General features: G+C 42.5%; 1 protein-coding gene across 1 annotated transcript; it reads left to right on the forward strand.

The window, feature by feature from the left end:
• Positions 1-14,281: 14,281 nt before the first annotated feature.
• On the forward strand, positions 14,282-44,770 carry LOC126159824 (phosphatidylinositol N-acetylglucosaminyltransferase subunit A-like). The gene is made up of 9 exons (XM_049916630.1): positions 14,282-14,300; positions 19,332-19,450; positions 25,182-25,303; positions 27,226-27,317; positions 30,048-30,253; positions 31,798-31,883; positions 36,858-37,041; positions 42,784-42,874; positions 44,372-44,770. Exons 2-9 carry the CDS (start codon positions 19,371-19,373, stop codon positions 44,441-44,443), a joined length of 933 nt encoding a protein of 310 aa, XP_049772587.1. The 5' UTR covers positions 14,282-14,300; positions 19,332-19,370; the 3' UTR covers positions 44,444-44,770.
• Positions 44,771-72,089: the final 27,319 nt, after the last annotated feature.

The following is a 72,089-nucleotide window of genomic DNA, read 5'->3' on the forward strand; positions in this document are numbered from 1 at the left end:
GATGGGCCATTGTGGACGACGTAAGTTTGGATAGAAAGATCATTTTCAAAATCCAATATAAATCCTGTTGATCGAAGCAGCCTAGCAACCCAAAAGCTCATACGTGGTTATCAGCAGAAACAGTGTACTATTTTTCGTGCACGCGTTTACACTCTACATCGAGGTGTGATTGATTTGTGGGTGCGAAATAAACATTTGAAAGCACTTGATCGAATAAAAGGAAAGATATAAAGAAGTTTATTCGAACATTTTGTTATTTCATGAACAGTGATATTTTCTTATAGTGGTATAGAGCCTTACGTATTATTAATATTGTGACAGGCTGATCGCAAGTGCTCTCTTTACAAGTCGAGTTTTGAGCCTGATTAAGAGTAGGTGGTTCTTAGAGTCTCAAAGATTAAGTGAAAAATAAAATCAAACTTAAATAACGCTGCATCGAAACCCACTTTATTTATACTATATTAAGCTAGCTATTCCGGAATCAGGTGGTATCGTGGCCGTGCAGTTGTGTGTTGTCAACAACAAATAGGTAAACACAAATGTAAACATTTCTCATGCTCTGATATCGACGAGGGAAAGAAGAGACGACAACGACGACATACACGTATACATATACAAACGGTATACGCAGCGCCGGCTTTAGGGTGGGGCGACTCGGGCGGTCGCCCAGGGCGCTGGGGCGCAAGGGGCGCCACGTACTAAACGCATGTAAAAAAAAAAAAAAAAAATTACAATTTACGATCACTCATTTCGCGAAACTAAAATATTATTCAGTCTCATTCAACATACGTCGCTAATCTCACGAATGCGCGATGAATTCAGGGTAGCAGAAGAGAAATCATGCTGAATGCAATCTTCGTATTGTCTGCAACCATCCATGTTTGACGCGGGCTAGCACGGGCTCTACCAAAGCGCCTCTCTTACTTGTTTCAAGAACTGCAACAAGGAAGAGCCCATGCAGCCGCACCATCTCTCGTTCACAACAGAAACTACCGGTCGCTCCAAATAAAAGAAAATACAGACTGTGAAATATACATTACATTATGATTTAATTAATACGAATGTATTTATATCGAATATTTGTGACCTAATGACTCATGTACATTAATTAATAGATCATGCAATGCGTGCACTGCATTCATAGAGAATTCTCCCCTAACTTACTGAAATAATACAGCGCCACACAATGTTTGTTAGACTGCATATGTTGGCAGCGCTACGATTTGCACCCGCATGTCAGTAATTGTCAGTAGGAGTCGGAGGCAGCGGTTATGTTTTCGTGGCTGAATAATTGTGAGTGAAACGAGTGTCGTGACTGTGTCAAATTTACGATGGAAAAAACCATGTTATGATCATAAGATGACGCCATTAACCACTTAAGACGATTTCTAGAAAACAGTCAAATACCGTGTTGCAAAGCACTGCTAGGTTCGCTATTTATACAATAAAGGGCGCCAACTGGACGACTCGCCCGGGGCACCTGGATGGCTAAGGCCGGCCCTGGGTATACGTGGCGCCTTACAATACAACACGACGACGTCATGGTATATAACCATGACGCCGTGGTTACGCACATCTTCTCGATGCTGCACCTCTTGAGCTTGGACAGTTCACAGTTTATATTTTGCAGTTTTTTTTTTCCTGCTTTTAACTGGGGGGAGGGGGGGTGCAGCAATGTGGCGTTTCCCTTGTGAGAGCGAGGACGACGGTTCAAACCCGCGGCGGGCCATCCTGATTTAGGTTTTCCCGTGATTTCCCTAAATCATTCCAGGCAAGTGCCGGGATGGTTCCTTTGAAAGGGCACGGCCGACGTCCTTCCCTAATCCGATGATGACCTCGCTGTTTGGTCTTTTCCCCCAAACAACCCAACCCATCCCTTGTGAGAGTGACTCGAGAGTTCTTAACTATCCCGAATTCCCCCAAGTGGACGCGCACCTTAAATGCGCAACTGCGAGGGTATAAATCCCTTTCGTCTCCACGCAGTCGAAGCATGCGTGAATAAGATCAGTTTGTGCTGCTAAGACGTAGTGATCAGACGGCAATAATTTGCACCATTTTTTGCCGTCTTTGCCTTTGTTGAGCGAAAAGAAAACTGGAATTGTAGTTTCTGGTGTGAAGAATGACTATATAATGGAACGAGAGACTTAGTCTCTCACGTTAAGATATTTTGTTAGCATAATATACTCGTACATCTACAGCACCGGTATAATTCTCTCAGGCTCAGTGGAACGACCCATCTAACACCGTTAAGAATAAGGAGACACTCATGAAAGAAGATACAACAGCACATCTATACGTATCATTAATACGCAAGTGTTAATTTATATATTTTCGCCTCTTTGCGTTCTAGATTTATAAATACCACCCACTTTTTGCTTTTCACGCCCATATTGCTTTCTGGGAGAATTTGGTAGCAACGTGTTTATCAGTCAGTTGCCTTGTATTTGTTAAGAGTATAGATAAGAATTATCTCTCTTTGCCTTATCGTGACAGGCACTCTATTTAACGTTCGTGAAACGAGGCTAGCGTCCATTTGCTCGAATAAACTTTCCCAGCAATTTTCGACAGGTATGCCCGTGTTGCTGCGCTTCACATCTCTAGACTTAATTTATGCCGCTAGATAGTGCTACCACGGTTTGCTTGTACAAGACTACATATTATCGCACACATGCTCAGGCGTGTGCAACCTCGCTATGCCTGCACTAGCTTGTATACTTTTAAATCGATAAACGCTTAAGCAGCTTGAACCGACTATGTGCTTGTACAGAACTTCAGTCGCTCGCAAAATTGCTACTCTGCTTGCTAGTAAAGCTTGCAGTTGGGCATGTAGGTAGGTACCGTATCGATCGGCAGCTACGCCTAGCGCAATTTCCAGCCGCTGCGGATGAAGTTGCAGTCGTATATCTTTAAATTTACGAACTAATTTTTGCTGCTTCAGTAAAGACTGAAGTAGTGAAAATTGCTTCAGAAAATTGTAATAAAGTTACTGACCGCCACCAATTCCATAAAACAAGGATAAATTTATATATACGTTTAATCTTCGCGACCGTTAAACTTCCTTCGCTCGACTTCCCCTACCCTGCCCCCACCACCTTCACCCCACCCTTCGATAACTGACGCAGGTGGCGCTTCTCCCTCCGACAACCTCTCCCAGTCTAGCTGCAGCGAGCGGAACGGATGTGTGGGACACTGTCGGAAAGTCAAATGATGATTTTAGCCCTACCTACCACTATGCCTTTCGATCGTTCAGCTATACCGTGAGTACTTTGCTTCAAACCTTGCGCTATTTCCACTCTCGTATATGTATAATTATGCTTTATCTGGCGGCGCCGCGGTATCTGGCATTTTCTTACCACAGAGTGCGCCAAAAACTACTCATTTTGGAGAGATTTTTAATGTGTTGTTGCATCGAAACAGCATATATTCGTAGCGCACAAGCAAATATGAAAAATCATCAAAATACGGCACGGCATCCATTAAAGCTGGCAACTGGTCGATTGATCAGCGAGTGACGCGCATGTTTCCGGCGGTTAAACGGAACGCGAACAGTATCTGAATCAATATTTTATGGTTACGGGCTGATCTGTAGTGAAGTGAGAACTCTAAAGATAATAAGGATGTGTTAGCGAAGCCAACAATTGTGGTACACCGAAATGCTATTCGTGTGAACAGAAGTACAGGTATTACCGTAGCCACAATGCTGCGTGTCTAGCACTACGCTCTTATCTGAAAGTGTAATGTTCCGTTAACCTAATGTGCAGTGCGTAGCGACAACTTGTATACTGTCGAAAGGATGCATCTTAATAATGTTGTAGTAATTTTGTGCCATTTACGGTTTGGTTAAGAGTTGGCGACAGCTACGAATGGGGTTTTGTAAGAGGGTATTAATCTTATCTCAGCCTTACGTGCGATGCGTTGGCGCAGCCTCTCCTCAAAAAGTAGATCGCGACTGCAGTGTGTGACGTCACATCCTGTGCTGATGTCAGTGGGAGTTTTCCGTTATAGTCCAGCTTTAGCACTATAAGACACTGTTGCTATGCTGCATATTTAGAACTACTGATTTTCGATAAGCCTACCAAAGTAAAACGCGTTACTTGCTTCATTTGCTGTACATTAACATAAACGTTATATCGAAGCACAAAATGGAAGCAAATGCCAGTTCTGTGATAAATACGAAATTTTGAGACGAAAATGTGAGTGGATAATAACGCAACAGCAGTATCGCAATTAAGAGGAGTTTGAACGCCCTATCCCAACAATGTTAAATTTAGTGACTTGGCTTCCCTGTACTTCAGGAACCACTATAGTCATTGACATGAAACTTTTACAGCACATTAAACTGTATATTCGGAGTCTATTGAACTACAGTAATTGCATTTCAGCCACTGCTTCCGGAAATACAATTTTTTAATCACACGCTTAAAATTTGTGTACATTTTGTATGTCATCCTAAATAATTTTAATTATACATAAAATTATGGTCTTCTAGTTAAATAGACTCAGGATATGTATGTTATTACTCCCTGAAAATTTGAATACTCTACTCGCAGTTGTTTGAGATTTAGGGAAAATGCAACAGAAAATGTAAATTTTCAGGAAGGCTTCTAAAGTTTCAAAAGACTGTAACTCACTTTAAATACGCTTAATTTTTTTTTATTTTTAATCACTCAGAAGCACTCTGCACCGTACTGTATTTCATCCTCTTGATCTTTTTCCAAGTTTTTTCTTATTTCTGGACTCCTTAGTGGTCAGCTGTGCTGCATATCCTGCTTTATCCATGCGAACCTTGTCCATCCGCTCAAGTTCTCTGATGCAGTTTGCTCCAGGATTAATTCCCATAACCTGTAGCTTTTCGCCCTACCAATGTTATCATTAAAAGCAATAATAGCATCACTGCCCCCCCCCCACTTTAGTGTCTTCATTCCAACAAAAGCATTTTTTTTCGTAAGCAAATCCATATAAGGTTATTGAACAACTCATTGCGATTTTGAGTCTGACCATGCAGACACTTCCTCAGTAATTCACGATTTGCCAGGTCTCTGAAAATAGGCTTTATGATACTCATGACTGCTGTGGGGATGGAATGTTTATGGCTGTATGAACTGTTTGAGTACTGGGCATTGCAGTGATTGTATCATGAATCAGGTCCAGGAGGGCAAGGGTGATGTACTGGTTTTTCATCAGTTGACAGTCAGTAGACGAAGGTAGCCCATACTGCCTGCTTCAGTTTCAACAAATCCTCAGTATTATTTCTAATTGCCACCCCATAATACTGCTGTAGTTCGTCCGTCATTTTGTCTGTCAGTCTGCCTCTTATGGCTTTACCATCTCTCAAACTTTGTTTCAACTTTCTCAACCTGGTACCCATCCTCTTTTGGACATGACCAACACATTCCAGTTTTGTGATAATCTTCTCACCATAAGGGTGGTGGCACGTAAAAATTTTAACATTTTCAACCAGTGTAGATTATATTTTTAAAAACGTAAATTACTTCCCATGTGAATTTGTAAGTGATTTTATATATATATAATCAGTTTATTCGGAAAATAGCAAATTTTGAGGTAAAAATCAGAAAATGTGAAAAAAATGTTTTCCATTCTAACTCCCCTTAATTGCATAATCGATGTCACAATATGTGGGGCAATCTTAAGGTAGGGGGTTATAGTTGGTTTCTTACCTGTCTTCATACGTGATTGTAGGAAAAAAGTTCTCATATGGAAACCTCAAATTCTCACAGTTGTCGCCAGTTAGCTTGCATATTGTCGAAGTAAATGATGCACTTCTTTATAATAATATAATCGCGGGAAACATCATGTTTTTGCAGTCTTCACATTATTTGCAGGTTTAAAATATAACATTATAGACGCCCTGTTGGTCACGTTTTCGAACAGTTTTATTTTAGTAGTGTATTTTTTCTTTCTTGTTGGAATAGATGATACATGTTTAATTGTTAAGTATGTTAATTCATAACTGTATATCAGTCTTAACGTAGGCTGCCATAAGACACGCCTTGATTTCTTTACTCTAATAGCCCGTACATGTGTCATATCGATTCCAGCTGTAGAAAATTTTCGTTAAACGTTTGTATGTGTGGTAATTGTGACTCGAGCCATATCTTTTTAGCGATGCACTAAATCCAATAATTAAAACTGCCTTATGATTTTCTTTTATTTGTAATTTGCTGTTGGAACCTTCCTAGCTGGAAGACTTCCAATGGCTGTATTTATCGTCAGTTAGCTTGCATAATGTCGAAGGAAATGGTGTGATATTCGTGTATTTTATAAGAACGTAACCACGCAACACGACTTATTTACGCAGTGTTCATACAAGTTTAAAATGTAATTGTAAATATGTATTAAAAAATAAAATATAACGTTATAGTCGCCATGCTGGTTACTTTGATGCAGGGACATCGTCACGAGATCGGTTTCAGAAGAGTATGACAGTGAAGTGAGTGTAGTGCCTAGTCACTGTTTATGAATTTATCTTACGTACTACATGGAATCTACCGTAGCTAAAAATTATGTACCTGGACCCCTAGCATTTTTCGTAGTTCATTTACGATAGATATACGCAAAATGCATCAAAATACTCGAAGATTTGCCCACTATATTAATAGATATTTTCTGACTCTACCTTGCTTCAGATTTTATGAGGAGAAGTACGTTATATATGGCATAGTGCTTTGGCAACTCACGACCAAATTATCAAGTTTCAACCTAACCTAGACCATGAAAACACTACCGATCAGCCTTCTTTCTTCAAAATGATCAGAACATGTAAAATGGTATTCTGTGGTAGGAAATCTTGTCTCCTGACAGCGTGTAACCATTTTTTGTAACAGCTGTGGTTTTGAGAAAGGAAACCAAATAGATGCACAGACATTATGCTAAAACCGTTTTACAAAAACATTTATTACGCAAGTGCACTGACATACAAAACAACTTAAAATATTCATATACCTGTGAAATGTAATATTCGTTCCTTTCTCGAATTTATTTGTACAATTTATCGCTGCACAACTCTTCACCATTGTTCTTCTTTTGATTGGAACGTACAGACAGTAGAATTACGAGTAACAAATACTGTATGTACGCCCCAACAAATATACACCGATGAATCAGGGTCTTCATAAACAACAATACTACACAATACATCAGACTACAACCACTATAATGGCGCCCAGCCGAAGGTTCAAATTATCCCGAGACTGCAGCGCCATCAGTGAGTCTAATTATTTTTTACAAGGTCTTTGTTCACAACTGCCAATCGGCGTTCATTTACGCTATCGTCAAAGTATAAAAATACTAAGTACACTAATAACATAAAATTGATTCATTTAAAATGTCTGATTAACAGATAGTTAGTATGTGTAAAACTTATTTATATTTTAGATAAAAACGGTAAACTATGATGTGTAATAGCTGTGCCCTCTATGGGCATCCTTAATACTATTACAGTGTCAGTTAAATCGAATATATCAAAGTCCTTGGAGTTGTGGTATATATCGACTATACCGAGTCACCCACATCACAATTGCATCTTTGATGGATGTTGCAGAATTGTCTTACTTTAACTGTAGTTTTCATAGTAACATTCTTTATAAAAGTAGGGTAGCAGCCAAGAGTACGTTCCGCATTATGTATGTCTGAATAACTGATGAGACCGCTGATTAAATATTTAGAACTCATCGATCTAATAGTTTTTATAATAATCAGTTTCAATTTAATAAAAAAATTTTATATGTTGTATAGCATATTTTTCATACATAGCTTTTATATAAATATAACCGAAACCGGTCACCTATGTTATTGAGACATAAGTGTTGTGATCAAGACTGAACTTTAGTTGAAATATAATTTTCTTATTGCTCTTCCCATCTTCAAGTTTTTCTTTTTTTGCAAACTCTTGCCCATGCCTTTTTCTTTGTTTCCACTATTTCTTTGCACTTCTCTCTGTCTCTCTCTCTCTCTCTCTCTCTCTCTCTCTCTTATATATATATATATATAATCTCTTATCGTCCTTGTCATTTTTAGTTTTCCACCACTTTCTCCATGCTACATTTTTTTTCTTCTAATGCTTGAATTGTGGTATCATCCAACCAACTTGTCTGTCTTACTTTTTTCTTTCCAGATGTTCTACCACATACTTTTTGGCCTACTTCGACTAAAGTATCTGTGAATAAATTCTATTCCTTTTCCACATCACAGAAAACATCTTTTGGAAATTTTTGTGTGATTAATTCTCTATACCTCTCAGCATTTTCACTCTCCTTCAGTTTCCAATCCCGTATCCTCATCACTTTCTTCTGTTTTATATTTTTCACACACTGATTTTTTCCATTGGCCCACCAGCAATGTATGGTCTCCATCTGCACTCACACTCGGAATTACCTTCACATGTTACTTTCTCCCCCCATCTCTATCTACTAGAATGTAATCAATTTTAATGTTTCACGACTAAACTTTCTACAAATCGGCATCTATTGGAGATTCTTTCTTCATACTGATATTTATGTGATAGGTGTGACTGATTGGCGCGACAAGATTCGAATACGTGTTAAAAAATTACTCTTTATGCGGCCAATAGTAGGGTGCGACAATTTTTTTTTTTATTTCTGCAATTTTTCGTTATTGATCGTTGTGTTTGGTCGTTGCGGACGTTGCAAGACATCCTGTTCAAGCTCTGTGGTTGATACTTCCACTCAGTTTTTTATTACAGAGGCCAACCGGGTCTCTGACCGAACACGCAGAGCTACCGCGCCGGCAATAGCAGTATTGTGCCAAGAGACGTAAAGCGATAACCTGTCTAATTTAGGAGTTATATCGCTACTGAGTAAATACGTGTGGTTTTCTATCGAAGAGTATGTGTCCCTGTGTGAATTTCATACACACATCGGGCAAGGTACGTGTGGAATATTGCGAAATAATCATACTTTTTTCCCTACTGACAAGTTTTCCCACTAACAAATGACGAAATTTTCATGATTACACGAGTTGAAACGTATTTTTGAGGCAGTAAAATTTTCTCCTTTTTCAATTTATGTAGGTAATTGTAAAGGCTGTGAAACATTGAAAAATCTGTATAGATATACAACATGTACGTGTAAGTCTGTCGTTTTACAGTGATTATAAAATAATATTCTCTGTGTCCACCCTTCGCCACATTGCACACATCTTACTGGCAGACCAATTCTGCCCATATCCGGCTCAGTATATCAGGAGTGGCGATAAGAAAATTCTGCGGTGCGATATTGCAAATCTTAGAGGTTCTGTAGCAGAAGTGTAACTTAGCGCTATGCTTCATGTAACCTCACATGTAGAAATAGCAAGGCGTCAAGTCCGGTGGCCGTAGAGGCCACTGATCCTACATGGGGACAGGTAGCCAGAGAAATGCGAAGATCCAAAAACAGACAAGTTTTGATAAATTTCTGTTGGTTGTATACATTAGCAGCACACATCCCACAGTGTGCGCACCCTCTCCGTCTAATACATCTTGCTCATGCATGTTTGTTTACATCTGTGGGCGGGTTTAGTGACATCTCTTGAACAGTCAAGGGGGCTGCGTCTGTGATGCAATAACCACAGTCAACGTCTATCTTCAGGAGTTCGAGTTCTGGGAACCAGGGTGATGCAAAACTTTTGATGTGTGTAAAAAATAATACAACAGCAAAGTGTGTTGCAATGTATGTTAAAGCTATGAGACCTTTCAATGCTTTTTCTGGTAAGGGTTTGAAAGAACTGTCAAGAGTTAATTACGGAGAAGTTATTTCAGATGTAATGTCATGGAGAGCTGCATCAAACCAGTCTCAGGACTGAAGACCACAACAACAACAACATGTCACATCCTTCTGCTATAAGTAGACGAGGGGAAAAAATAGGCTGATGCTGTTTAAAAGGATAATATTACAGAAGTTATTACTAAAGTATATGTTGCCACTGTTAATATGTGGACTGATTGTCAAATTAGATGAATTATTTGACGCTGCGGCACATCGCATAAAGACAGATTGGTGTCTTGTGAATGTTTTATTTACATCTGATTTCCCGGACCTTAAAATGACGGAAGTAAATATAGGGTGTCCATAATCAAAGTTCCGGCTTGAAAATGCTGTAGAAAGACAACCACTGCTTAGAATGACGTCAAACCTGACGCAGGGGGAAACTTCATGGAACAAAGAAAAAAAGAAATCAATACATCGCGATTGCGCAAGTTAGGCAGTCAACAGTTGTGGCACTGTTAGGTCACCACATTCACAACGGCAAGGGTTACCATATTGGACGGTAAAAATGTTTTCAGTTTCCTGCGGCTAAAAACAGCATAAAAAATGACATCGGTTCTTAATTGTCCTGGGTCCAAAGACTGCATAAAAAACAAAATGACTTCGATCTGTAATTGTCGTGAGACTGGCGCAAAACTTATTTAATATACTGTCCACCGTTTCTGCCACAAGTTAAAATCGAAAAGTAGCATGTTCCACGACAGATCAGACTGTGTCCAATGCCACGTTCAGAATGCGTTGAGCAATGCGAGTTGAAGACCTGCGCGGAAAAACGGGCTAACCCTCAACTGTAAAAGCTTAGACATAAGTGTTGCCGTCTGTTGCTGACAGATAGAACTCCACTGAGGTCTAAAGAAAAATTCAATATGTTAGCTAAATTTGATATGTAGCAACATATTATGTAATATGCACCAAATGCAAAAAAAAACTACCATTTTTCATTGCAAACTTTTCGAATTTCGCGCCGTAGCGTACTTCTACGTGTTGCACATTGCATGTACATTTCTTACACATACCATCCAATAGGCCACACAACATCGCTAAGAAGTACATTATTGTATATGCTGTACCAATTCTTACACTATCTACATCTATACTCGGCATGGCAAAGGGTATGTCCCACTCTTACCAGTTATTGGGGTTTCTTCCTGTTCCATTCACGAATATATCTCGTGAAGAATGGTTGTTTGAATGCCTCAGTGCATGCAGTAATTATTCGAATCTTATTCTCTTAATCTCTATGTGAGCGACATATAGGGGATTGTAGTATATCCCTAGATGGATCATATAGTTCACATCTGTCTTGGAGAGTGTGCCAGTTCATTTCCTTCAGTGTCTCTGTGACTCTCTCCTACGGATTAAACAAACCTGTGGCCATTCGTGCTGCCCTTCCCTGTTATCCTATCTGGTACGGGTCCCACACACTTGAGCAATATTCTAGAACAGGTTGCACGAACGATTTGAAAGAAATCTCTTTTGTAGACTGAAACGTCCCCTTTTGAAAAATTATACATGACTGTGCTTAAACTGACACACAATATTTTTTTTAGCGCAATGCAATCTGACTTTCAGAAATCCCTACAAAGGAATGGCCCTGACTAACATTAACCTGTACCTTTCACAAATCACTTACCTCACAAAAATCTTCGTTACTCAAGCTACTGCAATACAGCGAGCGCCACTACTGCCAGCTAAAGAAAAGATTCAAACTACAGAAGGCACTAACTACTGATAGGCATAGTTAGCAATTGAAAGATGTTAATAGAGAACAAACAATGTATTTACCTTAACAGTCATAATGTATATAGTAGTTCATGACATCCAGTGTTACAAATTTCAAAACTCCGCCATCTCTCTCCCCACATCCACCACTGCTGGCGGCTCACCTCCAACTGCGCAACGCTACGCGCTGTTCACGTCCAGCTGCCGCTGCCCAACACTACAATGGCAGACAACAATGCAAACTAGCTACAGACTACACACATCACAGCCAGTGATTTTCATACAGAGAGCGCTACGTGGTGGCGGCGTTACCAATATAAGAACCTAAACAGCCTACTTAAAAGACTAATTACACTTCCCCAGTATTCTACCAATAAACTGAAGTCTACCACCTGTTTTACACATGGTTAAACCTTTGTGATCATTCCATTTCACTTGTATGAGTTGGCCGACCCCAACAGTGACTCACTGATACAGGGCTATTACAAATGATTGAAGCGATTTCATAAATTCACTGTAGCTCCATTCATTGACATATGGTCACGACACACTACAGATACGTAGAAAAACTCAAAGTTTCGTTCGGTTGAAGCCGCCAGAGAGCTCGAGAGCGCAGTGAGACAAAATGGCGACAGGAGCCGAGAAAGCGTATGTCGTGCTTGAAATGCACTCACATCAGTCAGTCTTAACAGTGCAACGACACTCAGGACGAAGTTCAACAAAGGTCCACCAACTGCCAACTCCATACGGCGATGGTATGCGCAGTTTAAAGCTTCTGGATGCCTCTGTAAGGGGAAATCAACGGGTCGGCCTGCAGTGAGCGAAGAAACGGTTAACGCGTGCGGGCAAGTTTCACGCGTAGCCCGGGGAAGTCGACGAATAAAGCAAGCAGGGAGCTAAACGTACCACAGCCGACGGTTTGGAAAATCTTACGGAAAAGGCTAAAGCAGAAGCCTTACCGTTTACAATTGCTACAAGCCCTGACACCCGATGACAAAGTTAAACGCTTTGAATTTTCGGCGCGGTTGCAACAGCTCGTGGAAGAGGCTGCATTCAGTGCGAAACTTGTTTTCAGTGATGAAGCAACATTTTTTCTTAATGGTGAACACACACAATGTGCGAATCTGGGCGGTAGAGAATCCTCACGCATTCGTGCAGCAAATTCGCAATTCACCAAAAGTTAACGTGTTTTGTGCAATCTCACGGTTTAAAGTTTACCGCCCCTTTTTCTTCTGTGAAAAAAACGTTACAGGACACGTGTATCTGGACATGCTGGAAAATTGGCTCATGCCACAACTGGAGACCGACAGCGCCGACTTCATCTTTCAACAGGATGGTGCTCCACCGCACTTCCATCACGATGTTCGGCATTTCTTAAACAGGAGATTGGAAAACCGGTGGATCGGTCGTGGTGGAGATCATGATCAGCAATTCGTGTCATGGCCTCCACGCTCTCCCGACTTAACCCCATGCGATTTCTTTCTGTGGGGTTATGTGAAAGATTCAGTGTTTAAACCTCCTCTACCAAGAAACGTGCCAGAACTGCGAGCTCGCATCGACGATGCTTTCGAACTCATTGATGGGGACATGCTGCGCCGAGTGTGGGAGGAACTTGATTATCGGCTTGATGTCTGCCGAATCACTAAAGGGGCACATATCGAACATTTGTGAATGCCTAAAAAAACTTTTTGAGTTTTTGTATGTGTGTGTGCAAAGCATTGTGAAAATATCTCGCATAATAAAGTTATTGTAGAGCTGTGAAATCGCTTCAATCATTTGTAATAACCCTGTATTATAGTCATAGGTTTTTTTCTTTTTGTGTAGTGTACAATTTTATATTTCTGAACATTAAGAGGAAGTTGCCATTTCCTCATAAATATATCAATAAGTATGACCATTAACGAAATGATGAGCGCATCATAATTAACCCGACATATAAAGCTACAAGTGAAGCAAAAATGAACTTTTTCTATCGCATAGTTTTTTGTAAAATCGTGTGAGAAAGACTACAGGGCTTGTGCCTTGTTTCTGGCATCGCCGACCGGCCGAAAGGCGGAGGACAGGACAGTGCCCTTGCGAATGTGCAAATGAACTCGTCTTGCGCTTCGGACGAAAATTGGTCACTGCGCATCGTTCACCGTAGCCTGCCGTATATGCTGGAAGACAGGTCTCAGTCGTGAGTTGCCCGCGGAAAGCAGAGGCTTTTTAATTTCGAGTCTCTATCCGACACACAGTTTTAATCTGCCAGGAAGTTTTGTATCCGCATACACCCCGCGTCATAGTGAAAATTTCATTCAGGTCTTATATTTTTTCTGTTATAGTACTGAAATGTGAAATAATTCTCCAAATAGTGTATGAAGTGACTGTGATGTAAGTGTTCATGGCTACGAGATTCTTGTGTTACAAAGAAAGAAAGGAACAGTGATAGAGAAGAGGGAGACAGAGATGGATTTGGTGAAGAGTCAGCGGATACCGGTTGTGGTATCTTTTTATTTGCATAACTGGAGTCCAGACAACAGACATGCAGTCGAGTACGTAGGCTAGCGGATGCCCCCCGCCCCGTGCAGCTGGCGGTTCGTAACCACTCGATCTATAGCGATGCAGCTTGCAGCATTCTATTGGCTACTTTGCGCCATGTCAGCAGCTGCAACAAGGCATATCCAGCGAAGTGGCAACGCCTCTTTCGGGTAATCTTTTACATAATTTCAAGATGTGGAGGGGCGCCATTTTGTTAAAAGATTAACTCCCTGCCATCCTTTTCAAGTTGCGGCATGAGCCACATTGCAGCATGTCGAGGTAGGTGATATTATCTACATACCATCTTAGGAATGTAATTTATATCTACGTCCCATGCCAAGAAAGGAGCAGTTAACTGTCTTGTTAGATGAGACACAGTAACACGTTAACTGCCGTGGAATTTCAAATGTGTTCCACTGTTGCATGCGGAGTCTCGTCCCCCCCATATGCTTTAAGCTGGTAGGCATTACACTATCAAATATCGTTGTGAAAGAAATTTGATGGTGTAATAGGCAACTTTGTCAAATCTCGTCTGTCGTCAGATAAATTTGGCCAAATCTAGGGCCTCGCTGTAGATTTGATCAAAGAAGTCGCTTGTCTTCTGTTCACTGCAATGTGACCCATTACCACGTGGAGCGCTAGTGTTGCTGCAGCGTTCTGTCATCTGTAGTGTTTTTATAAACATTTTGTGTACCGAAAGCTACAAAATTGGTAGCGATGTATGAAGCTGATGAGGCACTTTAAACGTGAGGCACCCTGAATACAAAAATAGATTAAGAAGAATGGAGACCTGACCTAACATAACCTAACTCTCTCCTGTAGCAAGGAATCGGAGTGTTACAGTGAGCATGTCTTCTGCAGATACAACAGTTCTTAAGTGATTACTGTACTTTGTGACATGAGGATACACTTCACTTAGCACATACAGAAATGTATGCTCATCCATTCTTAAGTAACTGATGTACGGCTAGACGTCCTACACTATAAGCTCACGTAATAAGTTCTGTTGAATGCTTTTATCGTGTCGTCTACTGCTTCACCCAGGTACGTTTCCTTTTTATCCCCTCGCTTCTCTTCCGCATGTGCACACAGCGCAATAGTAGTACATGCGACTGCTGCGGTTAATAACAAGTTGTTGTCAGCAATCTTTAACTTTGATGAAAAATATGATGAGAGCATATACTCCTTTTTAGCGCCACGTCAAAGATCTTTCTGAAATATGTTTGACGAATATTTGATCAAATCTTTGTCAAAGAAATTTGATAGTGTAATACCGGCCATATTGTCTGATCTTTGCCGAAAGAAAAGAGGTTTTTTTCATTGGCACATAAAAATCATTTCTTTCGTGTAGGGCCTACTATATAATTTGTTGCGCTATGTTTAGCCGTTTACCTAGACCGTATTTTAGAGTTCTGTACCCCAATCGGTACGAACTGAACCTTTAAAGATCACTTTGTTGTCCGTCCGTTTATCTTTCTGGCTTTTCAAAACTGTCACGTATTTTGACACTCGTAAACTCACTCATTAAAACGTACAGGATACCTCTGTTGAAGTAGAATCATGAGATTGGGCAAGAAGCAAGGTTACAGAGTACAGGTAAAAGAAAAAAATGAAAATTTGTAATTAGGTCTACATCAAAGGAAAAAAATTCTTTCGTCATTTGTTATGCGACTACAAACTCGAAATTAAAACCTCGATGTCTTGGAATCCCTGGGACCTGTTAAAAGTTTTACAGTACAACACACAACGCGATGGACGAGCAAGGCTAGGATAACCTTGGGTGCGGCCATATCCCATTCTCATGCTTTTCGTGGTGGTTTGTGAAATCTCATTACGGCTGGAATGGGAGCGTTGTGAAGGTTTTTTTTTATTATTGTTAATACCTTTAAATCACCTCCCTCGTGGGAGAAGGCGGGCCGGATGGTAGCCGCATTAATTAAAATCCTTTTAATCTTCCGTGATGACGTCATGTACTCGCTGTGATTGGTTGTTGAGGCATATCGAGCGCACACATCAAGCTAGCGTAGCCATATTGGATTTCAACATATGTGAAGAATCATAAGTTTTTCGTGCTTACGCGTGCGTGCACTGAAAATATGCGTTTTCATGCCATTGCGAATTGGAGACTTATACTAAATGAAATGTTTTATTTTTAAAAAGTTAAAAGTAATTTTAGATGGCAGTAGAGCAGTGGACTCATTATAGCTCGTCTTGAAAAGGTAAAATATTACTGTTACTGTGAGGGTATTTAAACTAATGTCTTTTAGACGTTTGCTGTGATGTTCATATGTGCTGCTCTTAAAGCCAAATAGGAAAATTGTGAAACATTTTTTAATATTTTTCAAAATCCCTGTGTAACGTTTTTTGTTTGGTAATGTATTTTGGGATTTACAATTTCATTTAGCGGCAACATAATACCATGCCCGCTGCAGGAAAAAGATGTAGTTGATAAGCATGTCTTCATATTATTCGTGCACCTTGTGGTAGAACTAAAGTGCATTTACGGTGTCGGCAGACTTTCGTATCCGAATTCTTCACTAAAGAAGTTTCATCCTGAACAAAAGCACTCTCTAAATTGCATTTTATCAGTCAGTATAATAGTTAACGCGTGAGAAGTTCGCTGCACTTGTTTAGAAATGGTTTGATAAACTATAAGATCATCTCAGTTGTATAAAAATCATCATGCGAGCGACTTCGAGCACTTCTTAAGCAATAAACGAATACTGGTAATTTTCGAATCATTTGATCTTTTTCTTGGTGTGACACTCTGTGATCATAAGACTGAACAACAGATGTGCATTCAGTATAATGTTCCTGCTAAATTGTAGTACATGGTGTTTTCTCTGACTCCGTTATACAGTGTGCTGTTCCGTATGTTAGCTGTAGATAGGTCCGGATAGCGTTATTAGCTATCTCAAATATTAAGTGTTCCATTGCTTTACCATTTTTTTTTTTTTTTTTAAATTTCACATCTGCATAGAGATGCACACTGTAAGGCAACACATGGCGAATGACAGACTGCAGGACATAGGCCTGTGGTAATAGTGGTCTACATGTAATCCTGATTTTCTAAATGTGCACTGCAGCGTTTGGAAGATAATTTCAATTGTGGTAAGTTACCTATAACAAATCCAGAGGCCAAGGTTGGGTTCAAACTGACAATTCCACTTTCAATTCATCATGTTCACCTCGCATCATTTGTTGCGCAGTTATCAACTACAGCACGCAATGCAAGAGACAGGTACAATGTAAATGCAGCTTTGCTCGTTTGCTAATGCGCGCACACACACATTTAATGTGGGCTTTAGGAGTGCTAGTCATTCTTTTCCTCTGGCCAGTATGTCGATTTACACAAGTTCTGAAATTGCTGTTCATCTGACTTAATACTCTTTTCCTTGGCAGGAAATTCTGGTAACACGATTTGTGATTTGGAGCAACTGTGATTGCCTGTGCTAGTCATTTGTTCTGCACATATGTATTTTAGGCATTAATGTAGTATGGACTTACTTCTGTAGTCTCTCACATGTATTTGAAAAGTCTTAGGTTCCAAATTGGAGAGAGATTCATTGGAGAAAATTGTTACCAGTTGTTACTGCACTGTCTATGACATTGTAGATTAAGGAGTGCAGTGTGAGTAATGTGTACCTATGGTGCTCTAGTGTTTTAAGTAAGAGGGGTTTTGTGGTTGTCGCTCAAGAGTGAATGCAGTCTATACTTTCAGTAACCAACACACAGTGATCAGACTGTAGGGCTAACTAGTTCTGGCCCTTTCAGTCTAGTTCTTCCACACACATTTGTTACTAACATAGTATTTGGAAATAGGAAAGTATAGTGTGAGGTAAGGTGCAAAAAGTTTTTTGTGTGTGTGTGTTGGGGGGGGGGGGGGGGGTGCGCATGCGCGCGACTTATTTGTCAGGTATTTTCTGTTATACTCATACTTGCTTTTGTGACACTTTCAGACTGATACGGCATAGTGCTGTTAGCTTATATAACTAGCAGAGAGTGTTTCACAACTTTCAGCATTACCAAGCAGCCTGAGAGAATGATCATAAAACCTATATTTTTTTCTGTTGTTGCTCACTCACTCTACCGTAGGGCTAACACAAGGCATCTTATCAGATAGTTTTCAGTGTCAGAGTTTTCCATATTTGTCACTTCGCTGGGTATTTCATAAACATCATCTTTGGTTGGAAAATTGTAGCAAATTACATTCTTTGTGTGAGTTTAGTGAGACTTGCAAAAGATAAAGCAGCAGGAATACAAGTGATAAACAGTCTACACCATCTTTGGGGGGGGGGGGAGGTTTATAAAGCAAAGCTCTGTGTACTGGGCCAATTGGGACCAATCAAATGCCACGTCATCAGCTGCTGATGGTGTCATTTGGATGCAGTTCGGAGGGACGCGGGATAAGCACACTTCTCCCAGCTGCTGTCAGCTTTCCTGACCTCTTAGCAGCTACTGCTCAGTCGAGTAGCTCCTCAGTTGGCCTCACAAGTCCAAGTGCACCCCATTCCTGTCCTCCCACTGAGGAAAAATCCCAGGCAGCAACCTTCGGGCTGCTGCTGCCTGCAAAAAATGAAGTGCTTTTTTTTCTTTTTGTAGTTGTTCCTCCAGCTACATAATGGTGCTGGCATCAGAATCTCAACAAGATCAGCAGCAAAAGCCTTAGTCATGAAAAAATCTTGATATTTTCTCATTCCTAAAATTTTCTTATGACGATTTTGTGGTTTCAAAACTAGTCGAGACAATTTGACGTGAAATTTTCGTTGACAGAAACAGGTATACTCTTTTAATATGCATTACCCATCCATTAAAATGTGTGCATTATCGATTAGAAGAGTTATAAAAGGCCACCAAGTCTTCATTTTTAGAGTGCCATATGTTCACTCTGCGTACCACTATGATTGCTACTGCAGTCCATCAGTCACAGAGGTATTTTATTTGAGCTGTAGTGTCAGTATAAGGCTACATTACCTAGTCAGCTCTTGGTATGTGCACTTCGTACAACCATTTAAAAGGTATTATCGTCTCACATTTTCTGTCATTCCGTAACATTTGCACCGCATTACCTACGATAAATATCTTGCGAGTGTATTATTCGTATGCTTACTTTGTCATAAATTTCTCTGATTCCTTTTTCACTGCACGCTCAGTTAATGAACAGCCGCGAGTGTAATAGTTATTTTGCAGCAATGTAAAAAAAATTGTTTTTCCAATTCATTGCCTAATAAGTGTGTTAAATATTTTTACAGCTAAATATGCACTCAAAATCCTACAACCTGGTGAATGTGACATTTTCATTGTTTGCAGTCGGTGTTCACAGACCACTCACTGTTTGGCTTTGCCGATATGTCTGCTGTTATCACCAACAAGTTCCTGGAGTTGTCGCTGGCAGCCTGTGATCACTGCATATGTGTCTCCCACACTGGGTAAGCCTTGACTGCTGCATGTTTAATAGTTAGATGTTCCGAAGGTAAAAGGTGCTCAAAGTTTAGTGTAGTTAGGCCAGAGTATTTTTTTTCCTTTTCCCCCATACATTAAATTTTTTTACACACACTATACAACCATCTCACACATTCATATGTGACATGTCTTGTCGGAGTTCATCATCGTTTCTTGTTGTTAAAGTGAATGACAGAGGAGAAAAAAAATAACACAAAATCCTTACCCATAATACAGTGTTGAAATCTGACTTTCTAAATGCCTTGGAAAATGCAGGATGGAATGTAACAATATTGCGAAAAGGATAGTTGCTACTCACCGTATAGTGGAGATGCTGAATCGCAGATAGGCACAGCAAGATGACTGTTACACAGTAAGCTTTCGACTAACGAGGCCTTTATCAAAGATCGACAACACGCGTGCGCACGCAAACGCAACTCTCTCTCTCTCTCTCTCTCTCTCTCTCTCTCTCTCTCTCTCTCTCACACACACACACACACACACACACACACACACACACACACACACACACACACACACACAGAGTGTCTGGCAGCTGAAGCCAGACAGCAGTGCATGTGCAGGGATGAGGTGAGAAGAGGGGGTAGGGCAGCTAGGTGCAGTCAGGAGGGTAGGCGGAGAGGGGGGGGGGGAGGGTAGCAGAAAACGAGAGAAGTAAAAAGAGTGCGTGCGTTCGAGGACTACTAGAGGGCTGTGTAGTGCTGGAATGGAAACAGGAAAGGGTTTGGATGGGTTAAGGACAATGGCTAAGAAAGGTTGAGGCCAGGATGGTTATGGGGACATAGGATATATTGCAAGTAGTGTTCCCACCTGCAAAGTTCAGAAAAGCTGGCGTTGGGGGGAAGGATCCACATGGCACTGGCTGTGAAGCAGTCATTGAAATGAAGAACGTTGTGTTGGGCAGGGTGTTCAGCAACAGGGTGGTCCAATTGTTTCTTGCCACAGTTTGTCGGTGGCCAGTCGTGCAGACCGACAGCTTGTCGGTTGTCACGACCACATAGAATGCAGCACAGTGGTTGCAGTTTAGCTTGTAGATCACATGACTGGTTTCACAGGTAGCCCTGCCTTTGATGGGATAGGTGATGTTTGTGACCGGACTGGAATAGCCACTGGTGGGAGGAGGTATGTTGTTCCCCACCCTTACTCTCTCTGCCCACCCCAGCCTCTTCCTTACCCCCACCCGGTTGCCTCTCCCATCGTGCTCTGCTGTTCGTAGGCTAGTTTGGCTTTAGCCACCAGAGTGTGTGCGTGCATGTGCGGGTGCGCAATTTTTCACAAAAGCCTTGTTGGCCAAAAGCTTATTGTGTGACATCTTTCTCATTGTGCCTATCTGCGACTTAACATCTCCGCTATATGGTGACCAGCAACTGTTCTTTCCATAATATTGTTTTTAAAAATCTTTTAAATATCTGCAAGTATGTTTTTATATTTATGGAAAATATATTACATTCAAAATATTGGATCATAACTGCATTTTTTGTTCTGAATAAAATTTGCTAGTGTGATATAAGTTCAGAAATCTAGTAGTAATCATAACAGGGCACTGCTCTTTTCAACAAGGATATTTGTTGTACCACTTTTTAAAAAACTTGGATCCATTGCCGCACAACACTTTCACTCGTAAAATTTGGACTGTGTACAGTACACAGTTGATGGTGAATATCTGCTGCTGAAATGTTTTGCACTGAAAGAAATCTTATCACACTACGCATTTTGTGGGATTTTTTACTGCAGCATTTGTGTTTATAAAAAGTAAACGGTGGGACAACGGCAGCACTCCGTGGTACAAATACTAGCACGTTGTTCGAATGATAGTTACTTTCTGAACTGCCCTCGTAATTATGACTGAAATTTTATAACCGTCCCATAATTAATGACCATGTTTTTATAGACATGGTCTACAGGGTTGGGGGAGGAGAGGGGGTGTCAAAATTAACATGCTGCTGTGATTTAACTTAACTTCCCCTTGTTCTTGATTGTGGACAGTTTATATCTACTTGCTCTGGGTCCTTGATCAATTAAGAGTCGGAGGGAGGTGGAGAGGAGTTAAAACTCAAATTTAAAAACAGATAAATTATTAACAGTTAGATATCTTTTGATAATAGTCAGATCCATGAGCTGAGAGCATCTACACTGACGGTTTAGCAATATAGAGAAATAAACTGTATGTTGACAGCCCTTAACATGAGGCTAATAGTATCTGCATAAAAAATACGAAGTTCTGTAAACCGGATCAACGGTAGTACTGTGCTCGGGAGAGAGTGCGCGAATTCATTCTGTCGTGTTAGTAGTAAGTTTGCGGAGCCTTTGAAATCACAGATGACAAGGCACGTGGTCATAGTGATTTCTTACCACGCTGTCAGAGCTGACGGTGTTGAACCGAAGTGTGGTGCAGTAGTGCGCACCAAATAAAAATGGTGACATCTCTACACCATGCTTAAAGTAATTGGCAGGCAAAATGTGAGAAGCTGTGATGCGGTTCGTGCCGACAGCAAAGTACGATCGTGTTAGTGTTGTCTCGTGGAGGCTTTTGGTTAGGATTCGAGCAAATGGTAAGGGGTGTGGGTATCTGAGTTCGGAGTTTTTATAGTTTAGTGTCATTCCACCTCAATGAGTTTCTGACCTGAAAAATAGCACCATTGCCCACCAAGAGGAGCTGCAGAGGCTGGAAAGTACTTGCTGTGGCCTAGGGAAATTGACACATCTTTTACTGATGGAGGTTTTACATTCTGCCTGAGTTCCATGCATCAAGAAAGGTCATTACTGTTAGTAGTAGTAGTAGTAGTAGTAGTAGTAGGAAGACATTTCAAACATTCATCTTTTGATAATGGCCATCATTTTGAACAAGTTATCAGCTTTTCTCTATATGGCAACAACCAAAATGTGATTAATTTTAGTTCCTCCGTATTTTTGGGAATGTTTATAACAGTATTCTTTCTCTTAAAATTTTAATAAAGGAGTTAGTTGCCATCTGAAATTTAAGGAAACTCAATAAAATTAACAATTACTCTGAAATTATTTCACTTGTGGATTGGTCACTAAGAAAGGTTCTGGAATCTGTAATTAGATGTACTGTTTCTGTTAGAAGCCTTATATGGGTGCACATGTAAGTATCCCAGTATGTGACAAATGTGGAGAAGATCTGTGTTACATAATGAAAATGCAGTTGAGGTGCATGGCACATACATCTCCAGGAATGTATGCTACACATACTAAGGAAGTTGTTTGAAGAGACTCTGTGCAATAAGAAAAGACAGAGACGTGTAATGGGAGCTTTATAGCTGGCATTAAAAAATGTGCCGGAGAAATGGCCAGGATATTTATTGCTAAATTCTGCAAACATGGAAAACCTTGAGCTGGTTATCCTCAGTATTGATGTTTTACTTTTGATAGTTCATAATGGCATAGAAGCTTTAAGGTATGTTATACTACAGGACAATATGTACGTAGTTGTCAGTATCTGTAGTATTTTGATGTATTGATTCATTTCCTTGTTTCATAGCACTCTATAGTGCAATAACGCACTTTCGAAACGTGCTGTGGTTAATATATCACATGGGTGAGAATTGGTGCATAATATTTTCAGTGCTGACATGTAGACAGTGTAATGGGAGAAGCGAACTGAAGACTGAATTTCATTGGCAGAAAACGTAGGTGATGAACTAGTCTACTAAAGAGACATCTACAGTATGCTTGCCTGTTCTCTTCTGGAGTATTGCTGCACACTGTGGAATTTTTATCAGATACAATTGAGTAGAGACCTAGTTCAGAGAAGGGCAGCTAATTTCATATTCTAATGAGATAAAGAGAGAATATCATGGATATTATATGCAATGTGGGGGGTGGCAATCATTATAACCAGGCCATTTTTCATTTCAGCAAGGTCTTTCCATGAAATTTAAATGAATTTTTCCTCTAAATGCAGAAATAGTTTTTTGGCACCATCTACATAAAGAAAAATGATCATTATAATAAAATACATGAAATCAGAGCTCGCACAGGAAGATGTAAGTGTTCAATTTTCCCACACACTGTTTGAGGGTAATACCAAAAGTAAGGTCTCCTTTTTTATATATAAGTACATAGACCTGTTTATTTCTACAATGGTTTACATCAGTTTACAGCATGAACATTTAGCTATTTTTTGACATAATCACCATTTCTGTTGATGCATTTTTGTAGACGCTGTGGCAGTTTTTGTATGCCCATGTCATACCAACTCGCCGCCATGCTGTTCAGAAAGTCGCGTACCTCTTCTTTCACCTCGTCGTCAGAGCTGAATCACTTTCTTGTCAAAATGTTCTTGTAACCTAGGGAACAGGCAATAGTCACTCGGTGCCAAGTAGTTGTTGTTGTTGTTTTTGGGGAAGGAGACAAGACAGCGAGGTCATCGGTCTCATCGGATTAGGGAAGGAAGTCGGCCGTGCCCTTTGAAAGGAACCATCCCGGCATTTGCCTGGAGCGATTTAGGGAAATCACGGAAAACCTAAATCAGGATGGCTGGACGCGGGATTGAACAGTAGTCATCCCGAATGCGAGTCTAGTGTCTAACCACCGCGCCACCTCGCTCGGTCAGGACTATAGGGTGGGTGGGTGATTGTGTTCCACTGAAACTGTTGCAGGAGAGTAACAGTCTGCCAAGTGATGTTTGGACAAGCATTGTCATGGAGAATGTGCACGACCTTGCTCAACATTCCTCTTCTCCGGTTCTGAATTGCCCGTTTGAGATTTTTCACAGTCTCGCTTTAATTGTGTTCCCAGCGATTCAGCTCTGACAACGAGATGAAAGAAAAGCTTCATAACTTTCTGAACAGCATAGCGGCGAGCTGGTATGACATGGGCATACAAAAACTGCCACAGCGTCTACAAAAATGCATCGACAGAAATGGTGATTATGTCAAAAAATAGCTAAATGTTCAAGCTGTAAACTCATGTAAAACATTGTAGAAATAAACAGGTCTATGTACTTAAAAAAAATAGGAGACCTTACCTTTGGGATTACCCTCGTAGCTTGAAGGTGGGTTTGATGAACCCTCCAACAGTCACTTAAGTGTGAATTGCAGAGTGGCAGTGTGGATGTAGATTTAATGTAGAGAGCTGCATCAAATACATACCAGAATTAGAATTGTGGAATTGTAAGCCAAAATCAAGAGGTGGATAACCCAAACACATTCAGCTAGATTTTGTGTAGCCCTATTTTTCATGAGATTACTCAGTTTTTGAAATAGAGAAAAGTCAACCAAACAACATGAATTCTCTGTAAAATTACATTTGATCTCTGTAAATTTCCAACTTTCCTTTCCCGTTGCTCATAAAAATACATTGCAAAATGTGTGTGCTGTAACTGCAGAAATATTAACATTACATTATTGAAAATTTGCAAGATGTTAGTTTTCATATACTGCATAGTGATGAAAATGTTATTTGATGAACAGTTATTACTTTACAATGATTACACAGTAAAAGTGACATCATGCAGAACTGCAGGGTGCGCACAGCATTAGAGGGGGTTTGATCTCACAATCAGAAGCGTTTGGCAGCACAGACTGGTTACAGAGCTGGCTACTATATTAGTGAGTTATGTCAGATGACCATACTTGCTTCCCCACAGCTGGTGACAAGTGTGGTGAATATTTGATCTGTTTTGTACTGTGTGTAGCTGATTGGCCTCTGTCTGAAATCCCTTTCCTTTTCTAGGAAGGAGAACACCGTTCTGCGAGCCAAGGTGCAACACAACCGTGTTTCGGTGATCCCCAATGCTGTCGACATGACAGTTTTTGTGCCAAAGCCAAAGTCGGAGAACAACAGTGCAGATAGGAGTGAGTTATAACTTATTAAAACATTCATTGTGTTGTAGATGCTGTACTCATATTGCCTGAGCATATCAATATACTTGTCACAGGACCACTAATAAGGTTGTGCTCATGCTACACGAATATAGAATGTTGTACTTTTGATCGATAATAAAGTAGCTAGTTTATATGCACTTCACTCTTCTGGCCTTCAGCCCTGCAGGAGGAAGATTTATTTTTTTATCCAGGGATTATGTTACAGTGATAAACAAGTTGCATTGTAATACAATTGAAAAATACTTAACACACAGAATAAATAAACTTTTAAGAAATTGGAATAAGTGGTCGGCTGTGGTATTGATGAAGGAACCATTATAGCGTTTGCTTGAAATCGGGATGACTCGACAGAGCAAACTCCATCCACCTGAAAATAGTCATTCTCTTAATGGCTGCAAGGGCTCACTCATATGGTTGATCCCTATTACTGTGTTCTTTATTTTCTACGCAGTTGGCATCAGATAGTTATGCTCTTTATTGCTTCAGGAACCTCTGCCCACACATTGATGCTTAACCGATGCTGATGAGATGCGTCGACCATTCTCAGAAGATTGTCTGTAGCCCATGGTTGATTAGACAGATTGATGATACCAGTATTGGTAAAGGTTGCTTCATTGGTAAAGCGGTCTGATGACAGAAATCCCATAATTTCGATAGTGTGGTGTAAAATTGTGACAAAATGCTTTTCACAGAGAAAAATCTGCTGCTGAATAATCCATGCACTCATTGCAGGTGATAAAGCTAGTAGCTCATTGCAGGTGATATATCTAGTAGCGGTTGTCGAGTAGGATACACACAATTGTACTTTGGCTTACACCGTGGTGGCAGGGTATTTGCTCGAAGCTTGCACTAGGGTTTGTTTCAATATCCTGTAGAATCTTGTCCTTCAAATCAGGTGTATACACAGTCTGCCGTCTCACTGCACCTGTGTGATGTGGTTGGTGTCTGGTGTCTGTTGCAGGTATGGATATAGACTAAAAAGCTAGGTCGCTGATATAAACTTGTGGGATGGCACTAGACTCGGAGGTATGCCAGATAGTCCTGGTGGCGAAAGATTTTCACTGCCAGTATTTTGCCATCAAGGGGAGGAGAAGTGCTTGTGTAATGTTCCTGATCAGCAGTCTCTATGCCAGTAGTTCTGTGTTAAATTTCAAATATTTCTCTGCAGTGTCTCATCCGCGTGGCACTGTTGACGACAATCTGTTTTACGGGCGGGGACGTTAAGCTCGACAGCGCCCTCGGTGAAATTACAGAGGAATGTGCTGTGTGCCAGCATTGAGTTTCACCCTCTCCCTTTCCTTCATCCTTAAAAATGTCAACACTACGCTGCACAGGCACTCGTCAATCATTCAGATGACACAGTACTTACTCGATACTTCGTAACGTGTCAGAGGACAGGCAGTGGCATGTAATCTCAACTAGGACCTCGCCTTAAGTGGCAGTGCATGTTTCGCGAATCTGTGCTCTTTGCTCATTACTTTTGAGTACGAGACTATTTTTGAATTTAAAGGACACATTTCAAGCAAAAGCACTAGTGCTCACTGATACGCTACAGCATCCTTAGAGGTGCTCACAGTCGGACATCCTGTGTCAAGGTTCTGGTATGCCAGTTTATTGTTAAAGACAAGCTTACTGGAGTCCTGTGCTCGGGTAATAAATGTTAATGCTTCCCGAATATCCTGTGGTTCTAGAAAAGTCTTCAGTCATTAAGTTTTATGCGACACTTAGTTTTAACATGAATTTCTTTCCCCTGTTTTTTTATGATCAAATTTTTTCTTTAAATTTGGTTTTAAATTAGTTGTGCAGGAACAGTAAGTGTTAAATTCACACAAACAAGGTGACATAAATATTGTTTGCTGACATTAACTTCTTTTTTTTTTTTTTTTTTACAGTAACAATTGTCATTGTGAGCCGACTGGTGTACCGAAAAGGAGTGGACCTCATGGCGCAGATTGTCCCAGAAATCTGTTCCAGGCACTCTGATGTAAGTGCTACTGCTATGATGCCTTCATTATACTCTGCTTAGTTGAATTAGTACTTATTTTGTTTGAATCATGCTGTTTCTGTTTACGCCATCACACTGCAATAATAATGTTAATCTCCATGTAGGCTATCCCAGTATAATCATTTATGGTGTGTTTCTGCAGAACCAACAATTATTCCAGCATTCTGTTTAATTTCAAATTGAGGAACCTTTTAACTTTTGGCTTATGACATTCCTTCTGTAGGTTCATAGCTTTATAGATGGAGGTGCTTGGAAAATTCTCAGTTAAATTTTCTGTTGTTGGAAATTGGGTAGTCCAGCAGCCTAACCTCTTATTTTAATAACTGTCACCTAATGGATAACAGTCAATCCTTTTTAACTGCTGCAGTAGTGTTTCAGTTGGATTTTGGCTGCTCAGTGATACTACACAGTACAGGTTTTTCAGTAATCAAGACAGTGTTCGTTTACACTAAGTAAGGTAATATTATCAGCAAACATAATAGGAGGCAGTTGCAACCTTTGTCACGCCCACCTATTCGTGTCTAATCTCAAAGTAGGTCCAGTAGATTGAGACAGTGCCACATGCTATTACAATAATGTGCATGTGTGATCCGCACTGTAGTCTACTGGCTGGCACAGCAGATGTGAATGCATCTATTGGCACACTTGTGTTATCAAGTTTTGGTAAAAACACCTTGTCCGCATTCTTATGTTTACTGAGGGTCAACCCGTGGTGATGGGGACACGCTCGGCTGGTAATTTCCTGTACAACCCTTTTTTCTATGCCTTAACACTACCAGCTACCTACTGCCAATGATATCACTTGCTCACTTGGGACTTGACGGTTGATTCTTTACCTACCCACAACCTCTATGAGCTAAGCATGGGTTACCACTGAATCAGGGGCTGTGAATCCCTGCTGTATCTAATTGGGGCAAAAAGAACTTTGTGGCACAACTTAATTAAAAGGTTGATAGGAGACATCTTGAGGCATCAAGGAATTGTCAGTTTGATTAAGAAAGAAAGTGGGGGGAGGGGGGGGGATAAGAATTGATATGGGAACAGCCAAGACAGAATAGACTAGCATGGAGAGCTACATCAAATTAGTCTTCTAACTGAAGATTACAACAACACAACATATTTATTTGGTCCTACATTAATTCTCCCTCTCCACCCTCATTTTATTTATTTTAAGTGTTGTTACATGTAACAATTTGTAGGCATTTGGAATGGGGATAATAACTATGCTCAGTCGTAGATAAAGCTGGGGCAGGCCCCAGTTCATTTGTGGTTACTGAGAAAATGCAGCTAGTCTGCAAAGGAGACTGCTTCAAATCACTTGTGTATCAGATTTTAGTACATGGATTGTCCAGAAAGTAAAGCACACTTTAACATAACTAAATAAAAATGAGATCAATGCAAAACTTCATTTACAAAGTTACAGTACCTACTCTATTTTTCAATGCTATCACCTTAGCTGCCGAGGCACTTACTGTAATGTGGAACCAATTTTTCTATTCCCATGTTGTACTCCTCTACTTGCAAAGATTTGAGCCCGGATGTCACAATCTGTTGGGGGTATCATTATTTGCAAACAGTTTTCCACCCAAAAAGCCTTTGTTTTCAGGAATAAGTGAAAATCACTTAGTGTAATGAGGATGTCCAAAAATTTCCCACTTAAGTCTTCGAAGGTCTCGCTGTGTTTTTGCCGATGCAGGAGATCACACATTTGTTAAAAATCAAAAACACTACTGTCGACAACATTCAATAAACTGTGTACAAATCCAGACCAACAGGCGTTACATGCATTGACCAAAAAAGGATAGTGCTTTGAGAATGGCTAGTTTGTAGTTGAAATCTATTATTTACAAATCAAAATAACGGGCGCTGCGTGCAACAGCCTGTGAATGGAGGGTAACCTGATAGACCATTTCTCTTCACCAGTAACGGTACAGGATAGGATCGATCGGTGTTGTTCAGGAGCCAATTGATGTTAAGTAAGCCTAAATGAACATAGGGCCATGTGCCAATTTTTACGATTTTGGATTAGAGCGTGCAATACCCGTTCACCCAATTTTTTCACCTTTCCCATCGCACGCAAATGTTGCATGATGGTCAAATGATTGCAGTTGACCAAAAATTGCCAGTTCTCGAGTACAGTGATGTGGATCATTGTAAATTAATACATTTAAACAGTCTTCGTGAAATCCGTAAGGTCTTTCAGAACTTGAAGAGTCGTAATGTCAAAACGATCCTCCTCCTAAATGAGAAAACCATTTTTGCCATGAGGATTGGTAAATAAACCCACAACAACTGGAATATCAACTTGGAAAATAAGAATGCTACAAACTTATGCACCAACCTAATAAGAAAAATCAGATTTAGGTGTTCATTGTTGCCATTTTTGAGAGTGGTGTGGATGGGACATATTCTGAAAGTGCTTCTGTAAACCCCAAACACTTCAAGTGTGATTTGTGGAGTAGTCGTGCAGTTGTATAAAAAGGTAGCCGTCGGCTCACTGTTACAGTGCAGTTCGGTATCGGATCTGTTCTCACATTTTGCCGTGTAACGCACATTACAGACCTAATCGTTCTATTTCTTTTCTGCTCATTTCCATCACTACTTTCAGTCACCATCACATGTAGAGGTATAACTGATTGCGTCGTCAGAGGTCGACGGCAGTAACGGTACCCGTACGGTAACGGCGGCAATTTCGCTTCCGGTCGACAGGTGGACTTCCTGGTGGTAGGCGACGGGCCAAAGCGGTGGCTGGTGGAGGAGACGCGGGAGCGGCACTCGCTGCAGGAGCGTGTGACGCTGGTGGGCAGCCTGCCCCACGACCGCGTGCGCGACGCGCTGGTGGAGGGCCAGCTCTTCCTAAACACGAGCCTCACCGAAGCCTACTGCATGGCCATCGTGGAGGCTGCCGCCTGCGGGTAAGTGGCTGTGCCGGTCTCAAAAGTGAAAGGTGGGAGTAAGAGGAAGGAAAGTGACAAACTGAGTCAAAAGTGTAACTAAGAGCTCGGATGACAGTGGAAAAGGGCCAAAGGGTGGGAGGTCAGACAGGAAAGGGGATTTCTCCCACTGATTGATTTTTCTCCCATTGTTGGGCTTTGTTTGTATATTTAATTACTTTCTCCACAGTTGACTTTGCAGTTCCTATTTCTGTCGGAGGTTGTTGCCTTGACATTCTGCAGTCAATAGGGTTCATGTCTGGAGAACATGCTGGCCACTCTAATCGAGCGATGTCATTATCCTGAAGGAAGTCATTCACAAGATGTGCATGATGGGGTCGCAAATTGTTGTCTAAGAAGACAAATGCCATGCCGATATGGTTGCACTATCAGTTGGAGGATGGCATTCATGTATCGTACGGCTGGTACGGTGCCTTCCATAACCACCAGCGGTGTACGTCGGCCCCACGTAATGCCACCCCAAAACAGCAGGGAGCCTCCACCTTGCTGAACTCGCTGGACAGTGTGTCTAAGGTGTTCAACCTGACCAGGTCTCAGTCTCCGACGATTGTCTGGTTGAAGGCATATGCGACACTCATTGCTGAAGAGAACATGATGCCAATCCTGTGTGGTCCATTCAGCATGTTGTTGGGCCCATCTGTACCGCGCTGCATGGTGTCGTGGTTGCAAAGATGAACCTCGCCATAGATGTCGGGAGTGAAGTTGCGCATCATGCAGCCTATTGTGCACAGTTTGAGTTGTAAGACGACGTCCTGTGGCTGCACGAAAAGCATGATTCAACTTGGTATTGTTGCTGTCAGGGTTCCTCTGAGACATAAACCGTAAATAGCGGTCATTCACTGGGTGGCCTGAGCGAGGCAGGTCATCGACAGTTCCCGTCTCTCTGTATCTCCTCCGTGTCCGAACAACATTGCTTTGGTTTACTCAGAGACTGGGCATTTCCCTTGTTGAGCCCTTCCTGGCACAAAGTGACAATGTGGATGCGATCTAACCGCGGTATTGACCGTCTAGGTACGGTTGAACTATAGACAACACGAGCTGTGTACCTCCTTGCTGGTGGAATGACTGGAACTGATCGGCTGTTGATGCCCTCCGTCTACTAGGCACTTCTCGTGCACGGTTGTTTACATCTTTGGGTGGGTTTAGTGACATCTCTGATCAGTCAAAGCGACTGTCTCTGTGACAAAATATCCACAGTCGACGTCTATCTTCCCGAGTTCTGGGAACAGGGGTGATGGAAAACGTTTTTTGATGTGTGTATTACGGACAGCAAAACCCAGATGGTCATGTGGTCTTCATTTGAAAATAATTAGAATTGAAGCTAAAATACTAACTCAGTGGTGCAACACTTCCGTTAATTACTTTGTCTCTCTCTCTCTCTCTCTCTCTCTCTCTCTCTCTCTCTCTCTCTCTCTCTCTCTGTTCTGCAAAAACTACTGTTCTTACTCCAGTTTGAGAAGACGTGTAATATTTAATTTATAAGCTTTTGGCCTTATTTTTTTCAGGTTGCTGGTTGTCAGCACCAGAGTGGGAGGAATACCAGAGGTACTTCCACCTGATCTGATCTACCTCACAGAACCCACTGTGCCAGGTGAATATCACAACTGCTAATTTTTCTCCCTTGTAGCATTTCTAAAAGCTCTAACAAGTAATGGTCCGTCGTCTGTCAATATTATAATATTTGTGTGATTATGTTTTTTATTTTTCAAAGAAAATGTGCACATGCCTCTAAACACTGATACTTGCAGTGTAGCTAACAGAACTTTGAATCCCTGACTCTAGATATTGACATAATTTCTAGAAAGTCTGACTAATGGAGTATGTCTTTAAAATAAAATTAAAGTTGTAGGGATTCTAACTTTCTTGCTTTATTGAGAAGATTCTCAAAAAAGCTTCTAGAAGTTGTACATTTACATACTTTACGCAATATTCTTATTATGCGCATATACGGAACAAACTCCCTTAAGTTCGGATGCACTGCTCCAGAAAATTCTATAACAGAATAGGGAAATAAACAAAAACTTGTGGCAAGCCAAGACTTGTGTCTCTAGATCAGCATGAGAGATATTTGTGAGGGCATAAGAGACTGAACTGAACTTCTCAGATAGTCGCTCTGCGTGTGATCCCGTTTCAACTTGTTATCCAGCTGGACAACAAAGAAATTTATGCATAGTGCTTCATTCAGTGTTTGAAAGTGTCTACTGTTGGCACTAATAGGTCATAGTTGCTAGTTTGAAACTGCATAGTACGAGACTTTGTATGAGTCAGGCTTAAACTGTTAGCTGTAAATTACTTGTAGGTACTTCAGCTGTTAACTGAGCTGCGTCTGCTGTTATCTAGTTTGGATACTCGTTAGCATGCTTGTCATTAGCAAACATTACAGTGTATGAGGATTGTCACAGGTGGGGAGCTGCAGCTATAATCCTATGGTTCATTAGATATAAAATAATTTTTAAAATTTGTGGATATACGAGGGTAAGTCAATTATTATCCGCAATTTAGTTATATTTTTGTTTATTTTGGTACGTTGATGACACATGCTTCATTTATTTGTTGTTATATCTTTGCAATTTTCAAGCTGCTGGGTTGGTTTCGTTATTGTTGCTGTGCTGTTAATCGTGGCTGCTCCGCTGTCTATTTGCACCAAAGAAGGGCAGAGTTCCTTAATCCGTTTTTTGTGGTCAAAGATTTTTGGTACAGTATGGGAACAATGTTTTTGCCACAACGCAGTGTCTACAAACAGGTTGAAAATTTCCGAAACGGTCGCACAAGTGTTATGCACTATGAAGGAGCCGGATGACCGTTCACCGCCACAAATGCACTATGAAGGAGCCGGATGACCGTTCACCGCCACAAATGAAAAAACCATTGAGCGTTCACTTGAAATGATTCTCTTAGGCGAATAACTATTGATGAAGTGGCACATTGTCTGCAAATTAGTCATGGTTCTGCCTAGGATATCATCCACAACAGACTTGGGTTTCATAAAATTTGTGCAAGATGGGTCCCAAAACAACTCGCACAGTTGCATAAACAAATGCGCTTGGACATCTGCAAAAAGCATTTGGATCACTATGGTAATGGTGGGGGCAACTTTTTAGACAGGATCATTACTGGTGACAAAACATGAATCCGTTATTATGAGTAAACAGCAGAGTATGGAATGGAAACATCCGATTTTGCCGTGCAAGAAAAAGTTCAAGACCCAACTGTCTGCAGAAAAACTGACGCTCACGGTTTTTTGGGACGCACAAGGTCCAGTACCGGAACATTATGGGGGAAAGGGGCACAACAATAAACAGTGTACATTACAGTGAGATGCTTACTGCCAGGCTAAAGCCAGCAGTTTGAAGCCATACTGACGATTGCTGTCAGAAGGTGTTGTGTTGTTGCACAACAATGCCTGTCGGCATACTTTCTCACTATCACTTATTTGGTCCACTCAAACAGGCATTGAGGGGCCATCTATTTGCCTCGGGCGAAACAGAGAAAGAAGGGGTGCATTCCTGGCTCACAGCTAACTGAGAACCTTCATTTATGAGGCCATCAGGAAGCTTGTACAACAATGGACCAAGTGTGTTGAAACGCAAGGAGACTGTTGAAAAATGATGTTCTTGTAAGTTTCCTATTTGATATTTGATGACAATAAAATTTTATAACTACTTCGTGGATAATAATTGGCTTACCCTGGTATATACAATATTAATTTAATCTTGTGAGTATCTCTGCTTCTTATGAGCTCATTGTAAGTTGCTGAAAGCCAGCCTTTCTTTCAGGTTAGTACACTTGGCTAGTAGTACTGCCCACAGGTGATTATTCTGACTGTGTCTAATGTTTTTATTTCTGGCCAAGAAATGTCAGAAATGCAATATAGAATTTTTCAGTAACATGTGTTGCGATGTTCCGCTGGTTCTTTACTGTGTTATCGGGTAATGAAATAGTCTGATTGGTAGCTAAGATTTACTGCTAATCAATCTTTCTTTCTTTATTCTGTCAGCTCACTCGACAACCTCTTAAGATTGAGCCTCTTCTCTCGGAGTGCTGCAGTTACTGCTGCAAGTTAAGAGTACAAAACGAAAATCTGATTCTTAAAATAAATATGATGCTTGTAATAAACAATGTATCATATGTCGTACTTGGTTGTTTCAACATTTGGGCATCACTGTTATATTGATAAGGACTGAATCGAAAAATGGGTCTGTCTTATTTAAGAGATTACTGGTTGAGTATATATCAAGCCTTCTCATGTCCCCATACATTGAAGGCATGGTCACAGCTGCTCTTCCTCCATGAATTGCACTATATCTCTTGAGGCGCAGGGTCTGCCAGAATGGTGTGTACTGTGAATGTTGTAGAACATTTATCGTCAACCTGGTTTGCAGATATATTTTGTCCATCCATTTCATAATACACATTCATAAATAAAATATACATCAAAACAGTAGGTTATACTAACTCATTACAGAAATTGACTTTTTATTGTGGCATTCGTGATTCTTTGGTTTAGAAAATGCTTGTGCAATGTATCACTTAACTAAAGTGATAAGTAACACTACAGTGTTGTCTAAACCCTACGTTATGAAAATAGCTGACCTATGTACCGTAATGTAATAGTTTAATATTTTATTGAAGTTTATGCTATTAAGCATTGCTAGCAGTTTCATTGTAATATCCTTGTACACGAACTATTATCTAATATTTTTTTCTTTTTTTAAATATTGAGCATTGTCCTGCAATACTGTGCTGGTACTGTTGCAGTATAACATTTTCAGCACCTGTGAAACTAAGTTTGTCCTGCTTCCTGGGCAACAGATGCTTCTATCCGTAACAATAATGTCTTTCCCCATGTGCTACATACAAAGGGTAGTCGTAGTTTTGTCACCTCAAGAAAAGAGAAAACGCTCTCTCCGTCCAAGCGGGCCTGGGAAGGCCCGACATTACTGACTGATTGCCGCGTCCTCCTCAGCCGACAGGTGTCACTGGATGTGGAGGTGGAGAGGCACACGGTCAGCACACAGCTGTCTCGGCCATTGTCTGTCTTCCTGGCCAGACATGCGACTATGTGGTTGAGTAGCTCCTCAATTGGTCTCATGAAGGGTGAGTGCATCCCTCTGGCCAAGAGAGATTGGCACACCAGGACGGTCACCCGTCCAAGTGCTAGCCAAGCCCAGCAGTGGTGTTACCACTGCAGCAAGGCCATTCAGAAAAAAAAGGAGGGGGAGATGGAGAGATATGGGGGGAGGGGTTGTTGTTATTATTGTTGTTGATACCACCACCATCACCACACCACCCCTCCCCCACACATCTGCATTTGAGAGTAACATTGAAACCATGCACCAGTACTATAGCAAGCTAGAGGTCCCAAACCGAAATGGGACAGCCTGTAGATAAATTGGAGTCCTGTGTGGCAATTGGTTTGTGACACAGGCAGAAACGTTACAGCTGCATCAGACCGATTCGTATGACTCTTGTAGCTATTTGGGTTGAGTTGACACAGCTGCAATGTTTCCACGGCTGCCAAAAACTGCTTACAACATGATACTCCATTTCATCAGCGGGTTGCCACATTTTGATTTTCGTCCTAGAGCACGCTTACTACAGTACTGTGGTGCAAGGAGTTCATTGTCCACTATGACTGCAGGCAAGTACACGGTAATGTAGTGTATTGTTGTCAGTGGTGGGAGGGAGACACCAAATACATCACTGACTTTGGGGCCATCCTCTATTTCAATGATGATGGAGCCACTGAAGGCAGAGCACGCTGTGTTCTCGTACAATACTTTTGTCCTAAATGAAGAGTATGTCGTTGGGACATTGCGGGTACTTCGGCACTGTTGTCCTGCAAAGTTGTATCACTGTATGACACACAGATTGGGAGATATGATACCGTAAACATTGAAGAAGAAGAAAAAAACCTTTCGCTTAAAATGGAGCACATATTACCCTGTTTATAGTTGCTCAGTGCTTCCTGATGAGACCACTTAGCGAATTTTGATAAACTGCAAGTCTGATTTCAAACCTTTTCCTAAACATTTTCCCACTTAATGCATAAAGGCAAATATTTAACTCATCATTTCATTTTTAACCAGGTGTTTGGAGCTGTTATGTACATGGGAATTCGCTGCTTTAAACAATTGGGGGTTTACTTATGTAAATCTAATAAATAGTATTTAACACTTGATCTCTATAAAGCATTTTTTTCCTTATAAATCAAAATACAAATGTTCATTTGAAAACTGTCATATAGTCTAGTCTTGGAGTACCTATACAATTTTTACGCTCACACTTTCCTCCATTACTAAATTGACAATTCCTTCATACCTCACAGGGTGGCATAGGAACCAATCCATTCTTTTAATCAAGCTGGGGTATAAATGTCTTTTTTTCCCCATTTTGATTCAGTACCACATCAAGTACTCAATTTACCCTCGTGATCTACAGCGTTTCGAAACTTGTTCTCTTCTCGTATGATGTTATTTTATGCGTTTCACTTCTGTGTGAGACTACATTTTTTCTTTCGGCTACTTGTCCTGCTACAGAAACTTGACACCCACTCTTTCTGCAGCTCTCCTGGAAGGCCTGGAGGCAGCACTGTCGGACCTGAGGAGCGGTCGGGGCCCGGACCCCTGGAAGCGGCACGCCCGCGTCTCTGCCCTGTACAGCTGGCCCGACGTGACGCGGCGCACCGAGAAGGTGTACCGCACAGTCGCCAGTTCCCCTACGCACACATTGGGGCACCAGATGAGAAGGTTCGTACCTTGCACGATTAATTTGGTGTCCCGTGTAAATGTAGCTCTTCTCTGCATAGTGAATGGCACGAATTTTGGAACACGATAGTGTAGCTCGGTAAAACGAATGGGAAACCCGCATAGGGTGGTGCCACCTGTGTGTTTGTGCCTGGTAAATGGGGATTTGATACAGTAATAGTGCACACTCAAGTGTTCTTACAAAGGGAGTGCTGCCTGCACGTCTGTAACTTGAGCACGTGAAAGGCAGAGATCCCGAGTTTGAGTCTCTGTCCGGGACACAGTTTTAATCTGTCAGGAAGTTTCGTTTCACTGCTCATTCCACCGCAGAGTGAAAATTTCATTCTGCTCTTATATTGTTATCGACAGAAACTGTCTCTCAATTTTAAATTTCAGTCAAGTAATGTCAGAAGTCCATCTCATTCGTAACTCATCTGTTGAGTCTTCAAACATTCATTGCCATATAAGTCATTGTCATACTGTCATTTACCTGATGGGCACAGAAATGAGATGGGAAAATGGTGCGAGCTTTCCGAGGAATTGTCCTTTGGAGCTAATAGAATACATGTACGGTTTCGCCCTTGCTCTCTGTCGTAAAACACTGTAGCTCGAACGGGATGAGACGTCTCATCTGACTATTTGCGCAGGCGGGGGGGGGGGGGGGGGGGGCAGCAGAAGGGAGTGGTCAGAATGCAATACCGGTGAGCTTGCCAGATGGGGAGGAGTTGTGTCCGGGATGTGATGGTGTGGAGGGGTGCATTGGGATTGGGAGGTAGGGCAGAGAAAGAGAGAGACTATGGGTCTTGAAGCCAGGGCTGCCGGAGGAGGAGGAGGAGGCCATGAGGATTACCGGGTCAAAGGATTTGTAAGGACAACTGCCGTTCACATAAAGCTGAGAATCAGCTGTCGAAAGGAAGGGTCCAGACGGAACAGGTTGTAAAACTGTCCCTTAAAATAGAGTATGTTCTGCTTCTGGAAGGTCGATTGTACACTATCTGAGCAAAAGTATGTGGACACTTCTCAGTTGACATTATTATGGATTGTACACCTTTCCCCTTTTGGATGACTTCAACTGTGCTGGGGTCACTATCAGTGAAGAGTCTGGATGTCTGTGGAGGAATGGCAGTCAATTCTATCTTAAGACCTGAAACCAGAGGAGGTAATGATGTTGAACACTGGAGTCTGGAATGAAGTAGACATTCTAAATCGTCCAAAAGGTGTTCCGTCGGGTTCAGGTTGCAACCCTCAGAAGGCAAGTACGTTTGGGGAATGTCGATTGTCTGCAAATTGTGGTGCCCTTTTGTGCTGTCACAATCGATCATAGTCTCTGAACTGTTCCTCTACTGTACGCAGTACACGGTGCTGTGATTTTTTTGTATCTTTCCACATTTAGCATTTCTTTAAGTGAAGTAAGGGATCGAACGCTACCCTTAAAAAACACCCCTGTACCGTAAGACTGCCTCCTCTGTACTTCACTATCGGCCCTACATTCGCTTATAGGTAATGTTCTCCGGACATTTGGCAAACCCGAACCCGGACCCTACCGTCAGACTGCCAAAGGGTACAGTAAAATTCGTCACTACAAATCACTAGTTTAGAGTCGTCCAGTGGTGTGGCTCTTCACACCACTTCAAGAATCTCCTATCTTCTAATTGCTGAAATGGGTGGTTTGTAAGGATGTAACAACTTGCTTGACTGTAGTACCCCATTCTTTTTAACTTCCTGCACTTGATCGTTGTGTTAGCTGGACAGTCGGTAACACATTGCAACCCTTAGTGATTCCTCCTGCCTTCTCCATGCAATTTTTTTATGTTGTGAGGTCTGCCCTGTCTCGATTTAGCTGCGGTTTCTCCGCGTTTCCACTTCACAGAAGCTTCACACACAGTCAAATTGGGCACCTTTAGATGGATTGAAATGTGTGACAGATTTGTTCCTCATGTCTCATTCACTGTTTTGTCTACATTTGTAATAACTGAGCTCTCATGACAAGCCCATTTTGCAGTTACTGCTTCTCTACCTATGGCACGTACTCCCCCCCCCCTCCCGATATACACTGAAGTGCCAAAGAAACTGGAATAGGCATGTATATTCAAATAGAGATAGATGCATAAACAGGCAGAATACGGGGTTGTGGTCGACATCTATATAAGAGAAGTATCGGACAGTTGTTAGATCGGTTACTGCTGCTACAATGGCAGGTTATCCAGATGTAAGTGAATTTGAATGTGGTGTTATAGTCAGCGCACAAGCGATGGCAGCATCTCCGGGGTGACAATGAAGTAGGGATTTTCCCATGTGACCATTTCACAACTGTACCGTGAATATCGGGAATCTGGTAAAACATCAAATATCTGACATTACTGCGGCCAGAAGAAGATCCTGCAAGAATGGGACCAGTGATGACAGAAGATAATTGTTCAGCGTGACAGGAGTGCAACACTTCCGCAAATTGCTGCAGATTTCAATGCTGGACTGTCAACGTGTGAGCCGTTTGACAAAACATCATCGATGCGGGCCTTCGGAGCTGAAGGCCCACTCGAGTACCCTCGATGACTGCACGGCACAAAGCTTTACGACTCGCCTGGGCCCGTCAACTCTGACATTGGACTGTTTATGACTGGAAACATGTTTCCTGGTCGGACAAGTCTAGTTTCAAATTGTATCGAGTGGATGGATGTGTATGGATATAGAGAACTCCATGAATCCATGGACCCTGCATATCAGCAGAGGGCTGTTCAAGCTCTGTATTAGTGTGAGTCACGTTCAGTTGGCGTGATGGGGGCCCCTGATATATCTAGATACAACTCGTGACAGGTGACACGTACGTAAGCATAGTGTCTGATCACCTGCATCCATCCTTGTCCACTGTGCATTCTAACGGACTTGCACAATTCCAGCAGAACAATGCAACACCCCACAGTCCAGAATTGCTACAGAGTGGCTCCAGGAACACTTTTCTGAGTTAAAACACTTCCGTTGGCCACCAATTCCCCAGATACGAACATTATTGAGCGTATCTGGGATGCCTTGCAACGTGCTGTTCAAAAGAGATCTCCACACCCTCCTACTCTTAAAGAATTACGGACAGCCGTGCAGGATTACTGGTGTCAATTCCCTTCAGCACAACTTCAGACATTAGTAGAGTCCATGCCAAGTTGCATTGTGGGACTTCGCGTGCTTGTGGAGGCCCTACACGATATTAGGCAAGTGTACCAGTTTCTTTGGCTCTTCAATGTATTTCTCTGGTCCACTGTTAGATATGTATAGGGGTCGACAGACAATATCTACATCTACATAGATACTCCACAATCCACTGTACGGTACGTGGCGGATGGTATGCTGTACCACTATTTGTCATTACGTTTCCTGTTCCACTTGAAAATAGTGATGGGAAAACTATTCTGTATGTCTCTGTATGAGCTCTGATTTATCATATCTTACCTTCGTGGTCCTTAGACACAGTGTGTGTCGGCTGCAGTAGAATAGTTTGGCAGTCGGCTTCAAATGCTGGTTCTCTAAATTTTCTCAATAGTGTTTCTCAAAAAGAATTTCACCTTCCCTTTAGGAATTCCCATTTGAGTTCTCGAAGCATCTCCGTAACACGTAACGCATTGTTCGAACGAGTGGCTTCACAATGTCTTCCATTAATCTGAGTGGTACGGATCGTGCAAACTCGAGCAGTACTCGAAAATAGGTTGCACCAGCATCCTATATGCGGTCTCCTTTACAGTCGAACCGTTCTTTCCTAAAATTCCCCCGATAAACCAAAGCCGGCCATTCACCTTCCCTACCACAGTTGTCACATTGTTGCTCCGCACAATTACGCCCAGATGGTTCGACAACTTGACACTGGAAAGCAGGATACTAGTAATACTGTATCTGAACATTACAGGTTTGATCTTCTACTCATCCGCATTAGCTTACATTTTTCCATGATAATGGGTAGCTGCCATTCATCACACCAACTAGAAAATTTGTCTGTCTTCTTGTGTCTTCGTACAGTCACACAACTTTGACGCCTTACCGTACACCGTGCCATCGTCAGCAAGAAACCGCAGATTGCTGCCCACCCTGTCAAGTGGTCCTATCACACTCCTGACAATACCCTTGTCTCTGACGAACACTCACTGGCGAGGACAACATGCTGGGTTCTATTATTTAAGAAGTCTTTAAGCCACACACACATCTGTGAACTTGTTCCGTATGCTGGTACCTTCATTAACAGCCTGCAATGGGGCACTGTGTGAAGTGCTTTCTGTAAATATAGAAATATGGAGTCTACCTGTTGCCCTTTATCCGTAGTTCACTGTCTATCGTGTGAGGAAAGGGCTAGCTTGAGTTTCGCACAAGTGATGCTTTCTAAAACTGTGACGATTTGTGCGCACGAGCTTCTCTGTCTCGAGTAAGTTTATTATTTTCGAACTGAGAATATGTTTGAGGATTCTACAGCAAACGGAAGTTAGCCAAACTACTTTCGATTAGTGTGACATCACAACTGTTTACATTTCTAATAAGCCGTGGGAAATATTGTGAATGGTGGTTTGAGAAGCACTACTTTTGACGTAAATTTCCGTTTATTCGGTATGAATTATTTTACGTGTGAGAATGTGGGATTAATTTCTTAAATTGCAAAGTATTTGAATCTCATTCAAAACTTAACCCTTTGAGGACCAGCCACTTAGAAAAAATTTGGGCCCAGAAGACCAACCATTTATGCCAGTATTTAAAACTTAGTGACTCATTTGTGTTTGATACATCTTAAAGGGTAACACACACTAAATAAAAGACCAAGCTTTAAGGTTATTTTTTCATATTTATTTTAGTTCTTTCGTATTGCAAAATATGAATAACGATGGCAAAAAGTAAAATCATCCGTTAAAAAAAAAAAGTTACACGAATTCTTGAACAATTTCAAAACTAATTCACTTTTCTGTGGAAAAGTGAAAGTGCTCAATGGAATATTTCTTCAGCCAGGTAACCCACAAAATGTTCGGTTTGCAGCAGTGAAATTTATATTGGTGCTTCTCAGAAATGTTCAGATTAAGCTGTGCTCGTAGGATCCTGAGAGACCCACCCTTCGAAAAAACTGCAAAAAAATATTGATTATCAATATTATCTGTGATAGCTTAGCTTTTCTTATGGTTATATCTTATTTGTATTAATTTAAACTTCCTTTTTATTCGACACTTAGTGGTGCTCAAGTCATATTCTATTAGCTGACTACCTCGCATGTCCTTCACTCTGAATATCTGCTCTCATTGTCTGGCAAATCGTGGCACGAGCTATGATTTGCTGACAAAAGCACTTGGCTATCTTGATTTCAGTGCTTCGAAAGCTACCGTGCTGTATTTGGTGGATTTCATATTTATAACTCCATAATAAAAAATGTGCGCTGTGCATGTTGCTGCACTTCAAATATCTTTGCAAAACACGTTACTTTTTTTTAATGGGTTTTGTTTCCTAAAGTGCCTGGAATTTCTGGCTGGTGTGCGAAATCCGAGCAAAAATATGTTGTCACTTATCATGAAGAAAATGTACTTTCACCAGGTGTGTAGTGTATTTTAACCTGGGAAAAAGTATTTTCACCTGCAAAAGAGCATTTTTAGCCAGTAAATATGAAAAAAATTTCTTTTCAGCATATATACCCCATCGTGGTAAGATGGCATTTGGCACTAAAGTGATTGAAAGAGGGGAGAACTAGTATAGTGGTTGTGGAGGCTCAAGTGGCTGTGTGTTCGGTTGCAGTTACGCTGCCAGCGGCGTGTGGCCCTTCCTGCTGGTGATCTCGCTGTGCCACCTCGTCCTGCAACTGCTCGACTGGCTGGTGCCACGACAGGTGAGTGGCTGGGGTCGTGCCTGTAGCCGTCTGGTGTAATGCTACCCTCATACGGGACGTGTGCCCACTTTGACTGTAGTGCTTGCTCGTGTCACACAGAACACGATTTATTGTAATGGCACTGTTTGACAGTAGTTTCCTGTTGTAGTTGACACACTAATCACACTGTTGCCAGATTGAACTTATACTCATCAGTGGAGTGTGTGCCTATTAGAAACTAACTGACAGATTAAAGTGGTGCGCTGGGTGGGGAATCTAACCTAGGACCTTTGTCTTTAGCAGGAAAGTGCTCTACCAACTGAGATATCTGAGCACGACTCACCTTCACAGCTTTACTTCAACCAATACCTCTTCTCCAGAAACACATGCCCTCAAAAAGCAAAGGTCCTGCCTGGGTTTGAGTCCCTGTCCAGTACTCAGTTTTAATCTAATGGGGAGAGGTCTCCAGCGATGATCTACTTTCAAAACTGTCTGTACGATGACGTAGGGTAAGGTAGGTCACAGGTATTGCACCCTCCACCCATTAACACTGATGGTCCCTAGTTTGCTAGTAATTAATGAAAAAAAGTTTGGAATTTCACATGACTATCAGTAGTGTTAAAAACGTAGTGTTCTGAACTGGTTGTGTGGTATGTTAGATAGGGTAAGGCTGTCATGTGCAAAAAATCATTGGTTTGAATCTTGTCAGCTACTTCAAATTTTTATTATTTTTAAATTTTTGTCGAAATAACTTTATACATTAGTTTATTCAGTTAATTGGTTTAAACTTAACTTTTTATTTCGTTGCGTTCGTCAAATTATTTTAATCGTCATATCAACTAGTTCACTTGGTCTAATTTTTCTTTGTTTAATTCATTTTCCATTTGAACTCTTTATTCACGTGATTTTAATTTATTTTATGTATTAAGTTCGATTTAATTTCTTTCGTTTTATCATTGTTTTTTCATCCATGTTATTGCTTTCATTAATTCTAGACCACATTTTGCTTGAATTTATTTTCGCTCATAATACCTTCTTTTGCTTAAATCTTCATCTACGTTTTGTCCATAGTGCAATAGGAATTTAGGTTGCGGTTTAAATGTTTGTATAATGATTACCATCCAAAGCAAATTGTACATTTTATAACAAAAATAAATTTTTGACACAATTGCGCAGATATAGATAGATTATTTCGTATTTTGTTTGGGACTTGAGCCGGGTGAGAGACTGGTGATAGATGCGAGCTGAGGGGCTAATGCCGTACATTACTCGTTTTGTAAAACTGAATTGTGATTCCATCCAGAGCTGATGACTTTGCTTTCAAAGATTTCTTATTTGTAACAATTCTCCTGTGTGAATGATTTTTTTACTTTATAGAATCGAAAGTAAAATAATTTGCAGTGCATTTTAGCAGTTGAAACTCTATCATAATTTCTTTGTTAACAATGCAATATTTATTTTATTTTCTAATATAAAAAGCAGTACGTTGAAATTGTCATAATGAAATTCATTTTGCAGTACATAGACACTGCTCGAGACTACACCAACCCCGGAAGAGGAAACTGCGCAGCTGGTGACCAGTGGCAATGAAAGCCGCAGGTGCGCAAGAAGAAGCCCGCGTGATATGCCGGCTGCGTCCTGTCGTCGCCGAAGGTGAACGGCCTGTCGAGGCTGAAGGTATTGTCGGTGATATGTGGCAGCAGACCGTACACACGAGAAGAGGGGGGGAAGGTCCTGTGATGAGTCGACAGCTTGTACTTTCTGCCTTCAACAGTTCTGCCTGGTGCATAACGGTGGATATGCAATTTGGATCCACTAGTTGCAAATGTGCAAAAAGCTATTAGCTTGTGGACAGCTGCATAGTGTTTTGATGTAATGTAATTTTAATGTTGTGATACATTCCTAGTCACAAGAGCTCAACTATTTTGACATGCCTTTTTTGTTCAGACATGCATCAAAAGTACAAAAATAATTTAGTTACATATATCTTCTCTCTCTCTCTCTCTCTCTCATATAAATTTTGTGTGTGTGTGCGTGTGCGTGCGAGCGCGCGCCAACCAATATTTTCCAACAAATCTGTCCTAACCAAAATGGTGTTGTCAACCAATACCACAGCATATAAAGTGTTCTGTGTTCAGGAGTTTCAGAAAAAGAATGCAGTACCTACCAACCTTTTTAGACATGACTGTGGAGTCAACTACCCCACTCTTGGCTGTAGCTCTATGAACTTTAAACATTACAACTGTGGTTCTGCCACGATTATTGTGACCCATTGTCAAAAATTGTTTTGTTTCACGCAACTGGCCTCTTTTTGCTATAGGTGCCAATTTTGAGTGATAAGAAGCTGGCCTGTTTTCTCAGCTTATCACCCGAAGATGTCCTCTTAATTCTGAAACTGGTCAGTTATTATGTGCCATTGAATTGTAACATCTGAAAAACTTTTGACCCCAGCAGAACCATTAATTTAACCCTTAAGAAATCAAATTCATTTTCAGGCTACATCCTTTTAAAATTATTATTTCACTCGCTAAATGTATTAAAATGAAAAAGGTCGTGGAGATTCATTAGGAGGCCTTATTCCATATAAGTATGTTAACTTTACAAACAAAATACCCACAAAGGAATGGTTGTTGCTTGAAGAGCCAAGCTGAGCTACTAATAACCTACAACCTATAATAGCAGAGACAGTGGAAACTTCAGAGGTTAACATATTTACAGATTTGGGGTGTTGAGGTATCACTTATCTCACGCATTTTTTAACTCTACAGAATAAACAGCACTTACCGTTATTACCAGTGACTGGAGTATATATAATCGGGATAACTGGAACAAAAGTAACTTGTAAAATACGAAACTCGAGTGAACTGTAGTATTGGGCATACGTTATTTTGTCAAGCACTATTAATAGTAGAGAATATTAATAGAGATGTACTGTTTGGTTTAGATTGGTTGTTAGTTTAAAGTCATCTTAAACTTTGATGAACATCATCTTTGTTATGGTAGAAGGGACAGTAGATGCTGGACACCATTTGTAACAAATCGCCACGTAGAGGAACAAACAACAGTGTGTCAGTGTCTACGATTAACAGCTACGTTTCCGACTTAGTGAGAGTGTGAATCTGGGTTATTCCAGTTTATTCCTCCAAACCACCTTCCACTTCTTTACGAGGTGACTTACTTGGAATTTGCAGCTACTCTTCTTTACTGGATAGCCAGCTGCTGGAAACCCTCTTGACTTCTTCTCAATCGAATAATGCTAGGTACAGACATTTTTAGACTTTCTACTTACGAAATAAGTAGACATGCAAACTTTGCTTTTCATCGGTTAACGATGTATTTGACTTTCAACGCACAATAAAATTCTCACTTTCAACATATACAGGGTGAGGCATAAAGGATGAATGGTTTCCAAATGAACAATACATATTTAGGAGTGCTTCAAAAAAAATTTAAATTACATAATAACACTCAAATAATTTTGCCATTTAACAAAATTAATGCTTGAAAAACATCATCTCCCTGGTGACGGCCATTTTCAGCGATGCACTTCTCAAGGTGCTCTCGGAAATTGGCTTCAACACTTGCAACATGCCTCTGTCTATTTCGACGATTTCCAAACGAACGGCTTCCTTCAGTTCTTAAACTGTACGTGGTTTATACCAATACACACATGATTTGAGGTAACCCCACAAAAAGTAGTCGCACATGGATAGGTCAGGGAAACGAGGAGGCCAATGAATTTCCCCAGACCGGGAAATAACTCTACCACGAAAAACAGTCTTCCATAGTTAAACTTTCCATGTGAGCTGTAGCTCCATCCTGCTGAAACCACACTCGCCAAATAGGAATAAGTTTTATTCTTAATTCAGGTAGGAAGAATTCGGTGATCATCTCTCTATATCGTTCAGAGGTTAGGGTTACAGTGTTCCCGTACTCGTCTTGGAAAAAGTATGGACCAATAACATCTGTACCTGTCACAGCACACCAAACAGTCACCTTGGGACTATGTAATGGTTTCTCATGCAGTAGTTTTGGCCTTTCACTGGCCCAATAACAACAGTTGTGCTGATTTATCATTCCATTGAAATAGAAATGAGCTTTACCACTCCTAAGCAAAATAATGTTGTCATTTTATTCAAATATGGCCTCCATTTCTCGGGAAAAATTTAGCCTCTGTTCATAATCTCTTGAGTTTAATTTTTGCATAATGGCTATTTTGTAGGGATGAAATTTTAGGTTAGTATGCAAAGTATGCCTTACTGAGGCGCTCAGCCGAATGTCTTCTAGCAGATTGACCAGGACTCTGGGAGTATGGCTTGCCGAACTCTTACTCATGCTGCACTGCAATGATAGTCTCACTATTACACACAAAACTATCGTAGCTAAACACACGATGTTGCACAGTCCACGGCTCCATGACCTTGACTAAACAAAATGGCACGATCTACCAATCACGTTACCACATCACTCGTCCCACTCCGACCGCCTGAGCGTGAATACTAGCTGTTCTAAAAATGTCTGTCCTTTCTGCCTCACCCTACACATCTCTATAGTTCCTCTAGGCATGTCAAAAATCTGTTCTTAATATTAATGAGAGCCAGAGCTAACACAAATTTTTTTGAAATGGTTAAATTGTCCCATTTGTAAAGAGCTTCAAACTTAATGTCATACTTCAAAAACTACTGAACTTGGAGCAAAACTATTTCTTTGTTAGTTACCAAAATATATTTCACTTGACACAGAACCTGAGAAAACAGGATATACACACATTACATTTAACATTATCAGGATAGGGCACTGATATTCCCCTTTAATACTGAAACTGCATAAAACCACAGTTTTCAGAAGCTTGCAAATAGGAAACAAGGTGTAATTAACAACTTTGGGAAGATCTACATATGCTTATAGTAGTCATTTATTTTATAGTACATGTATTACCAGTTGATGACAGTCATGATCCTATCTCAGTCTTGCCCAATGGGGATCTCCAGAACACCTGTCTCGTACTCGTTGGCCCGCGTTCTTACCATTTCTTTAATAGCTTCAACTAATGCATTGGGCGGTAACTCCTGAGCATCAATTTGAGCTTGCTGCTGTGCAATATAGCCCTGAATGAGACCTTGCAGCAATGCCCGACCTGGGGGATTTTGATTCCATCCTGCATATTGCCTCAATGTAGCAGCCCCGCCTAATGCTATAAAGAGTTCTTTACAGACCCATGACAAGCTCGGGTAATGAGTAGCAGCTGCGACTCCAAGATCCTTTTTATATCCGTAAAAACAGTTAGTCCCCACCGCGTTCAATGCTGTTTGGAAATTTTGAATTTGATCCCCAATTATTGCCGCAACCTTGTTCCATGGGAAATCCGGATAAGCTAAAAGCCCTTTAATCACCACAATAAACTGCGTCATCCCTACCCACTCAGCTTGTTTCATGATTAGCCTCATTGCAGTTGCTTGGTTTGGCATCATGTGACCCCACAGAGTTAGGAAACGTTCAATCTGCTCGTCTGATATGTATTTCCCAAAGGCCCTCCACAAGCCTCCTATTCTAACTGATGTAAAATTTAGTTTGGTATGCAACTGATCGAGACTGTTTTGGATGAATCTATCAATTTTGTCTGGAGTAGCCTGTCCCATATTTGCAACAGAGAAACAAAAGATGAGAGGGGCATGTAAAGGGATAGATTCTAGAGCCTGCGATAGGTTCTCCCTCATAGCCCAAAGGATTGTAATAGCCTGCTCTATAGTGCCGATTTGGTTCGCTTGCTCGTCTGTTAGGGGAGGAGTTCTTTCTTGTCCAGCTATGGTAAGATGAGGGGCATTTTCTGTGTTAAACCAGGGGTAATCTGTACAGAGTAGGGCCCTGAGAGCTAAAACCACCAATGCATCTGGGTCTTGGGTTCGCAAGTTAGTCAGAATGCAGGGAGCCAGGTTTTCTCCTGTGTACCTGATATGAAGATTGTCCAATGATAAGCGATCTACTTGGATACAATAACCAAGGCACACAAGCACTGCCATTTTAGCCCTGTCCATAATTGTAGGAAGCGTGGTGCCGAACCTGAATGGATGGTTGTAAATGGCATGGCAGATGAAGTCTCTGGTTAACGGATTCGGTCTTAAAATCTGCACCATCATCTCCTGCCGGTCAAAGGCCCCCCTAATAATGTGAACAGGATATGGGTTCAGAGGACCTATTTCTATATTCTGATCAGGGGCATGTGAATAATTAGGGATTGGGAACTCAGGATAGTCTATCTCCTCAATGTCTTGAGGGTCCTGAAACTCATCACCATCTGTGTCTTCATCCCCCTCGTCCGGTGGTGGGTTCAGTGGTGGGTCGCTGCCCCCTCCTGGACCACCTCCACCTCCTCCTCCTCCTCCTCCATGACCACCTCCTCCACTAGGTCCTCCAGTGGGTGCACCTCCAGGTCCGCCTCTGCCACTCCCTGCGCCTCCTCTTCCAGCAGGAGGTTGGCCAGATGGTTGGCCTGATTTTCCGGCTTTGGTTCCATCTTGGGGCTTCATCTTGGACACCCGTCTTGTTTCGTAGGGTACTTCTCGAGACGTACCTCTTTTAAGAGAAATTTTCCCGCCGGGCTGGCTGGGTCCTCCTGCACCTGTAGAAAGTGACAACTCCATCTCTGTGTTTCCTGTATCCTTTTCGACTTCATCCATGCTCGGAGGCGGGTCTTCTTCTCTGAATTGTGGAAAGCTGAAACCAAGGAAGGAGAGAAACTGATATTTATGAGTTCAAAATTGTATAATTATGATTTGCTGTACATAATGTATACTTACACAGCGTCAGAGGAAGAGGGACTGGAATAACTGGATGGAGATGCGAGGGTTTTAGATGGGGTCGAGAACATTTGGGTCAATACGGGTTAATCACGAATTATCTCAATTACCTGGAATCCCCACCGATCAAAGCCAACAAAGGCGGTTTTAAAACAAGGATTCCTATAATGTCACATAAAACAAATAGTGGGAAAAGCAGGCGCCAGGTTGAGATTCATAGGAAGAATTCTAAGAAAATGTGACTCATCGACGAAAGAAGTAGCTTACAAAACGCTTGTTCGTCCGATTCTTGAGTATTGCTCATCAGTATGGGACCCTTACCAGGTTGGATTAATAGAAGAGATAGACATGATCCAGCGAAAAGCAGCGCGATTCGTCATGGGGACATTTAGTCAGCGCGAGAGCGTTACGGAGATGCTGAACAAGCTCCAGTGGCGGACACTTCAAGAAAGGCGTTACGCAATACGGAGAGGTTTATTATCGAAATTACGAGAGAGCACATTCCGGGAAGAGATGGGCAACATATTACTACCGCCCACATATATCTCGCGTAATGATCACAACGAAAAGATCCGAGAAATTAGAGCAAATACAGAGACTTACAAGCAGTCGTTCTTCCCACGCACAATTCGTGAATGGAATAGGGAAGGGGGGATCAGATAGTGGTACAATAAGTACCCTCCGCCACACACCGTAAGGTGGCTCGCGGAGTATAGATGTAGATGTAGATGTAGATGTATCACTTCCCAAAGTTGTTCATTACATCTCGTAAATGAAAGTGATATCGCAGTTCATTTAACCTGTTCGGCTCAATTTGCAGCAAATGCATTTCCGCCGCATTCTCCACTGTCAGCTTTGTGGCCACCTGCCGCTTACACTTCTGCGTTCGGGACTGACATGACGTATTTATCGGTGGCAGCCAGCAGCTGGTGCACGTCTTGTCTGCAGGCTAGGAAGCCTCGAGTGTATAGGAGTAGGCTAGCAGCTGTCTTAGCACTGGGAAACGTAGTTTGTAATCACGGACTTCTCTACAGAGAGCTGTTATGGCCATCTGCTGCTCGCACTCGATCTTCGGACGAGACGTGCTATACTTATCTGTGGCAGGCAGCTGCTGTAGAGGAAGAGGACTGAGGCACAAAACTAGAAGCTGGGTAGCTCCGAGTGTATAGAAGTACGATAGCAGCTGTTGCAACACTGGGAAACAGTAGTGATAAAACCCGTCTCTACAGCGAACTGCTACGCCCACCTGTTGCTGTCGTCGAGATCTGCAGGCAGACAGCCGTATTTATCAGTGGCGGCCAGTAGCTGGAGAGAGATGGTGTGAGGGACGTGCATAGAAGCTGGGGAGCTCGAGCGTATAGTAGTAGACCATCGGGAGTTTTAGCACTGGGAGACATAGTTGTGACCACTGCCTCCTCTACAGCGAATTGTGCTGCTTGCACTCAGTCTTCAGGCCAGACACGCCATACTTGTCTGCAGCGAACAGCAGCTGGAGAGGAAAAGGGGGTGCTCAGAAGCTGGGTAGCCACGAGTGTGCAGAAGGAAACCTGCAGCTGTTGCAGCAGCAACAAGCACAGCTGTTGCTTCAGGTCAGGCACTCCCCCATACTTAGCGACGGCAGCAGTCAGCTGGAGAAGCTCGTACTGAGAAGCTGGGGTGCCTCGAGTGCATAGAAGTAAGACAGCAGTTGTCTCAGGACCGGGTCTTCGATGTCCGTGATGGTGACCTGGCTGCTGCCAGCGTCCGGTGGCTGCTAGGGCAGCCTAGTGTGCCACCAGTCTCATCGCCCTGAAGTGCTGTTTCCCCTTCTTCTCTCGCATCACCACGTGAACCGATTGATGTCGTGTCTTATTGTCCTCCGGCATGCTCGTCTCTGAGAAGGAGCGAGGGAGAATGGCACGTAGAGTTTCGATAAGCGTGACAAAATTCTGACAGCCATTCACAGTTCAAAAGATTAGTTTTACACTGAGAAACTCGAACAACATTGAATATGTCGAACTGTGGTTTATTGATCCTTCTGAAATAAAACTGCAGTCACTCTACATCCACTCATCTTAAATAGTGTGATTTCGTGTACAACTGTAATTGTGCTCAATGATTCGTGCAACCTAGCAACAGAATCAAAAAGCTACTCCGTATTGCCGATTATTTCAAAATTCAATATTTTAATACTTAGCATGGGTGAGTCTCCAAATTGCCACTAATTATTTATGCACCACGCTATTGTCTACAACACGGCTATTCAGATCTGCATGTATTCAGGAGAGGCCTGGGCCCATAAAAGAATGTTATTCACTAAACACTTTGCACCATTAAAAAAATAAAGAGCTACAGAAACAGTACAATGTGTAGAGCAGACTGTCAACTACAAAACAACAAAACCACAGCCTTCTATAGTAATTAGTTTCGAAACATGACCGTTCAAATGAGTCAGTGTAAGTGGCGAGGAGGAAAACTGACAATGCAGGTGTACAATAAAGGTCGATAATACCAACAAGATATTATTTCCACCCAATAATATATCAGAATGTTCAGGAAATTTCATAGATTTTAATGACAAAAATAAAAATCAATTTTTCACTTTTTGCTGTGGTTCTCCCCTTCAATTAATTCGGCAAAGTCAGTCACACCCAATGCGTCTGAACGTGTCCTAAACCAAAGTGTTATTTGTGTTCTCTCTGTGACTTTAAACTACTCGATCACGTGATTGAACACAGTATCTTTGCACATCAGTACAGCCTCGTACACTGTCAGCCGTGTGCCTCCCACCACCAGTGTCACCATGGCGCCGTCTCCTGTTTTGAGCAGAATACCTGGATCTAAGGCTACGGTTTACTGAACCTTGGTATTGGTTGCCACAGTAAATGTTGTGTCCCTAGAGGGAATTAGATGTACACGTTTACAACACCGGGGTGAGGGGGAGTGGTTACACAGAGCGCGGCATGCGCATGTTTACACACAGAGTGTGAAGCACTCTTCATAACAGTGTGACCACCTGCCACACAAACAGAGTTATTTAAATAAATAAATAAATAATAAACTTTACTTGTGGAATTATCCTCGTATTCATTATTAAACCTACTCCTGCATTACTCCTATATGGTTTTGTATCTATAAGCCTATATTCACCTGTTCAGAAGTCTTGTTTCTCCTGCCTCCGAACTTCACTAATTCCCACTATATCTAACGTTAACCTATCTACACTTCTGGAAATTGAAATAAGAACACCGTGAATTCATTGTCCCAGGAAGGGGAAACTTTATTGACACATTCCTGGGGTCAGATACATCACATGATCACACTGACAGAACCACAGGCACATAGACACAGGCAACAGAGCATGCACAATGTTGGCACTAGTACAGTGTATATCCACCTTTCGCAGCAATGCAGGCTGCTACTCTCCCATGGAGACGATCGTAGAGATGCTGGATGTAGTCCTGTGGAACGGCTTGCCATGCCATTTCCACCTGGCGCATCAGTTGGACCAGCGTTCGTGCTGGACGTGCAGACCGCGTGAGACGACGCTTCATCCAGTCCCAAACATGCTCAATGGGGGACAGATCCGGAGATCTTGCTGGCCAGGGTAGTTGACTTACACCTTCTAGAGCACGTTGGGTAGCACGGGACACATGCGGACGTGCATTGTCCTGTTGGAACAGCAAGTTCCCTTGCCGGTCTAGGAATGGTAGAACGATGGGTTCGATGACGGTTTGGATGTACCGTGCACTATTCAGTGTCCCCTCGACGATCACCAGTGGTGTACGGCCAGTGTAGGAGATCGCTCCCCACACCATGATGCCGGGTGTTGGCCCTGTGTGCCTCGGTCGTATGCAGTCCTGATTGTGGCGCTCACCTGCACGGCGCCAAACACGCATACGACCATCATCGGCACCAAGGCCGAAGTGACTCTCATCGCTGAAGACGACACGTCTCCATTCGTCCCTCCATTCACGTCTGTCGCGACACCACTGGAGGCGGGCTGCACGATGTTGGGGCGTGAGCGGAAGACGGCCTAACGGTGTGCGGGACCGTAGCCCAGCTTCATGGAGAAGGTTGCGAATGGTCCTTGCCGATACCCCAGGAGCAACAGTGTCCCTAATTTGCTGGGAAGTGGCGGTGCGGTCCCCTACGGCACTGCGTAGGATCCTACGGTCTTGGCGTGCATCCGTGCGTCGCTGCGGTCCGGTCCCAGGTCGACGTGCACGTGCACCTTCCGCCGACCACTGGCGACAACATCGATGTACTGTGGAGACTTCACGCCCCACGTGTTGAGCAATTCGGCGGTACGTCCACCCGGCCTCCCGCATGCCCACTATACGCCCTCGCTCAAAGTCCGTCAACTGCACATACGGTTCACGTCGACGCTGTCGCGGCATGCTACCAGTGTTAAAGACTGCGATGGGGCTCCGTATGCCACGGCAAACTGGCTGACACTGACGGCGGCGGTGCACAAATGCTGCGCAGCTAGCGCCATTCGACGGCCAACACCGCGGTTCCTGGTGTGTCCGCTGTGCCGTGCGTGTGATCATTGCTTGTACAGCCCTCTCGCAGTGTCCGGAGCAAGTATGGTGGGTCTGACACACCGGTGTCAATGTGTTCTTTTTTCCATTTCCAGGAGTGTATATAAATGACCTTGTGGATAATATCGTAATTTCACTGACGACTTTTGTGGATGATGCTGTGGTATATCGAGAGGTTGTAACAATGGAAACTTTTACTGAAATACAGGAGGATCTACAACGAATTGATCCATGGTGCAGGGAATGGCAATTGAATCTCAATGTAGACAAGTGTAATGTGCTGCGAATACATGGAAAGAAAGATCCTTTATCATTTAGCTACAATACAGCAGGTCAGCAACTGGAAGCAGTTAATTCCTAAATTATCTGGGAGTAGGCATTAGGAGTGATTTAAAATGGAATGATGATATAAAGTTGATCATCGGTAAAGCAGATGCCAGACTGAGATTCATTGGAAGAATCCTAAGCAAATGCAGTCCGAAAACGAAGTACGTTACAGTACACTTGTTTGCCTACTGCTTGAATACTGCTCAGCAATGTGGTATCCGTACCAGATAGGGTTGATAGAAGAGATAGAGGAGATCCAACGGACAGCAGAGTGTTTCGTTACAGGATCATTTAGTAATCGCGAAAGTGTTACGGAGATGATAGATTAACTACAGTGGAAGACTGTGCAGACGAGACACTCAGTAGCTCAGTAGGGGCTTTTGTTGAAGTTTCGAGAACATACCTTCACTGAGGAATCAAGCAGTATATTGCTCCCTCCTATGTATATCTCGCGAAGAGACCGTGAGGATAAAATCAGAGAGATTAGAGTCCACACAGGGGCATGCCGACAATCTTTCTTTCCACGAACAATAAAAGATTAGAATAGAAGGGAGAACCGACGCAGGTACGCAAGGTACCCTCTGCCACGCACCGTCGGGTGGCTTGCGGAGTATGGATGTAGATGTAGATTGTTTTATGGCCTGAATCTGTATTATTCGTCATTTAACTAGCAGTTATGCACGCACCCTTGCAGGAGTTGTTTCACACAGGGGGTCTACGAGTGAGCTCCTGTCTCAAGACTTTATCGGGAGAATGACTGACTCATGTACAGTGGCAGACGGTCTGAGTCGGGCTCAGCAGAGTATGTGGTTCTAATTTTCATCCACCAGAGTAAAGTAGGGGACAAATACATTCAACAAACAGGTCAAGAGAATGTTTTCGTGAATTGTTCTGTTTATTTCTTGAATGATTTTTGTTTATGTTTGTACAGTTTTGTATACGTTTCAGCAGTGTGAATGATGCGTGAATGTGTAAATATGTAGATCATTGTTATACTGAGAAACGCTGTACGAACTAGTGCGAGAAATTTTTAAGGCACCGAATGCAGACGTTTTAGGAAGTACGGATTTTGTAAGTAATTATCACATGGCACATTAAGAAGATCGATGACCAAAAACTTGATTGTATTAATTAGACACTCATAAACTTAATAGTGTGGCGAGCATTTGCATTTGAGAACAATCCTTGCTTAGCAGCTGTTCAGATTTCGGGAAATACGTTACCACAGACTTGCTAACGTGAATGAAAGGGTTTACACATGACTGTTACGATTAGCACGGGCTTGGCAGTGAACTTTTAATTCTAAATTTCAGAATATACCAAAATTTTGTCTGTACTTCTACCTTTCACTCATAATTAAGACCTTTTCCCAATTCTCAGAATAGTTACGCTGTATGCAGCCTGGTGCAAGTCGCAGTATGGCAGGTTTCTGCTCGGCTCTCCTACCAGTGATCTGCTGCAACGAGTTCACAGGTAGGTGCAGCCAACAGGAACCGTGCTGACGCACATGGAGCACATGCCGGGGAAACAGTAAAAAAGCCGTGGTACATTGAATCCGTGGTTGAGGGAAATTTAGTGAGAATTTTGAACGCAACCCATTTCGCGACGCCGGACAGACTGACAAGAAAGAAGATGTAATACAGAGCGCAGCGAGGCAGCAGACGGCGTCATAGCGGTATCAACGAGCAGCAGTACATAAGAGCAGTGATGCCAACTTACACGATGAGCGGGGACCCTTACACTGGTACGGCAGGCTGAGGTGGTCTGACACTCCCGTTTCAGCATGCCGAGGCTGCAGCATTCAGTGAAAGGTAAGTTTGTTACGTGTGTGTGTGTGTGTGTGTGTGTTTTGAAAGAGTAACATGGAAGGTGATAAACATTTTAAAATACGATAAAAAAAAGGACGGACCCTCAATGAATATAAGCGCTTCGCAAACCAGCAAGGCTGAACAGAGAGGAGTAGGCCTAGTAGATGTTAAAGTAAAAAGAGGAGATTTTTGACGATGTTTCTTTGTTATTTACGGGCTGTGGAGTAGAAGCTGCTTCAAGTACGTCAGTTAATGTTTCTGGTGGAGATAATGTAGAGCCTGGAAGAGACATGAAGCATGAAATCGGTAACAACCAGTTCTGTGATGGCAATGCTGGGAGTGTAACTAAATCAAATGTGTCAAATTTGGATACAAAATTTCGTATAGTATCGGTGGAGCAACATAAACAGGAAAGAGTAATGCAGAAAATAGAACCAAGATGTATACAATACATGTTTGCAGCTATAATGGGTTCTATAAAAGATGAACATACTAATTTTGCGGAAACAATTGGCCAGAAAACCAACGAAAAACTTGTAAGGCAAACTGCGGTTTAAAAAAAAAAAGTGAGAAAATGATTTGAGGTCGTTAGAATGTAAAGTAGATGGCAAAATTTCTCAAATTGAGAATAACTCTCAACAATCCATTAGAACTGTAAAAATTGAAGTAACAGATGCCTTGAAAAAAGTTACTATTGCAAACGAAGGGTAGATGTGATAAAAGAATATGCCAAATGTATGGATGAAGTAAAAAGTGTGTCTGACCTAGTGTGTGTGTCAGAAGAAAATGTTCTTCAGCTGACTAACCAGGTAGAAGAGGTTGAAAGTAAGTCGGGTGAGCATAGCAGTAGATTATGCCAAGTTGAAACTAACCTCAGACATGGAACTAACACTTGTGGGTGTAGTTTTGTAGCAGAATCGTCTGAAATATCATATGTCGCTAACACGCAGTTTTTACGTTTTGATCCAACAGGAAATGTACATCCAAAAGAATTTTGTAAGGTATTATAACTGCCCATGAACTGGCGAAACAAAATTATTGCAGCTCCGAGGGATGACTTCCATAAATTCGTTAGTTATTTGGAGAGAGTTGACAAGATGATGTATGAGGAGGAGCAGGCAAATTGTAATCAGTGTAGAAAAGTTGTGGTATGTTTTCAAAGTGATAGTATCGAGAGCAACTGAGAGATATGTACCACATAAATTAATGAGTGATGGTACTGATCCCACATGGTACACAAGACGCGTCAGATCGTTGTTGCAGAAGCAACAAAAAAAGCATGCCAAATTTAAAAGAACTCAAAATCCCCAAGATTGGCAAAGTTTTACAGAAGTTCGAAATATAGCTCGTACTTCAATTCGAAATGATTTTAATAATTTCCACAACGAAATTCTGTCTCGAAATCTGGCAGAAAACCCGAAGAGATTCTGGTCATACATAAAACACACCAGTGGCAAGACGCAATCAATAACCTCCACTCCGCGATAACTGTGAAGTCACTGATGACAGTGCCACTAAAGCAGAGTTATTAAACATGGTTTTTCGAAACTCCTTCAGCTAAGAAGACGAAGTAAATATCCCTGAATTCCAATCAAGAACAACTGCCAAGATGAGAAATATAGAAGTAGATATCCTCGGTGTGACAAAGCAGCTAAAATCACTTAATAAAGGCAAGGCCTCCCGTCCGAATTGTATACCAGTCAGATTCCTCTCAGAGTATGCTGATAAAAAAAGCTCCATATTTAGCAATTATATACAACCACTCGCTCACAGAAAGATCCGTACCTAAAGACAAGAAAATTGCTCAAGTCACACCAATACCCAAAAAGGGAAGTAGGAGTTATCTGCTGAATTACAGGCCCATCTGATTAACGTCGATTTGCAGTAGGGTTTTGGAACACATACTGTATTCGAACATTATGAAGTACCTCGAAGGAAACGATTTGTTGACACACAGTCAGCACGGATTCAGAAAATATCGTTCTCGTGATACACAACTAGCTCTTTATACTAATAAAGTAATGAGTGCGATCGACAGAGGATGTCAAATTGATTCCATATTTTTAGGTTTCCAGAAGGCTTGCAACACGGTTCCTGACAAGCGTCTTCTAACAAAACTGCGTGCCTACGAAGTATCGCCTCAGTTGTGCCACTGGATTCGTGATTTCCTGTCAGAAAGGTCACACTTCGTAGTAATAGAAAGTCATCGAGTAAAACAGAAGTAATATCCGGCGTTCCCCTAGGAAGTGTTACAGGCCCTCTATTGTTCTTGATCTATATTAACGACATAGGAGACAATCTGAGTAGCCATCACAGATTGTTTGCAGATGATGCTGTCATTTACCGCCTTGACTCGCAATATGATTTAGGTAAGATAGCTGTATGGTGTGAAAAGTGGCAATTGACCCTGAATAAAGAAAAGTTTGACGTTATTCACATGAGTACTAAACGAATTTAGCTAAATTTCGATTACGCGATAAGTCACAAAACTGAGGGCTGTAAATTCAGCTAAATACTTAGGGATTACTATTACAAATAACCTAAATTGGAACGATCACATAGATAACATTGTGGGTAGAGCAAACCAAAGACTGGGATTCATTGGCAGAACACTTAGAAGGAGAAACAGGTCTACTAAAAAGTCTGCTTACAACACGCTTGTACGCCCTATTCTGGAGTATTCCTGTGCGGTGTGGGATCCGTATCAGGTGGGACTGACGAATGACATCGAAAAAGTACAAAGAAGGGCAGCTCGTTTTGTATTATCGTGAAATGGGGAGATAGTGTCGCAGACACGATACGTCAATTGGAGTGGCAATCATTAAAACAAAGGCGTTTTTCGTTGTGACGGGATCTTCTCACGAAATTTCAATAACCAGTTTTCTCCTCCGATTGCGAAGACATTCTGTTGCCACCCACCTACATAGGGAGAAATGATCATCACGATAAAATAAGAGAAATCGGGGCTCACACAGAAAAATATAAGTGCTCTTTTTCCCGCGTGCCGTTCCAGGGTGGAACGGTAGAGAGACAGCTTGAAGGTGGTTCACTGAACCCTCTGCCAGACAGTTTATTGTGAATAACAGTGTAATCACGTAGAAGTAGATGTTGTATCGAACGACCAAACAATGCAGAACCGCGGCACAGTGTAAACGTTAACACAATTGGCGAGTACTGTGGAAATAGCAGGGGCGGAGGTGCCGAGAGGTGGCGCTATCCACCAAATGATAGGCGAAATAATGGGGAGCAGGTGCACAATTATCGACCGTATTCTCCGGTGTGAGAGGATGATGTTGCGCCAAGGTGACAGCAAATGGTGGTGGACATAAGAAATTGTACAGAATGGGAGAATCCGTTAAACTAAATGCCGTCTGTGAAAGGGCTAACATTTACAAGATGGGAAGTAGTAATTTGAACCCGCTAGCAAAACCCTACGTACGTGTTAGAACTAAACGGACAGGAATTGTAAGTGAGGAGCAAAAGAAGGTAGTAACAGGCGGAACGCGCTATATACAAATCTGTACATTTAACGGAGGTTTAGGGGATTTATTGGACGGACACACAAAATAAGCACTGTGTTGCAGACGAAGTGGGTGATGTATTTGCGGAAAATCTGACAGAACACGATTGACAGAAAGTCTTTAGTAACCAAGTTGAAGTCGAGTCATGTTCTGGGGAAGGAGAAAGTACAGAAGGTGCAGAATTACAGGAGATTAGTGATGTCAGAGTAGAGGAAATACTAGCATCTATAAATGACGTTGGTCAGGCTACAAGGGAGAGGCAGGAAAATGGTGACCAAATCGGGGTCAGCCAACTAATTGTGGGAAAAAGGGAGCGACAGAAAGGAAAGGGAGAATGACGAAACGCTGGAAAAAATTTGAGTTGTCATTTAGTGAATAGAATAGTATGAGGAAGAAAAGTGATAAGGGTAATTCTGCAAAAATGTGTGTAATTTCTGGAAACAGAGAAGGTTTCGATTGCAGGGAGGCTGTGAACGATTTGTTGGAGGAGGGTTCTGACACCAGCAATGAAAGAAAGATGTTGAGTCAGCCAGTAAGTATTCTGCTAGTGTGTAACGAAGAAGTGCAGTGTTTAGCAGGTAGTGGCAGTGGTTTATGTTGGTTAGAATTGTTGCCAAATAGAAATGAACTTGTAATAATGCCAGTATTGGGGGTGCAGATAATTGTAGCCTCAGAAAAGTTATAATAACGTGTTAAACACGAAGTACTCTTGCCAGTAAAAAAATGGTGTGCAAGTACTCCAAAACGTCCTTATAATCTCTGATCTATGTATAAAAATGCCAATTGGTGTAGATCTCCTTAACCAATATAAAGGGAGATTAAATTTTAATGAAAATACAGTAATTTTTTTAACAAATGGGACATAACTGAACATTTACACTAGTTGTCCATCCAGCGGAAATGTAGAACGTTAATAAAGTTTGATTTATTTAAAGCACTTTAAGAGTTATCAGACATCAAATTTCTGAGGTATTACTTTTCTGCTAGCCCTTACATTCGCAATCTCAAATTTTATTTTCCGATTCGTTTCCGTGCCCTTTATTAAAATACTAATAAATACAATGTCTGTAGTATTATTCCGTTTTATTTGTAGTGCATGTGACACACAAAATGAAAGGAAAAAGCTAAAAAGATTGCATGTAGGGACTCGGCCCCAGGACCCTCGGTTCACCGCTCTGAACTCTCTGTGGTGCGCCAACCGCTGACTGGGAGCTGTGCTGACAGATGACTCATTCCTCGTCCGACCCGCCCCAAAACACCTGCCGTTTGCTGAACGCTTGGCCTTCTGGAGCCCCCATTTATGTCGCATTGACTTCTGGCCGAGCCCTGCAGAGACCATAAATCTGTAGGGAGCAGGTGAGCTGCCCTTGTGAGTGTAAAGGAAGAGAAGAGACGTCTGTTCGACAGAGAAGGTAGAATAATTTCTGGCGGCAAAAATGAAAACGATTTGGAATTATCCAGTCTTACGCTTTCCCAAATTTTCTCATTTAAGTAAGCATTTGTCACTTCTTGCAATATAAGGGAGATAATTTTCTGCCTTGCACAACAATCCAGCAGACATGCGCGACCCTAAATGAGGAGCATTTGGGTTATCATTTATTTGTCATGTTGCTTTTAGCGCCGGGTGTCTCGAAAGAGATGCTTGGCATGCCCTCGATGCAGCTCCTTTCATTTAAGCAGAGGGGCTGCGTCTTTAAGGGAAGTGGAATCTGTCAGGAAAGAAAGGCGCTCGAAAGCAACTGGCTGTGCGCTATAGTAAGGAACCAACCCTGGCATTTGACTAAACTAAAAATGGGAATCCACTGAAAATCATTATCAACGTTGACGGCGGATGCATTCAAACCACCTCGTCTCCCGAATCCAGGGATTGCTAGCTCAGCGGCTCGGCTCGCAGAACTACCCGGGGTCGGTGGAGAATCGAGGAAAACTGGTTGTTTTACAATAAAATAAAATGCGCAGCAACAAACGATTGAATTCTGACATAGCTTGTTTCTCCTTTACACGTGCATGTTTAGGCATTTGACGCTGCATGGATGAGGACACATCTTTAAGATTTAACTGTGCATGGAATTGCTGGCTTCAGTTGCTGCGGTGTCACAAGAGCAGAAATAGATTTTGTACGAAAGGGTGAGGGAGGGATGAAGGGCGCTGCCGGCTCGGAGGAATTAAAGCAGCGCGCTTTTGGAAACGAACGAACTACAGAATGCACTCTCTCATCCTGTCCCCCCCCCCCCCCCCCAGCCAAAAAATGGTTCCATATCGGAACTGACTTTCATAACTGATACTACCCAGGTGATAAGATTGGGTCACCTTTCGGCATTTTGTCCACTAATGACAGAAAACTGTGCAACATTTTTGAAAGGAATACAGCCATCGCCATTTAAGCGATAGTTTTCTTGATGAAAGCCATTTTTTGGTGACACAGCTGAATCCGAGTGTGTTTTTGTGCACTGATTATAATTTAATGTTATTTTCTATGATATTTACCGCTTCGCTACCTTGTGAATACTGAAATATGGCAACCCCAAAGCTCTACCAGCCTCCCCCAGTGCTAACACTGAACTGCTATAGGCAGGTACAAATCTATCTTTGGCCTAACTGACTACTGACAGGGCGTATCCCCCTTTCGTCGTGTGATTGGAAATCAAAATATCTTTCAATTTCAGTACATGGTACCTACGTCGTAAGTACTTTCGTTTGGGTGATAGGGGGGCCCCCGGACATTCTGCACCACCCCTTTCCCTTCCTCCTTGCGCCATTTCGTGTAGTTTGTTCTGTTACTGCGGGATGCGTTCCTTTTTTTGTTTACTTTTCGTGCCATTGGGAGCGGCACTCTCCCTTCCCCCCCCCCCCATCCCCCGCCCCACCCCTCCTCACTGTGCGTTTGCGTGTGTGTGCGTATGTGTGTAGATTACTGCACCCGCGGTCTACGCGTCGCGTATTTCACTAATAACCACGATTTCCCTGGTCTTCGGTTCCATCCTCGCCACTGATTTAATTGTAGAATAAAAACAATCAGCAATGGCGGCCAAAGATTTCCGGCACAAAAAGTCACACTCGTTCCGCCAGCGGCCTTGTCAAAGGGGCCAGAGGGGGGCTGCGAAACTGCTTCAGAAATGTCGAAGAATCAGCAGTGATCAACAGCACGAGGATGCAGGGCGCAATGGAAACCACTTGTGATAGGCGGTAAAACATTTTGTCATTGCAAAAATTTGAAAGAGAAAGTACGTATTTGTTGCAAAAACTTAACTGTGATTTTATTTAAAAAAGCATTATAATCATTGAAAATGGCAGCAAACAAGACAAGGAGAGAAAACGGGAATCTTTACGATCCTTTTTTCTTACTGTGTTTTGTGAGATGGCCTCGCTAGTTCCGGCGAATGCCTGAACTGAGCAAAACTCTTGATTTCTGTGTTCATATATTGTACACCGCATCAGAGACAACACACAGTCGAAACCGGTTGTAACGACGTAGAAGGGACCGACGGTTTACGGTAGTTATAGCTGACAGTAGCACAAACCGGTTTTTTTCTTTGGATTTTAATAATAATTTCACGTCTGTAAATTTCAGGCTGTCTTGGAGTTGACTTTCGGAAAAGCAGCAGAAATACGGTGCACCTACATACAGTTTTTACAATGCGGTATTTGTGGAGAGGGACTGAAGAGGAATTTTTCTTATGTTTGTCCGCTACGTACAGCAATAGAATTCCATCAAAATGCAAAAACCTTCACTAAGTGAAGAAAGAAGAAGCAAAGACGTGAACGGTTCACTCATATTGAAGGTGGTCTTGGACTGAACGAGGTAACGTGTTGAGCACTTTTAGTACTTGCAGTGAGTGCTGTGAGGTAGGGCAGCCAGGAAGGACACACCTCCGCTTCAGTTACTGAATCACAAAATTTAATCAACAGAACCAAAATGGTAAGACAGTATTCCGTACATAAATTACAGGAAGGCCTACACTTGCTCCTATGTTTCTCGTTAAAATGTTCCACTAGAACTGACATGTGATTACATTTTCACGCAATTTGGGTCCATAGATCCTGAGAAATCAGTACCCAGAACCACCACCTCTGGCCGTAATAACGGCCTTGATACGCCTGGGCATTGAGTCAAACAAAGCTTGGATTGCGTGTACAGGTACAGGTGCCCACGCAGCTTCAACGCGATACCACAGTTCATCGAGAGTAGTGACTGACGTGACGAGCCAGTGGCTCGGCCACCATTGACCAGACGTTTTCAGTTGGTGAGAGATCTGGAGAATGTGCGAGGCAGGGCAGCAGTCGAACATTTTCTGTATCCAGAAAGGCCCGTACAGGACCTGCAACATGCGGTCGTGCATTATCCTACTGAAATGTAGGATTTCGCAGGAATTGAAAGCAGGGTAGAGCCACGGGTCGTAACACATCTGAAATGTAACGTAACGTCCACTGCGAACAAGAGGTGACCGAGACGTGTAATCAATGGCACCCCATCATCACGCCAGGTGATACGCCAGTATGGCGATGACGAATACACGCTTCCACTGTGAGTTCACCGCCATGTCGCCAAACACGGATGCGACCATCATGATGCTGTAAACAGAACCTGGATTCATCCGAAAAAATTACGTTTTGGCATTCGTGCACACTGGTTCGTCGTCGAGTACACCGTCGCAGGCGCTCCCGTCTGCCAAGGGTAACCGCAGCCATGGTTTCCGAACTGATAGTCCGTGCTGCTGCAAATGTCATCGAACTGTTCGTGCAGATGGTTGTTGTCTTGCAAACGTCCCCACCTGCTGACTCATGGATCGAGACGTGGCTGCACGATCCTTTACAGCCAGGCGGATAAGATGCCTGTCATCTCGACTGCTAGAGATACGAGGCCGTTGGGATCCAGCACGGCGTTCCGTATTACCCTCCTGAACCCACCGATTCCATATTCTGCTAACAGTCATTGGATCTCGACCAACGCGAGCAGAAATGACGCGATACGATAAACCGCAATAGCGATGGGCTACAATCCGACCTTTATGAAAGTCGGAAACGTGATGGTACGCATTTCTCCACCTTACACGAGGCATCTCATCACCAGGGAACGCCGGTCAACTCCTGTTTGTGTATGAGAAATCGGTTGGAAACTTTCCCCAAGTCAGCACGTTGTAGGTGTCGCCACCCTTGTGTCAACGCTGTGAAAAGCTAATCATTTGCATATCACAGCATCTTCTTCCTGTCGGTTAAATTTCATCTTCGTGTTGTAGCAATTTTAATGGCCAATCGTGTACTTAACACACGTAACCACAAAACATGAATGAAGAATACCCTATTACTCCATCTCTGTTCTTTGAAAAACAGCACACATTGGGATTTAATTTTCTAGTTTTCTATGACCGCAGCCAAGTTAGTTGCTTTAACTTTAAATACAGTACAATAACGCATACTACAATATACTGTCCTACTTAAGGTAATCTGTTACATTTGTTTGCTTTTCGCATCTAAGATGTGCGCACGCACTTTGCATTTACGATGTATTCGTTGTGAGGCCTAATTTGAAGACAACAATCTGCTGAAATCGAAAGTTTGAAAATAAGCGTTACGTCTAGGAATACGCAACAACCAAAAACGAACATTGGGCGTTACAGCCGATGTGTTTCCCCGAAACTGGATTAAACATCGTACTTTTATACGATAAGTCGCAAAAAGCGATGTCGTACTAAGCGACTTTTTAAATATAGCGTTGACACAGGCTTTAGACGGAACCATTAGATTTCGGTGTCACGGCCAACAAGTAGTTAAAAGTGATGTCGCTATGAACAGTGTCTAATGTATGTACACGCAAGGCCGTGTGACCTGTAATCGAGAAAGTGGCCAGATGATTCCTCCATTGGCATAGGATTCCGGATTGGTCAGCCATTCGGATCCCTTTCAGGGGACTGTCTAGGGGGAGGCGACCAAAGGAAAAGGCGGAAAACGAACGGAAGGTTTACGTTGTATGACCTGGGGCATGAAATGACACAAGTTTGAACTTGTGGTAGGGAAGGTGCAAAATGTGAAATGGCAAATGGTAAGGCTCAATCTAGATACAGGAAATGGCAAATGGTAAGGCTCAATAGACACAGTGGGGTTCAGTGAAGCGAAATGGGAAGAAGACATGGATTTCGGTCACACAGGTATACGGCAATATCAACAACGGCAGAAAATGGTACAACGGGAGCAGGATTCGTTATGAAAAGGAAGGTAGGACAGAGTGAATTACTGTGAACCGTTCGGTGACAGGGCAGTTTTCAGGGCTGAAGCGGTGATTCAGTATATAAAGGGAGATGAAAATGTATAATCCGTTCATCATAAGAATAAACATGATTAAGTTGCGTTAAATGAAACTTTAAGATATTCTAATATATTAACAGCCGTCAATGTTTTTCGTAATCATGCTTTAGCTGCGTAGTTTTTATTTCAAAAATCGTGTAGTCACTTTCTCTGCAGCGCTCTTAATGCGCAGTATGAAAATGGCTGAGGCTGCTTTCTGTTCCGTGGTTAACCCCCATGTGGAATACGGCTAAAAAGTGCCGAGAAATAGGCTGTTGGTAATGTTTTCCATAAATTTACGGAGATTATCGGCTTTGAAGTTTCTCCAGCGTTATATATAACGCAGGTCACGAACGAATGTTTATTGAACGTATAGCGCAGTCGGTGGCGTAATGGAAAATGGTTCAAATGGCTCTTAAGCACTATGGGACTTAACATCTGAGGTCAGCAGTACCCTAGACTTAAAACTACTTAAACCTAATTAACCTAAGGACATCACACACATTGATGCCCAAGGCAGGGTTCAAACCTGCGACCGTAGCAGCAGCGCGGTACCGGACTGAAGCGTGTAGAACCGCTCGGTCACAGCGGCCGGCGGCTCGTAGCATAATGGAATATGAACCAAGTGCGGTTATTCGCTAGTTAAAATCTCTCGCTCAATTTGAAATACCTACATCTCCTAATTATAAAACTCACAATTTTTCATGAATAATGCACGTCTTCTTGTTTCTAATTACATAATGGACTCGAAATTCCTGTTTCCATTTCAAATACAAATTATTAATTATCGATGTTTCATGAAAGACAGTTCATACAAGTTGTTCAAATTAAGAAATCATAACAATTTAATTTTAAGGCAAAAATAAAAACCAAATCCTCTATATTTGGACTAGGTCCATCGTTTTATACCACAGACGTAGTATCACAGAAACGAGAAAAACAGTCATTTTGACAGCATCGAGCACATAATACAAATGCTGCACAATTACATTTGCTACTGCACCATTACAGTATGAACCCGACAGAACTGATGTGGAGCCAAGCTGCGCGATTTGGCGCGAGAAGTAACGAGACTGCTGTACTGGAACTAACGCACCCATCTTTTTCGGACGCCACTGTCGAACGCTGGCGGGATATACACTCCTGGAAATGGAAAAAAGAACACATTGACACCGGTGTGTCAGACCCACCATACTTGCTCCGGACACTGCGAGAGGGCTGTACAAGCAATGATCAGACGCACGGCACAGCGGACACACCATGAACCGCGGCGTTGGCCGTCGAATGGCGCTAGCTGCGCAGCATTTGTGCACCGCCGCCGTCAGTGTCAGCCAGTTTGCCGTGGCATACGGAGCTCCATCGCAGTCTTTAACACTGGTAGCACGCCGCGACAGCGTGGACGTGAGCCGTATGTGCAGTTGACGGACTTTGAGCGAGGGCGTATAGTGGGCATGCGGGAGGCCGGGTGGACGTACCGCCGAATTGCTCAACACGTGGGGCGTGAGGTCTCCACGGTACATCGATGTTGTCGCCAGTGGTCGGCGGAAGGTGCACGTGCCCGTCGACCTGGGACCGGACCGCAGCGGCGCACGGATGCACGCCAAGACCGTAGGATCCTACGCAGTGCCGTAGGGGACCGCACCGCCACTTCCCAGCAAATTAGGGACACTGTTGCTCCTGGGGTATCGGCGAGGACCATTCGCAACCGTCTCCATGAAGCTGGGCTACGGTCCCGCACACCGTTAGGCCGTCTTCCGCTCACGCCCCAACATCGTGCAGCCCGCCTCCAGTGGTGTCGCGACAGGCGTGAATGGAGGGACGAATGGAGACGTGTCGTCTTCAGCGATGAGAGTCGCTTCTACCTTGGTGCCAATGATGGTCGTATGCGTGTTTGGCGCCGTGCAGGTGAGCGCCACAATCAGGACTGCATACGACCGAGGCACACAGGGCCAACACCCGGCATCATGGTGTGGGGAGCGATCTCCTACACTGGCCGTACACCACTGGTGATCGTCGAGGGGACACTGAATAGTGCACGGTACATCCAAACCGTCATCGAACCCATCGTTCTACCATTCCTAGACCGGCAAGGGAACTTGCTGTTCCAACAGGACAATGCACGTCCGCATGTATCCCGTGCCACCCAACGTGCTCTAGAAGGTGTAAGTCAACTACCCTGGCCAGCAAGATCTCCGGATCTGTCCCCCATTGAGCATGTTTGGGACTGGATGAAGCGTCGTCTCACGCGGTCTGCACGTCCAGCACGAACGCTGGTCCAACTGAGGCGCCAGGTGGAAATGGCATGGCAAGCCGTTCCACAGGACTACATCCAGCATCTCTACGATCGTCTCCATGGGAGAATAGCAGCCTGCATTGCTGCGAAAGGTGGATATACACTGTACTAGTGCCGACATTGTGCATGCTCTGTTGCCTGTGTCTATGTGCCTGTGGTTCTGTCAGTGTGATCATGTGATGTATCTGACCCCAGGAATGTGTCAATAAAGTTTCCCCTTCCTGGGACAATGAATTCACGGTGTTCTTATTTCAATTTCCAGGAGTGTAGAATGGCTCGTCATAAAAGAAGAGAAAATGCTGCGCCTGGTTGGCTTTGTGGATTCTGATGATGACAGGCAGTGGCTACAATATTTAACTATACGGTGAAATCCTTCGATACTCTCTTACGTTACACACAACTTATGCAGAAAACTTACCGCGCGGTTGGGAATTTTCATCGTGCTTGTTTTCAGTTACAATCGTACGTAAGCTAAAAACCATAAAGTGATGCGGTTTTCGTCTAGTCGCCAAAGGTTCGTATTGTGGGAAATTTGCAGTGTATTATTTCATCCTGCTTAAGAATGACATTCGAAGCTGTATTGCTCCTGTGTTCGCCTCTCTGTACGTGTGAACTGCAGCTGGGCACGCCACTGCAGGCTGGCTGCACCAACTGACCGGCCAGTGCTGTCCAAGTGAAATGCTTGTTCCAGCAAACGCGGAAGAATACATAGTGCAATATTTACATCATGTTTATTCTTATGATGAACGGATTATAGTAGTAATGGCGGACTGGAATGCGGTGGTAGGGGGGAGGGGGGAGAAGCAAGGGTAGCAGGAGAATATGAGCTTGGGATAGAAGGAACGAGGAAGAAGAAACACGAATTGAGTTCAGCAATAAAATTCATACAGTAATAGCAAATACTCTGTTTAGGAGGATTCCAGTTAGCTTACAGTATAGTCAGGCAGAGATTCCGAAATCAGGTATTGGATTGTCAGGTGTACCCAGGAGTAGATATAGACTCAGATCACAATTTAGTAGTGGTGAAGAGCAGGCTAAAGTGTAGGAGACTAGTCGGGAAGAACCAATATGCAAAGAAGTGGGAAGCACTAAGGAATGAAGAGATACGCTTAAAGGTATGTGCGGCTACAGATACTGCAGTAATGTATAGCTCATTAGCCACTTAGAATGGTTATCTCTAAAAAGGGCAGTTACAGGAAAAAGGTCAAGTAAACCAAAGTCCTAAAACACGTACGTTATGAGCTATGAACACTTTTTCATGGTCAATACCGTGTAACTAGCAATAAATAGTTTTTGTATCACTCTGTCCAATGTGTCAGTCGTTTTGTATTCCGTTCTTTGTACCTTACGAACACGTCTGTACTAGTGTAGGAGTCACTTGTGTACTGGCGGCAAAGTTTAATCATCCCCCACTTGAACGTCAATTCGGCACCGTGAGAATTCTGAGGGGCAACGATCATCGTTCATTAGGTTACTTCCTCTGTTTGCACACACACCTGCAAATATACCGCTATTTCCGTTGAAAAGGATTAGAACAAATAACTGTTGACATCGTGTATCAGCTATGTGTGAGCATTAGGAAGGCATTTCGAGCCATAGAACAGAGAAGGAGTTTTGGAAATGGAAAATATAGTTACAAAATTCTGTGTGTTACAGTTGTCGGCACAGAAACTTAGGACGACTCACGACAGATACGCATAGGCAGTCCAGTTACGTTGGATTCCCCGAAAAATTCCAGCAATCTTAGATAAATAAGGGTATACACGAGAACTGCGCAGGGGGAAGTGGCACCTCATCTAGGAATGGTCGCAAGTAAAAGTAGGCCGTCCTGCGAATGAGTTAGGAGGCAAGCTCGCAAGCGCAATAGATAGCTAGAGCGGAAATTTTGCATCAGTGATGGAGTTACAGATGCAGTGCGAAAGGAAAGTGCAGGGTGTATACGTGGACGAGGAAAACAAAAATCCCGGATTTTTCCTGCAAATCCCGATTAAAGGCACACTTCCTCCCGGGTGAAAATACCGTTTTTCTGTATTAAGTGAGAGTATACTTTTCCTCGGAACTGTAAAACTTATCAGTCTTTTGAATGGTTATTGTTTTATACAACGGCGTAGAATTTCCCGGCAGTTTAGACAACGAAACTCAGGGAACGAAACACGTCTGACGTGCAGCAACATGTACACTACATATTTTCTTATTACGAAAGTATAAATTCGAATTCCACCAAACACCGCATGTTAGTTGCCAAAACATTGAAATCTTGATTGCGATGCGTGTTTGTAAGCCTGTCATAGCTCATGTCACGTGACCTCGCCAGCCGACGCAGCAAGTTGTTCTACCTCCCATGTCAAAGCAACAGCTGCTCGCAACAATGACTTCTCACTACAATTGGTCATAACAATCTGCACGAAAGCTACCTAGAAGCGGAACTGCGCAGTACCTAACATTCTTACGTTATCTCATGAGTGGCCGAGCGGTTCTAGGCGCTACAGTCTGGAACCGTGAGACCGCTACGGTCGCAAGTTCGAATCCTGCCTCAGGCATGGATGTGTGTGATGGCGTTAGGTTAGTTAGGTTTAAGTAGTTCTAAGTTCTAGAGGACTGATGACCTCAGAAGCTAAGTCCCATAGTGCTCAGACCCATTTTTTTTTATAATCAGAAGATTGGCCAGCAAAAGACGAATTTTGGGTCCTAGTGCCATTTTTTCTTAAAAGGTGTTCTTTATATTATTTTATACGTGACGTGTAAGTACTGTTTCTTTTTGTACTGTTAATCAGTTTTCAAACTGTATTTCTATGCTTTTGAATTAGCAAAATGATACCATGCCCGCTGTTGTCATAAAACTTTGCTTGTGAGTTCAAGTACTAAATACTTATCCTTCCAACATTCAGCTGTCTGTATCAGCCCATAGTCATAGTGACTAGAGATGGGGGATCCGCTCTTGAACTAATTCATAGAGTTCAATCTTTCAAAGGAGTGAACAATCAGTGATTCAGAAAAAAAGAACGGTAGCTCCAAACGTTTCCCACGGCAGAGAGAGAGAGAGAGAGAGAGAGAGAGAGAGAGACGGAGCATATCAGCAGCGCCTCTGCTGGTCACAGCACAGTGCACGCCACACAACACAGCCAGCGCCGGCCTCTGCCCTGCTTCTACCTTGGCTGCCTGCATTGTGCAGTGCCCCATTGGATTTTGTGTTTCACATGTGCGTCGTCTGCCGCGCAGTGTCTAGCGCAGCGTAACTTCGCATCGCACTCTGTCGGCGATCGTTTCAGTCGCACGTCCTGCCCTCTGGGCAGTTGATGCGAGCAACAGGACAGAGAGCCACCTAGCGGATAACATAGGAACTACTTGCAAAAACCCGCTCGCGAGGGAACGAACTATTTGTCTCGGAGCGGGTGAGTTCACCGCTACCCCCTCCCTCGGAACTCGCCCGCTCAACGCTCGCCCCACCGTCTCGACTCTAGCCAGAGCGTCGAGCAAAGCGACTCAGGTGTCACGGCTGGTCTCTGCGGTCTCAGCTCACGCAGTAATACAGCTCGCGGCTCGACCTGCTCGACTCAGCGCCTCTGCATCGGAGTTCGTCCCCACTGGATATTGTTCTTCGTAGTAATGCCGCTATGTATATTACATTATTATGTTATGTATACATCAATTGTTTTTATTTTATTTTTATTTGTTTAAACTGATT

Source organism: Schistocerca cancellata, unplaced genomic scaffold (genome assembly GCF_023864275.1).
Source record: "Schistocerca cancellata isolate TAMUIC-IGC-003103 unplaced genomic scaffold, iqSchCanc2.1 HiC_scaffold_1148, whole genome shotgun sequence".
NCBI classification, from domain to species: Eukaryota; Metazoa; Arthropoda; class Insecta; order Orthoptera; family Acrididae; genus Schistocerca; species Schistocerca cancellata.

Bases quoted from the DNA above. Each gene is read 5' to 3' on its own strand.
- LOC126159824 (XM_049916630.1), top strand. From the start codon at position 19,371: ATGTCTGCTGTTATCACCAACAAGTTCCTGGAGTTGTCGCTGGCAGCC. The intron at 30,254-31,797 runs GTAAGTGGCTGT...TATTTTTTTCAG, and splicing joins GTGGAGGCTGCCGCCTGCGG to GTTGCTGGTTGTCAGCACCA. The intron at 31,884-36,857 runs GTGAATATCACA...CTCTTTCTGCAG, and splicing joins CACAGAACCCACTGTGCCAG to CTCTCCTGGAAGGCCTGGAG.